At 34.1% G+C, this 71,478-nt stretch overlaps 2 protein-coding genes and 2 long non-coding RNA genes across 4 annotated transcripts; all 4 read right to left on the bottom strand.

Annotated features, from left to right (window-relative positions):
• Window positions 1-18,519: 18,519 nt before the first annotated feature.
• Window positions 18,520-19,648, bottom strand: LOC110935238. Its single transcript, XR_002588977.2, has 3 exons — window positions 19,530-19,648; window positions 18,714-18,832; window positions 18,520-18,629 (listed from the first exon to the last, which is right to left on the bottom strand). It is a non-coding gene; the product is annotated as an uncharacterized LOC110935238 (long non-coding RNA).
• Window positions 19,649-22,164: 2,516 nt separating this feature from the next.
• Window positions 22,165-22,815, bottom strand: LOC110935239. The gene is made up of 3 exons (XR_002588978.2): window positions 22,757-22,815; window positions 22,329-22,396; window positions 22,165-22,247 (listed from the first exon to the last, which is right to left on the bottom strand). It is a non-coding gene; the product is annotated as an uncharacterized LOC110935239 (long non-coding RNA).
• Window positions 22,816-32,460: 9,645 nt separating this feature from the next.
• On the bottom strand, window positions 32,461-33,688 carry LOC110935240 (cyclin-U2-1). Its single transcript, XM_022177723.2, has 2 exons — window positions 33,197-33,688; window positions 32,461-32,806 (listed from the first exon to the last, which is right to left on the bottom strand). Exons 1-2 carry the CDS (start codon window positions 33,577-33,579, stop codon window positions 32,554-32,556), a joined length of 636 nt encoding a protein of 211 aa, XP_022033415.1. The 5' UTR covers window positions 33,580-33,688; the 3' UTR covers window positions 32,461-32,553.
• Window positions 33,689-37,059: 3,371 nt separating this feature from the next.
• On the bottom strand, window positions 37,060-40,232 carry LOC110937798 (transcription factor UNE10). Its single transcript, XM_022180250.2, has 6 exons — window positions 40,035-40,232; window positions 38,714-39,308; window positions 38,403-38,486; window positions 37,960-38,025; window positions 37,510-37,854; window positions 37,060-37,337 (listed from the first exon to the last, which is right to left on the bottom strand). Exons 1-6 carry the CDS (start codon window positions 40,094-40,096, stop codon window positions 37,251-37,253), a joined length of 1,239 nt encoding a protein of 412 aa, XP_022035942.1. The 5' UTR covers window positions 40,097-40,232; the 3' UTR covers window positions 37,060-37,250.
• Between the last annotated feature and the right edge of the window lie 31,246 nt (window positions 40,233-71,478).

The following is a 71,478-nucleotide window of genomic DNA, read 5'->3' on the forward strand; positions in this document are numbered from 1 at the left end:
TGGAGACGACGGTCCATCTCCTCGAAATCTTCTTTCAACCCGAGATCGGAAGACGACTCCACCGTTTTTTTCCCGGTTCGCTTATCCTTTCTTCTACCGGGCGGTCGGGTCAACTCTTCTTCAAGTTCCTCGTCAACGTCCACCACCTCATTTAGATCGACATTGCGTACATCCGATGTCGGTGTTTCAGGGTCAACGGAGGATGATGTTTTTGACCGTTTAGCTCGACGTCTACTACTAGACGTCATGGTACCTACTAGCATCCACTTTGGACTTTTTCGTAGTAGATCCCAACACTTATAGTACGGGAAAGGACATTTCGTTTTCTCGTACTCGTCCAAAGTCTTCGTTAATACCCTGACGTCACCTTCACCGCCCGGGCGATTATCGTAGTTACGTTGGTACACTTCTTGGAAGGCATGACACTTGTTGTTGATGTCGGTCCATTTACTAGAAATGGAATCTTTGTCCCGATGCTCGCCTTGACCCCACGTGCTATAAAAGAGTGCACGAACCCTATCCCAAAAAACGGGGCCCGTTTGAAAGTTTGCTACAAATTGAAAAAATATAAGTAAAAATATAAGTTGTATGTTAAAAATAAAAGTTAAAATATAAGTAAAAAATAAGTAGAAATATAAGAGTTACCAATTTCGTGGTCCTCCGAAACGTCGAGCCACGCCCGAGTCAACGTGAATTCCTCCTCCTTTGTCCATTTAAGGTGAGTATTTTTACGTCGAGGTTCGTCCTTTTTTCTTCTTCTTATGCGACCTTCAGCCGTGTTTCGATTTCTCTGGCACCGGTTCGGGTTGCGTCTCCGGCACGACATCGACATTGACATTGGGTTCGGCTTGTTGTAAAGGTTGCGACCCGCGGGCTTGACCGAAGCCGAAGGTGGGAGGCACGAACGGAGTGGCGCCACTCAAGTAAGCCGCGTACGTTAACATGCTCGGGTCCATGTCTTGAAGGTTATACGCGTGTTGCGGTTGGGTTGTGTTCGGGTTCATGGGTCTTGCGGGGACACCAGAGGGGGGTCGGAATGGATGCATGTTTGTATAAAATATAGAAGAAGTAGGAGAGAAAGTGTGAGTTTTTTTTTATAAAAAATAGGAAAAAGTGGGTAATATATATATAGTGGGTAAATTTTGGAATTAAAAAAAATAAAAATATTAAAAGAATTGACCGTTGGCAACGGTCATATCTCTCGCCCCTATGCACAATTCAGCGTTTTATTTAAAACGCCAAAACAATTTTTTTTTTCAAAAAACACGCCAAACAACGCCCTATTTAAGCGTTTTTTTGGAATTTAAAAAAAAAGGCCCTGGGGGTCTTAGATAGGATAGATTTGTAAGTAATTATTAGATTACCAATAATGATGTGAGATTTCATTAAATTTGTTTAATCGTTAATATGATGTGAAAATTTTAAACAATGACATGGTTGTTTCAATTAAAAATCACATTTTTATTTGAAATTTTATAAAACACAAAATAATTAGTTCTAATTTTAAAATTATTTTTTTATGAGTTTGTATATGTATTTTTAGATCATAAAATTATGTTTTTTTAGTGTGTAAAATTAGGTAAAGCACATTTTCTATTCATTTTATTCATAAAACCATATTTGTATTTTCATCATATTTAACATTAAAAAAACTTGGTAAAACTTGACACATCATTATTGGTGAAAGACAAAAAAAATAATAAGTTTCCATTACATAATTAGGACAGTTAACAAATTTGGTTATATTATTGTGGCATTTTCCTAATTTTTATATTCAAATGTAGAACTTTTTCTAAATTTCTAAAAAAATTTATACGTACAACAAAAAATCTTTATAATAGTTGATGTATTCTAAATTTCTAAAAAATGTTATACGTACAAAAAGAACTTTATAATAGTTGATATATCTTAAAGGTAAACATCGGATAAAATGGTTATCCACCACACACAGGCACGCCTATATATTAACGCTATATATTAGAGGAAATCAAGTCATCAATTATTGTTTTAAACATAAAGTTAAAAAATACATTTATTTTTTATAAATAAAAAAACAACTTTAGAATAAAAAGTTGTTTAACATCTCCCACCTTCTATCCACATTCAATATAAATGGAAGAAAAGGACACTTCCTCACCAAGATAAGCACTACACATAAGCTAATCATTGATTGAATAGTATTTAATTCATCTTCTCTTTCCAAAATTAAGTAATTTGAACAAATGAAAGAAATGATATAACAAAAAAATAACGAGGAAACTTAACTAGAAGCAAGCCTGTATTTAGCTTTTAATAAGGCTCTTAATAATTTAGACATTTTATAAATTCAGTACTTATTGGTTCAGACCATTTGTTTCATAAGCAGATGTTTGAATGGTTCAAACATTTGTCTCTGAATTGTTAAGTATTATACTGAGTCTGAATGGTTAAGACCTCTAATCTGAATTGGTCAAATATTTGTCTCTGAATGGTTAAGCAATTATACTGGTTGTTAATTATTCAGACATCTTACTGTTTCAACACTTAATGATTTAGACCTCTTATTAGTTTAGCACCTAACCATTCAGAATTTTTAAAACAACCCTAAATAGAAGTTTTAAATTCTTCTCTTACAGATTTATTTTTTCCACCACTTTAAGAAGTAAAACGAGTACAGGTATTTTAACATGTTGTCATCAAATACTCGTTAGGTACACAGAAGAACATATTAAAATAAATGAAAGTATGCACGTTGGGTAGATGTGACCCTAATATCAGTACAACACGGAGCAAGTTTACTTAAATGTACCCACCCTTAAGATTATCGACCAAAAAGCGATGTTGTAACGAAAAACTAGCAACACGATAGCAACAAAATATAACCCATCGTGATGAAATACAACAAGGTAACAACAAAATGGTAGTGTATTAGCGATAAAGTATAACCCATTATAAATCCAATGTGAATCGCCATGAAAGACCAACGGCAACAAGCTAGAAATATGATCCTCTAATATTAGCTATAAAAATAGAATTGTGATAGTGATGAAATGGCACTAGAGCGAAATGCCGAAAGCTATTGTTAAAGGGACATGAAACCCAAGTGAACCACGTTAAGGAAGAGACATAGAAGAAACTCACCATTCACAAATAACATAAATGTTTGATGTTTAATGTCTTTAATCTTGTGTCACAGTCTCTTGTTACTAAAATGTTTTATTATAACATTAAAGAACATAACCAGACCATGGGCGTAGCTTAAGAGGGGCCGGGGGACCCCCGAACTTTTCGCTCAGTAGTGTTATATATGTAGTTTTCGTATAGAAATTTTTCGGTATATACGTTTCGACCCCCCGGTTCTATAGAAATTTTTGAATATATACGTTTTTGACCCTTCCGTCATCATTGTTAAGTTTCGCCACTGAACCAGACCCAAGAATAGAAGGAAATAATATATCTTGTAATTTAATTAAAAATTTATTGTTCTAAAGGTACTTTAAATTAGAAGAAAAAGTGTGTAATGTTGGTGGGAGTAAAATAGTGAGAGGGATGTTTGAAAAGAAATATAAAATAGACATTAAAAAGACTTATGAAAAGTGTTTTGGATGTATGAAAACGAAACAACACGAGACTTCAGAAATCTAAATTGTCATTTATTTATTGCGTGTTCCAAACTTTTAGTTAAAAAAAACAATACAGATAACTAATACTATATGATGTGTCTTTTAATTAAAAATAAATAAAAAAGACGCCAAATTAAGACAATGATGGATAAAAGAAATTTCGTTTTGTTTTACGATGTAATTGTCTAAACTTTTATACAGATGACTTGAAAAAACGGTATCTAAAGGTTCACTTGTCAGTCTAAATTATAAACTAAGACGTAACTTTTGGGTAACGCATGCAGTGTTAATCACTTGATTCCATCACATATATATCTTATATTCATTCTAGCTTTCATTAATTTTATGTCTTTATCCTCTTCTCTTATAGGCCGTCTATTCGGTGTATAGTGCGTTTTGCTTAATACCGTTGGTTAGCAGGGTGCTAATGGGAACCGTGAGATGTTCAATAACAACTTTTAGAAAAAGGAAACTAAAAGTTTATGTTGAATCAAATCTTATATATCTAATATAAAAGTTTTTGTTTGTTGTTGAGCTCATGTGAAGTTTATATGATAAAGGAATCAAGTATCAACGCACCCTAACAAAATAACATGTTACACAAGAAGGGGATGGGAAGTACGGAATATGGGAGACGAACATGAATTATAATTGACAATAACATTTAAATATATAGATTAGAATCAAATTAAGATCGTAACTTCATCATTGGTCGGGGTAACACACATATAAATAAGAGGGTTTTAATAAGATGCTTTCACATTTGCATCATTTGCTATTTAACTTGTGTCTATTAAAAAAAACTTTGAAAATTGAAGAGAAAAATAATTTCTAAAAGTTTATTCTCACTATAAAGAAAACATTAAAAAATGAAGAGAAATAATTTTCAAAAAAATTTATTCTCTATGCTTCGAAGGTGAAGTGTCGCTAAGTCTATTAATCGTTGAGTTGATTGAATTGACTTATGAATAAAACTTAACTTGCCCCCTCTTTTTATGTACCCCACCAAACCTTGCTTTCGTTAAACAAAAACACCTTTCATTTCAAAACCGACGTTAATCATGCTTGAAAGGTTTTTTTTAACAAAAAATAATTAAATAAAAATATAAACACTAAAATGATTATAAAAATAAAGGGACTCCTTTTTATAAATTACCATTTTTTTTGTAAACTAAGGCTAACCGTTTTGGGCGTTAACCCATTTACATCCATTGCCAAGTTGGAGACGTGGGGGCGCACAACCCCCCCCCCCCACCCCACCCCCACACCAAGGTGTGGAAGATGAGGCGAGTAGTGGCGTGGCTCCGGTTGAGGGCGTGAAGGGCACAATTCATTTATTTTTTGATATATAATCAATCATATCTAATCACTCCAACCCAAAATCAAATTTAACATAAAACCCTTTAGACGCCTGGGTGTGGGAGCAGGTTGACGGTCAAGGAGCTGAGGTGGTAGTCGACCCCGACGGGGAACACCACGCCCTTCGCCTTTTCTTCGGTGCCGACGGGGAAAATACCCCGATCTCCCCCGAACCATTTTGCTTGTTGATGCTGCGGTTGTTAGTTGATGATTGGAGGAAAATCAAAAGGGGGTGAAGGAGAACCATTTCCCTTGATGTAGATGAGGGGGAGGTGGTGATGTGGATGTTGGGGGAGGGCACTTCCACACCCCACAGCCTTAGAGACGTACAACACCCCTTTAGAGTCTCTTACCAAACTTATGTGACACCACATGACCACAATTTTCCATCTTAAAGCCCCTCGAAAACACATAACCTAATAACCTTTGCCCTATAAAATTATATAGGGGTAAAGTAATTATAATGTTTCGAATGAAGTATCATAATTCTTTGTGAAAAAGTATGATAATCTAGGTGTAACCACTGAAAGTTACATTAGTTAAATCTATGCAAATTTCATCGGAAACTTTCTGGTTGCCATTGTTCTAAATAGCCATTGCTAATTCAATTACCAATGATACAAATTTGCTACTGATGCTCAATTTCATAACTGATCTCAAAAACCATCAATTATCTGGATCAACTAATCATCACGTTCTACTAATAACCATTATTCATGCAACTTTTCATCAGGTCATACAACTCGCTTCCATCAGGGGTGTTGCCTCTTGGATACCACAAGGGGCCGACCCCTTTACCTCCATTAGGGAGGTAGTGCTTGACCCCTTGAAACTTTCCATGGTCTAGGGTTTTCGCTCCTAAGAACCATTGAGGTTTCATGGTATCCGAAATTAAAGTAGTCTTTACCAATAAACATCTGCAAACTTGCATCTATGTTTGCTTTTGTTTTTCATTTGGTTGTTAAATAAAGTTCAATTAGCCAAATTGTTTTGATGACAAAATGTATTATTCTTATGTTTTATTATAAGTTGTTATCAAATATAATTTATCACTTATTGTTTGTAAATTAGGAATGACCATAATGAGAGGTTATCTTTATTTACATTTATATATACTTTATAAGTGATCAGTAGACAATTGTTTAAAAAATAACTAGGCCAAATGACTTGTAATATGTGGAGTTACACAAAGGTGACAATCCTCATTCCACACTATTTCGTTTGTTCCTGACATAATTGTCTATTTTCCCTTCTAAATTTGGCATCCAAATAAAGACCAATGGCAAACTCTGAAAATAGGATGTTGATCCATTTATTGTTAGATCTTGGCTTGGCAGTTGGTTTGGATTGATTCCAGCTTTTAAAGACTTTGAACGGTAAGTTTAACATGTAAGTATTGAAGGGTGAAACACTAAATGATTGTTATTGAATAATTATATAGAGATTACGAGTAATCTTAGAAACCTAACTAAGCCCGTGGACCCATAATAATATAGTTTAATACTCCCCCGCAGTCATAGCGTAAGGAAACTAAAATATCAGTGGTTTGGTTGTGTGCTTGAGTTCTATTTCTAGATGCTACCATAGTTGCCGATGATGATGATAAATGATGTCACAATACAATTAAGCCTTTTGCGGCAAACAAAATATAATGGCATGGGCCACAAATGCACACAAAAGAAACCTTTCCTTTGTCAATATTTCAATTCCAAACATCCAAATTGTTTGTCAAAATCGAAATTTCAAATAGCGGCGACTTTTACAAAATAATTGTAACCAGTCAAGCAAGGGTCGACTAATGCAGAGATCGGGACGACGACTAAAAACGGTTATATATGAAGATTTTAACTCAAACACACATACCAAAGATTGTATGGATGATAGTTATTTAGAAAGGTTTTGGGAATCGTGGCTGGTATAGAATCTAGAACCAAAACCTAGACTTTATTTAGAACATGAAACAAGAAAAAGTGAATGGAAAACTAAGGAACAAAACAAAGGTGGGTGATATGCATGAATTAGTTATATTTTTATAAATGGATTTTTCGTTCACACAATTTAGTTTTAAAATAGTTTTTACCTTATGACTAAGTTTGTAGGTATGAATCGGATATCAATCCGTGGACACAGTGTCTCAATACTAAACTTTTATTACTTTAATGTCTTTTCAATTATCGAGACACTGTGTCCACGGATTGATATCAACATAGTCATTAGTGGATTCTTAGTTTAAGCAACTTTCCTAATTTATAATGCAATAATATAAAAAAAATACTAAAACAACAAGAACTAACGACTTCCAAGAGGAAGTTGCTTAAACTAAGAATCCACTAATGACTATGTGACGACTAATCGAAGCTCTAGTGATGAAACAACCTAAAGAATAACTAAGTTCGGGTCAAGGTTCCTAGTTTTAGAATTCTTTTGGAAAATTAAAATGAATAACACTCTAATCACATACGAAACATTATTTTATGCTCGGTCGTAAAGTGATGTTAATCTATTAATCAAGAGTTACTCGTTTGTTAAAACTCTTAACTCAACAACTTAGGGAAAACTAACATGAACAACATACTAATCACCCTCAATTTCTTTCAAGTAAATAACATTTTAACATTGTTTTTGAGATAAACCACAAGCATGACCATGCTAGAAGACAATCTTGGCCTAAATCATCATACCTACACAAGTAAATACTATAGAATTCACCTAAACACTATCATGATCTTTCCAAATCCAAGTGCAAGAATTCATACACATATTCAAATCATCATCTATTTCATGTTAGCAATCACCATTCCTAGTCTCATGCTACGAATCAAACTAACAAATAACAAGATTCAATAAACATAATCTACACATGGGTTTTCCAACATGTCATGCATAAATTTATGATCAAACATTCATGAACAACAACCTTCAATATGCATATGAACTACAAGAACAAGCTAGAACATTATTATGAAGAATTGAATATTAACAAACACTTATCATCACATCAACTTCCATATTCATCACACATTCAAAAGATTTAACATGTTTTAGACAACTACAAGTGTTTAGCCCATAAGTTTACAAGAACTACAAACATGCAGTACCAAAATTCATGGTTAAAATCAAGAAATATCAAAACATAAACAAGCAAGGAAGTAGGAAGCTTGATAAATGATGATCTTCTTGATGTTGGAAGCCCTCTTGATACTTGAAAATGGATGGAATCACCAAATTTTTGGAGTTTAGAATTGGTGGGTGAAAACTCCAGGGGCCTCTTTTGAAAGAGAAGTTGTTCTCTTTTTATTACAGGGCATGAGAAACAGGGCCTTGCTTGATTGTAGACAAGGCCTTGCTTCTATGTGAAATTGGATGTTGACTCGATCTATCACTCCCATTAGTTCTCCGGTGTTCAAGACAACTATTCCAGAGTAGTTACTGGGACTTGGTAACGTGAGATTATGTTTAAAGCTATTTTTGGTTCTGCTTAAGTTCTGAAGAAGAAAAGGGGGTGCACACCTTTCTTTTGTGGAAGCAAGGATACAACGTCTAGTTTAGGAATTAGGGTTACTAGCATGACCTTGCTTTGTGTGAGGCAGGGTCTTTCTTGTAAAAACATTTTGTTTGGGGCAAGACGTTGTTTATGCAAGGCATGGCCTTGACCTTAACCATCATCACAACAACAAACAGAATGTCCTAAACTTCACTTGTCTTCATAAATCTTTAACGGCTCTCAACAAACATTAACTAAACATGGAATTGTTGGTTCAGTTCTGTTTATAGATGAGGGAAAACATTAAAACATACATGTTACAGCAGACAGTGCAGTGGAGAATCCAGTCAGAGATGATCCCATCGTGTTCGACATATGTGTCAGTGTGATCCGGTTCCTCCTTAGGGTGCTGACTGATGATGGTGACTAAGAAAACCGACAAGGGAATCGGTTATGGGAAAGGGAGGTCGATGATGATGATGTTATGATTAGGTTGTCTGATTGAGTGTGTAACCTTATGACCTCTACATAATTCTCCTTATATAAGCACCCAGGAGGAAACCTAATTAGTTAATAAGGGTAATATGGTCCATCAACAATTACCAACTAATTATTTAATAGGTTATTATATATTTTGATCTATATTATGTAAATGATTATAGTGGCTACTAGATTAAATATTAAACATAATATATTTAATCTTACATTCTCCCACTTAGCCGAGTAATCATTTACTATGTGTATTAGATAAGCCTGATCAGGAGTTAACACTCATTTTAGCCTTAAACAAGTACTATAGCAGAGAAATACAACCGTTGAATCATTATGCGACTCAGGACCCCCATTAATTATACTATAGCCTTAATTTAAAACCTAATCGTCATGATCAAAATACGCATAAGCCCTTTGTTTGATTTGTAACTTTATTTGTCTATATGCCATTATACCGGTTGAACATATTCTAAGAGACATACAAAATCAAACTGAGGAAATTTCATTAACATAAAACATAAGCTAGTACAATATGCTCAAATAAGGTCTTTACTAAATCCCATATTCCGAACATGTTCTTCGTAAACTTTAGGAGGGAGACCTTTAGTCATCGAATCCGCAAGTATATCTTTAGTACTAATATACTTGATACAAAGATTATTTTCCTCAACTCGTTCACGTACGAACAGATATTTTGTATCGAGATATAAACCAGCTCCAGTCGAACTGTTACTGTTCGAGAAACTAACGACAGCTGAATTATCACAATAAAGCTTCAATGGTCTAGAAATGGAATTATCAATTTTGAGTCCAGTGATCAGATTTCTAAGCAACATTCCATGACAGGTTGCGTTATAAACAACAATATACTCTGCCATCATTGTGGAAGTTGTGGTCAACTGTTGTTTATGACTCTTCCAAGAGATAGGGCCGCCTACTAGCATAAAGATATAGCCCGAAGTGGATTTCTTGTCATCTTTGCATTTGGCAAAGTCAGAATCAGAATAGCCCACCACTTCTAAATGATCACTTCTTCTATAAGTTAGTTTATAGTCTTTCGTCCCTTGCAGACATCGAAGTACCTTCTTAGCTGCTTTCCAGTGATCTAGGCCAGGATTAGTCTGATAACGGCTTAGCATTCTAGCAATATAAGCGATATCTGGGCGAGTACAGACTTGAGCATACATCAAGCTCCTGACTACTAATGCGTAAGGTATCTGGCTCATTTGCTCCTTCTCAACCTCTGTTGTCGGACACTGGAATGAACCGAAAACATCTCCTTTAACTACTGGAGCGACGGAGGGTTTGCATTGTTGCATGTTATACCGTGTAAGGACACGATCTATGTAAGCCTTCTGGGACAATCCTAAGATCCCTTTGTGTCTATCTCGGTGGATTTCGATGCCAATGACGTAAGAAGCATCTCCAAGATCCTTCATGTCGAAGTTATGCAAGAGTAACCGCTTCGACTCATGCAACATGTCTAAACTATTACTTGCCAATAGAATATCATCTACGTAAAGGACAAGTATAGTAAAGTTGCTCCCACTCATCTTAAGGTAGGTGCATTGATCCACTTGATTCTTCATAAAACCTTGCTTCTTCATGACTTCATCAAACTTGAGGTACCACTGACGTGATGCTTGTTTTAACCCGTAAATGGATTTCTTTAACTTACAGACTAGATGCTCCTAACCTTCAGGTTTAAAGCCTTCGGGTTGCTTCATGTAAACATCTTCGTCTAAGTCTACGTTAAGGAAAGCGGTCTTAACGTCCATCCGATGCAGCTCTAAATCAAAATGAGCTACTAGGGCCATGACGATCCTTAATGAATCTTTACGAGAGACAGGTGAAAACGTCTCTTGATAATCAATTCCCTCTTTCTGAGTCTAGCCCTTTGCAACCAATCTCGCTTTGTAACGTTCAACGTTCCCGTTCGGATCTAGTTTTGTTTTGAACACCCATTTACAACCTACGGGTTTGACACCGTTGGGTAATTCTACCAAATCCCAAACGTCATTTTTCTTCATAGATTCAAGCTCATCAATCATTGCTTTATTCCATTCAGAAGACTGATCACTGCTAATGGCTTCATTGTAAGAGATAGGATCATTGAGCTTTCCGGGATCCATTTCAGTCAGGTGGGTAACATAATCATCCCAATTAGTAGGCCTTCTTTGCCTAGATGACCTCCTGAGTGGATTATCAGGTTCAGCGTTGTCTTGGTTTTGAGCGTTTGATATGCCTTCGTCATGAGGAATAATGGGTTCTGATTGTAGAGACGAATTTGCAGTTGGTGCAGTAGCTTCAGGTACAGTAGTTGCATTGGGTAAAAGAGGAGTAATCGGAGTAATGGCAAGCGACGAATCCCTCCCCCCGCGTCTTGTACTTCTTGAAATTCTTCGTAAGGGTTAGTACTGCTCCCACTGACCTCGAAATCCTCCAGGAACGCGGCACGCTTGGTTTCAACAATACGGGTGACATGGGAAGGACAATAGAAACGATAACCCTTAGAATTATCAGGATACCCGATAAAGAAACAGGTAACTGTTTTAGGGTCAAGTTTCCTTAGGAAAGGATTGTAAAGTTTTGCTTCAGCAATGCAGCCCCATACTTTCATATATTTAAGACTCGGTTTCCTTCCTGTCCAAAGTTCATAAGGAGTTTTAGGGACAGACTTAGAAGGAACTCTATTGAGTATATGAACAGCTGCTTTTAACGCTTCGGTCCAGAGGAATAATGGTAAATTAGTGTTGGCTAACATACTATGCACCATGTTCATAAGGTACGGTTCCTTCTTTCAGCGACACTGTTCTGCTGAGGTGTACCAGGCATGGTGTATTGGTTCACAATCCCCTGGCCCTTACAAAACTCATAAAATGGACCAGGAGCTTGACCCACATCAGTATGTCTTCCATAATATTCACCGCCATCATCTGATCTCACAACTTTAATCTGACGATCTAATTGCTTTTCAACTTCAGCCTTATAATCTTTAAAAGTTGTTAGAGATTCAGATTTCTCCTTAATAAGATACAAGTACATGTTACGAGAATAATCATCAATGAAAGTAATAAACGAAGTATGTCCTGTTATGCCAGCGATTTGGTAGGGACCACTAATGTCAGTGTGAATGAGTTCTAATAAATTAGAGCTCCTAGTGGCACCTTTCTTATTCGCTAATCTCATTTTACCTTTAAGACATTTGACACATGTTCCAAAATCAGAGAAATCGAGAGGAGGTAAGACTTCATCCTTTACGAGACGATTTAGTCGTTCTCTTGAAATGTGGCCTAAACATTGATGCCACAACATGGATGAAGTTTCTAAGTCTCGTTTCTCTTTCATCTTTGTGAGTGATTCATTAATGTTATATGACAACAAATATTTGGAAAAGCCATCATCTAGTTCTAATCTATAGAGACCACCATCCAGAATACCAGTACCATAAAGAACAGAATCATAGAGGATAGAGAGTTTGCGATGACCATGGGAAACAATAAAACCGTCCATGTCTAACTTTGGTCCTGATACAAGGTTCCGAGTTACCTCAGGAACATATAAGGTATCATAAAGTTTAATACATAAACCAGTTTTCATAACTAATTGTAATGTTCCAATGGCCTTCACTTCTAATTCTCGATCATCCCCAACCTTAAGCGTTCTTTGGTTTCTTTCCAGCTTCCGGATTGAAAGGAATCCCTGAGTTGAATTGGTAACATGAACCATAGAACCAGAATCAAACCACCAAGAATTAGCAGGAACACTTAAATTATAGGACTCAAGTATCATAAAATAATCGTTACCTTTCTTAGCCAGCCACTCCTTAAAGTCAGGGCATTCCTTCTGCATATGTCCTGTCTTTTTACAGAACTTGCAGCGGATTCTGCCTAAGGAGTTCTTAAAGCTGGAAGGTGCACTTGTATTAGGATTGGGCCTTTGGACTTTAGAAGCATCCTTCCTCTGATGATTCTTCTTCCTTTTATTAGTGTTGGAGGTGGTGAAGTTAGCAACATCAGTAGTGCGATCCATCCTCATACGCTCTTCCTCCTGTACGCACATAGCGACCAGCTCACTCATCGTCCATTTGTCCTTCTGAGTGTTGTAATTGATCTTGAATGCTTCAAAGGACGAAGGAAGCGAAGTGATGATAAAATGAACAATGAAACCATCACTGATCTTCATTTCCAGCCCCTTCAGCTTATTGGCCATGTTATTCATCATCATGATGTGCTCGCGAATGCCGCTCCTCCCATCATACTTAGTTGTCACCAGCTTGAGGATAAGGGTACTAGCGTGTGCTTTAGACGTCCCTTTAAACTGCGCCTCCACATGTTCCAAGTAGGTTTTAGCATCTTCAGAATCAGGAATGGCTCCTCTGATTGCATTACTGATGGACTGCTTCATGAACATGAGAGACATGCGGTTACACCTAGTCCATTTTTCATGAACTATCTGCTCAACAGCAGTACTCTGAGTGGTAAGGTCCGCTGGCTTATTCTCTCTTAGAGCATAATCAAAATCTAGCAGCCCAAGCGTAAGCATGAGAGCATCCTTCCATGCAGCAAAGTTATCACCAGTCAAAGGTGGAATCCCCTGATTTGGTGCTGATAGTGGAAATAAGATGAGCAAGTTATGATACTAAGGAAGAACTTCTAATGTGATCTAAGGGCATGTTAAACTAAGGCAGGCATAAATAATGACCATTTTACATTATGAAGCTGTGATATTGTCTATTACTAACATCAAAATAATAGACTTAGTTAAAAAAATTCTACTTAAATGAAGACAAATCAGCTTTGGCCGGAAGTGTAATCATTTAAGCATATGTGCAAAGTGGTTGTAACAAATCAGCTTTGGCCAGAAATTTAGACAATCACCTTAGTTATGCACTTGTTAAGTATGCTATTGATGTGCTAAAAGTGGTCTAAATAAATTAACTAAATTAAACCCTAAACTAGATTCTCTAAGTTTTAAATTTATAACTAAGACTCTCTAAACCTAGACCACACAACCGGCAAGTGTACCGGTCAATGTAGTATAGCCTAAGTAAGTCCGAGTGTCGAACCCACGAGACTCTCTAACTACGTTTACTAGACTCGACTAACTTAACTGACCTAACTGAATTACTTGTTTTTATTGTTTCGGGGGGTTTTCTAACAATCCTAAAATTACGACTAAAATAAACTAATTAACTAGACTAACTAAGACGCGACTTAGACGAAGATTGAGACCAGAGATGACGAATGACTACCTAGGCTAGAATCCTATTTAATTAGGAATGAATTTCTATTCGAAACTAAAGTGGTATGGAACCGGGATCTTCGTATGCTAAACCCTAAGAAATCCCTACTAAGACCTCCCGACCATTCTCAGGAAGAAACCTGTGAGACTCTACAGGGCTGTTATGACTACCGGTTGGTTAGACTTCCTCTCAGTCCTCTAACTTCTTTAAAAGTGCCTTAATCCGACAATCTACCTCTCAACGCGAAAGTCTAAGGCAACTATGGATTTTAATTTAGTTTAATAGACACGAATATGATTAGGGAACTAAGACCGATTTCTCTCAAAACCTAATCCTAGCTATATATCAAACCGAGACCTATTAATAACCTCGAGCCTCTCAGCGACAAGATTAGCAGAATATCAAGTTCTAAATATATTTTATTTACCGTTTCTAAGGTTATTGGCCAATTCACCCAAAGACTACCCGAACCCGCAAAGACTCGAACAATCAACACAAACCTATCCTATGAAAGACATTCACCAAGGTTCATGTGAAACAAATAAACAATCAATAATCAAAACTAGATACGCATACGCACTAAGTTAAAGATTCCAAAGTTCTTTACTTTTTAAGAAAAACCCATACACACGATAATAAACGAATAAAAATCCAAACTTTATTAAATATTCATCATAACCTAGGTAGTTTGAAAAGTCTAGCCAAGAACCATAGCCAAGAACAAGAAACAAGTCTCAAATAAATAACAAATCATAGTATCAAGTTGAAAGAAACACAAAGTCTTTAAAACTGAATACTAATAAATTTCAAACCCGGACGTGAATCTTGATCGCGGCTTTGAAACTTGAACCAATTGGCTTCCTTCTCTTTGATTTCTTTCTCTTGATCGCACCTACTGTCTTCCCGTCCAACCCTGTATCAAATCAGCCGTCCCTCTTCTGTTGTGCGTCCCCCAGAAACCTTCTTTTATTTTTCACCGTAGGGCTGCCACTAATTCCTTATTTCCATTTGCAATTGCTAGCCCAAAAGAAAAATGTCCACCCCTTTTTAATTTTTCGTTGATGATGTATATCCCTTATTTTCTTTTCTTTTAAAAAGTGGCGTCCATCAAGATAAGGATTCCCCTTTTACAATTCGTTCACTTCCAAACAAATATAATATATGCCATATTCTTTTTTCCTTGTAGCAGTTTAAAAATAAAGAGATAAGTAGGCTCGGTTCAATCACAGAAAATGGCTGTAATTTTTATTTCTGTTACTGGTGCTCCACTCTACCCAACTGGCTGGTTATTTCCATATTACTCGTTTTCGCTCCATTTACACCAGAACCTGGACCAACACAAAATAATATAATAACATACTAAAAACTAAATAAAACTTATACAATAATTATACACTTTACACGGGACAAATATGTGTATTTTACCCCACATCAGCTATCTATGAAGGAATTAAATCAGCTTTGGCCAGATATTAAGACATTCATGTTTACGATGCACACTTAACATAGCTTTCGTAATACTTGAACGATAAGTAGATGTATCAAATCAGCTTTGGCCAGAAATGATACATCAGAAGCTCATTCAAGTTAAGCCATTTTTGTTTTGTAAAGCATTATCTGATTCTGATTAATTAACTGAGTAATTACAAAACCAACTATTTAATAGCAAACCACCCGTTAGCGCGGATGGAACTGCCAAATTTTAGTTCACATTAACTGCCAAATTTTATGAACACTCATGATTTCGGATGAATCATGTCTTGGATTCATCCGAATGACTAATTTCGAATCATTTCAGACTATCCGAAATGGATGATTTCGAATGATTTCGGATGTGTCCAAGACGCGTAAGTCAAGTCATTTCGGATAATTTCGGATGATTTCGGATGATGATACTTAGTCCGAGATTCATCCGGAATGGTCAGTTCTTGATGATCCGTGATGCATTTCGGGTGATTTCGGATGGGAATGCTTAGTCCGAGATTCATCCGAAATGGTCAGTTCTTTGATCATCTGTGATGCTTAGTCCGAAATGGTCATTTGCTGATCCGTAATGGGCGAACAATGTTCATCCGGAATGATCAGACAGTTGCCGATCCGTGATGGGCGAACAATATTCATCCGGAATGATCAGACAGTTGTTGATCCGTAATGGGCGAACAATGCTCATCCGGAATGATTAGACAATTGCTGATCCGTAATGGGCGAACAATGCTCATCCGGAATGATCAGACAGTTGTTGATCCGTAATGGGCGAACAATGTTCATCCGGAATGATCATCCGTAATGATCAGATCCGTAATGTGTTCTTCAAGCTGTTACAGCTGTTAATGTGAAAACATAACAGAAATTTCGAAATCTTAGGAATTGTGATAGAGTTTCCTATTTTATCATTAATCTAATTTTATCAGAAAATTTCGAAAATCTGTTTATCCTATTAACAGATTTCGAAAACCTTATTAGATAAAATTTGATCAAAAATAGGAAAACATTCCACAATTCAAATTATATTCCAAAACATAAAGGGAATTTCGAATTTTAACTAAGAACATGATGAACCCTAAAAATTAACCTTAAACCCTATATCCGAAATCTGGAAATTTATTGAACATTTAATCAAATTCTTAAACATTATGATTTCGGAACAGTAATAATTGGATAAAACATATGATCCGAGATGTATTGAACAGATCCGAGATGATATCTCGGATGATGAAACCGAATTTTATTAGGGTTTTTCAAATCCTGTTTTCCAGTTTTATTCCAGATTCATGGATACAAAAACAGAACTGACTAATCAACATATGCTCTGATACCACATGTTGGTTCAGTTCTGTTTATACATGAGGGAAAACATTAAAACATACCTGTTACAGCAGACAGTGCAGTGGAGAATCTAGTCAGAGATGATCCCATCGTGTTCGACATATGTGTGAGTGTGATCTAGTTCCTCCTTAGGGTGCTGACTGATGATGGCGACTAAGAAAACCGACAAGGGAATTTGTTATGGGAGAGGGAGGTCGATGATAATGATGTTATGATTAGGTTGTCTGATTGAGTGTGTAACCTTATGACCTCTACATAATTCTCCTTATATAAGCACTCAGGAGGAAACCTAATTAGTTAATAAGGGTAATATGGTCCATCAACAATTACCAACTAATTATTTAATAGGTTATTATATATTTTGATCTATATTATATAAATGATTATAATGGCTACTAGATTAAATATTAACCATAATATATTTAATCTTACAGGAATTTCACAAATGAGGAAAATAAGTATCAAATCACGTGAACATTCAGATAAACGATTGTAAAACGGGTTTAAAATCATTCTATAAATATGTATAAATTTAAGCACATCCGTGGGATAGGGTGATGGCGGTGGCGGCACACCGCCCAGTCTAGGGTTTGAACACGTTGATGACACCTAGGGTTTGTATTTTCGTGGTGGCGTGACAGAGAAGAAGGTAACCGAAACCTTAAGGCTCTAATACCATGTTGAATGGTGAAATATAAAATGCTTATTATGGAATAATTACATTATAATATGTAGAGATTACGAGTAACCCTAAAAACCTAATTGAGCCTCTGGGCCCATACTAATATGGTATAATAGTAAAGAACTTGTTAGAATTTGAATTAAGGTCAAAGCTCTAAATTACTCACCCAATGAAGCTAGTAGTAACATACAAACGAGAATTTAATTTTATTTATATGTCTAACTAGGTTATCACCCGCGAACTTCGCGGGTAGAAACATTAACTTTATATTAATCGAACTATGTCATTAAATAAAATAAAAATACATGTTTTCGAACATAATTTTTTTATAATTGTTTTGAATTGAAAGTTGTAGTCATTGGGTTGCGAGTAAGGTCAGAAACTTCGGGCAAGAACCAGAGGCAGAAACTTGCCTCATTGAATGACCCAAGAAACAAAAAAAAAACTTTTATTTTTTATAATAAAATATACGCATGGAGTTGTTCGAACCTACAAAACAAACTCATTTAATTAAATTTAGAAATTAATTAAAAGTTTACATAAGAAAATATAAACAACAAAAACTTTATTCATTAAATATACATTATATATTTTTTAACAATCATGACCAATCGAAATATAACAAACTAATAACATGGATATTAATATAATGTTGATTGTTCCCATTTTCAAATAATCACTTGTTTATTAAAAAAAAATCCATTAACTTTGAAGGCATTAAACTGTCTTGCTAATGGTATTCATTCATACCTAATACGATACGCTAATCAATAAATAAAACACACACACACTAAAAAACCATTCAAATAATAATGTTGAGTAAATCATTCAAAACTCTATCCAAATGTATGCCATTTAGTACTCAAAGGTAACAAAACACACAACAAAGTGAAACCATCATGCTGCCTCCTGCAATTGAGGTGCCTACATAAAGATGTACTGCAGAAAACATAGATTAAACTAATCGCTCTTAACACGATACATTTTTTGTATAAAATGAGCGAAACTTAATCTTCCAAGTACCTCGAATGGTTTGCCGGATCGTTCAAAATCCAGTATGTTTAGAGCAACTTCACAGCTCTATGAAACAATCGGCTCTGGATATTTCGAGAATTCCTCAAGTAGAGATATACACTGGTCATCTACAAAAATGGTTTATTAAGGTCAAAAACATAAAGTTTTTCATAAAAGTGTCCTGAGTCAACCCAACAGAGCGGTTTTGACCCTAAAAACCATATTTGACTACCTACCCAACATAGTCCATTTTCCACCAAATGTTATTAAAAAGTATAGTAGATTTTAGAAGCATGGTTACCTTATATTTTTGGTTTTAAAAAATGTGGCAACTCTCTCTCTCTCATTTTCTTTGTGTTAAATTGTTTTTTTTCCCTTTTCCTTTCAGTATATAATTCAGTTTATAACAATCTCTCATTTTTTATACTTAAATGTGAATCTAATAAGCTCTGTTCAAACTTATTTGTCTACAATCAACAAAATCTCATATAACCAGCAATTTCATGCGCAATCAAAGGTGTCACAATCAAACACAGACATCAATAAATCTACACACTTTCTCAAAACATAATCTCTAACATCACTAACCTGTATCAATAATTCAAAACCCTAACTAATGTGTTGTGCACTCACTAATATCTGCTACACACGTCTCACTTATTCATCTTCACAACTTCAAACACATCTTATCTAATACCTTATGCCAATCAAGAAAATCTCATATATCAATCAGCAATACAATGCATAATCAAAGACCTCACAATCAATTTCAAACATCAATCAATATACAAAATTTCTCAAGACACAAAGTCTAATATCACTAACCTGATGCGCTACTGCTCAATAATGTGTCGGTGCCATGAAAAACTTCATAACCCTAACTAATGTGTTAACTTGCCAAGGCTCAAGGCTGTATCTTATTCCAATGTTGTTTGTCTGATGCATCGTCACAAATCTAACAACCGAGTCAATCAAACTACTAGCTAAAAAATTAAAATAATGATTGAGTTCAAAATTTAAAATTTAAAATCTGAAAATCAAATCACTAATATCTAATCTCGTAAATCAAGCAAACTTATTAGGAAAATCTAACCTTGCCAAGCAAAACCAACCGATATGGTACCAATTTCCAGCCATAGCAAGCATATCTCTGTCCAACATAGTTGCAGCCAAAAACTCCGGACCATCCAAAAACTCCGGACCATCCAAAATAAAAACACATAAACCTTGAATATTACTCAATTTATGACTACTATCCCACAAAACAAAACTTTGTCAACAAATTATACTAACTTATGCAATGGTAAACCATAAAAATAACAAATTAATTTAGATGATTAGCCTTGCAGAAAACCCAAATCGGGAAAGTTTACCTGAATTGTTAACGAAAAAAATCAGGCTCAGATTGGGTTACTCAAGCGGATATTAATCACTGGATGAGGAAAAGAATATACATCAGTTAATCGAATAGAGATCAATTTCCCATAAAATCCTATTCAAGATATATAGATATATAAATATATAGATATAGATAAAAAATGTGCAAGATATACCTTTCCTTCAACTTCTCATAGGATCTCATTCAAGAGTTCCTTGTAAGGGAAGGAGTCTGAAAGAAGTTTATCACCAAAAATTACAAAACACAGTTTGAATTAGATATGCAACTCGAGTACAAAAACAATAGTCGAAGACTCGAAGCATTCCTAAAATTACAAATAATATAGTCAAAGCATCTCATAAAAAAACATCAAGATTTCAAAGCATTCAAAATTTAAAATCAAACACAATAATGGTTTACTTCAAAATTTAAATTTAAAATAATGCTTGGCTTCAAAAATTAAAATTTAAAATCTGAAAATCAAATCACTAATATCCAATCCCATAAATCAAGCAAACTTATTTAAAAGTCTAACCTTTCAAATTTAAATTCAATTTACAGATTCGAAATTTAAAATCAAACATATTAATGGCAAACTTTCAAATTTAAATTTAAAATAATAACTGACTTCGAAATTGAAAATTAAAATCAAGCACAAAAATGGTTTCCTTCAAATTTAAATTTAAAATGATGATTGACTTCAAAATTTAAAATTTAAAATCAAGCACAACAATGTTGTTTCCAGCCATAGCAAGCATATCTCTGTCCAACATAGTTGCAGCAAAAAACCCCGAACCATCCAAAATAAACACCTAATGAATCAAAATAAAAACACATAAACCTTGAATATTACTCAATTTATGACTACTATCCCCCAAAACAAAACTTTGTCAACAAATTATACTAACTTATGCAATGGTAAACCATAAAAATAACAAATTAATTTAGATGATTAGGCTTGCAGAAAACCCAAATCGGGAAAGTTTACCTGAATCGTTAACGAAAAAAATCACACTCAGATTGGGTTACCCAAGCGGATATTAATCACTGGATTAAGAACGGGTATCAAACATAAGAGCACACATGAGTTGATTAACGGAACAAAATGGTGAGGAGAAAAATATACATCAGTGAATCGAATAGAGATCAATTTCCCATAGGATCCCATTTAAGATATATATAGATATATAGATACAGATAAAGAACGGTGCAAGATATACCTTTCCTTCAACTTCTCATAGGATCTCATTCAAGAGTTCCTTGTAGGGGAAGGAGTCTGAAAGAAGCTCTTCACCTAAAAATACAAAACACAATTTGAATTAGATATGCAACTCGAGTACAAAAATAATAGTCGAAGACTCGAAGCATCCCTAAAATTACAAATAATATAGTCAAAGCATCTCATAAAAATCATCAAGATTTCAAAGCATTCAAAATTTAAATTCAAACACAATAATGGTTTACTTCAAAATTTAAATTTAAAATAATGATTGACTTGAAAATGTAAAATTTAAAATCTAAAAATCAAATCACTAATATCCAATCCCGTAAATCAAGCAAACTTATTAGGAAAGTCTAACCTTTCAAATTTAAATTCAATTTACAGATTCGAAATTAAAAATGAAACACATTAATAGAAAACTTTCAAATTTAAATTTAAAATAATGATTGACTTCGAAATTAAAAATCTAAAATCAAACACAATAATGGTTTACTTCAAAATTTAAATTTAAAATAATGATTGACTTCAAAATTTAAAATTTAAAAATCAAATCACTAAGGAAACATACGAAAAATATAGGATCATATTCCTCAATCACCTTTAACAACGAATGAGAGATGTTTTTAGGATCCATAACTACAAAGTAAGTAACCACTGTTTTAAAAAATATATAATGGTAATCTATTTATAGAAACAAAGTCTATTTACAGAAACCGAATCATAATTCCGAATACAAAAATCTTCTTTGACAACAATAATCTGTTTATAGAAACAAAAACAACTTTAAAAATGAAATTAAAGGCATCTTTAAAGAATTAACAACTAACTAAATACAAAAATTATAACTAAATGACTCACGTTAAATCATCATCAATAATTTTAAGACATTAACATATGGAAGTTGTTCTCCCCACAATAAGGTTGCAAAATCATACGGTATTTCCTATCAATCGAAACAAAAAAAAAAACATATAAGTTGCAATAACTTATTGTGTGCACAAAACTGAAAACTTAAGAAACATACCAAAAATATAGAATCATAGTCCCCAATCAACATTAATAACGAAGGAGCGTTGTTTTCATGATCCATAACTGCAATGGAAGTAACCACTGTTTTAAAAAAAAATATAACGGTAATCTATTTATAGAAACAAAGTCTATTTACATAAACCGAATCATAATTTCGAATACAAAAATCATCTTTAACAACACTAATCTATTTATAGAAACAAAAACAACTTTAAAAAGAAATTAAAGACATCTTTAAAGAATTAACAATTAACTAAATACAAAAATTATAACTAAATACAAAAAATTATAACTCACAAAACAAACCATAAGAACTTCAAAAGATAATCACATAAAATTTCAAATTAACACCTAAAGAAAAAAATAAAAAAAAAGACTATACATATAAAAAAAAACAAACAACAACAACAAAACTAAACTAACCTGTTTTTGGTCGACGAACAATTCGAAAAATATAGGATCATAGTCCTCAATCAACTTTAACAACGAAGGAGCGTTGTTTTCATGATTCATAACTGCAATGGAAGTAACAATTGTTTAAAAAAATATAACGGTAATCTATTTATAGAAACAAAGTCTATTTACAGAAACCGAATCATAATTTCGAATACAAAAATCATCTTTAACAACACTAATCTATTTATAGAAACAAAAACAGATTTAAAAAGAAATTAAAGACATATTTAAAGAATTAAAAACTAATTAAATTCAAAAATTATAACTAAATACAAAAAATTATAACTCACAAAACAAACCATAAGAATTTCAAAAGATAATCACATAAAATTTCAAATTAACGCCTAAAGACAAAAATAAAAAAGAAAGACTATACATATCAAAAAACAAACAACACCAACAAAACTGAACTAACCTGTTTTGGTCGACGAACAATTCGAGTCCAATTGTCACAAAAGATTGAGGGTTTACCATGAGAAAAACAAACCATAAAACATTCAGAACATATGTTATTAATTTTTGAAAAAAAATACGGAACAGAAAGGATAAAATCAAACCTACACAAACTTAAAAAAAAAAAAGAAAACAACTATAACATTTAACTAACCTCTGTTGTTTCACGAATGATCGGAGTCCGATTTTATCCAAGATTTAGGGTTCCACATGAAAAACAAAATCAACAAAAATCAGCAACTTTGATAAATGTAGATGATGATAATAAAACCTCTGATCTTGATTTTGTTTGCAAATAAACAAAAAGATAAATGTTCAATCGCTTGATTAAAGATACACAATAGATAAACAACAAATTAAAACAACATACTTTCAATTTTTATGATCAGATCTACAAAATTTAGGACAAAGAAGAAGTTAATAGCATTCGACACAATCTTTATAAAATCAAGTTTCTATAGAATTGAATAACATAAATAAAGCAGATTTAGGATCGATTGTGTAGATTACAATCGTAAAACAAAGAAATCAGAAACAATAAAATCAAAAACATAGAAACATACCTTTGATTGGTTAATATGATTGATTTGTGTGAAGAAGATGATGTTGCAGAGGTTTGGCTATGGTTTAGAATTGAGGATCTTGGTGGTGGTGATAGGAGAGAGGATGCAACTTAGTTTTTTAGGGTTTGTAAAGTGTGTGCAAGAAGAATGAGAAAAAAAAGGAAATATATACTATGACCCGAATTCAAAAAACCCGACCCAACTCAATTCGGATCCCGTCTTTTTTCCTTGGAATCGTGATTGTACAAAGCAAATTGGGATTTCCCTCCTAAACCAAATTGCCACATCAGCCTAGATGGCCAAAGACAAAGGACACATAGCCCAAATCCATCTCATTTATATATATATAGATTGTCTATGTAAGTTGTTTTCATTAAGGATGAAAAAAAAATCCAAGTTCGATGAGAATATCGAAATATCTAGGATGTGTATTGGGGTATGGAATTGGAAAACAAAAATATTTCATAGATATGGAACAGTTTTGAGATTAGGTTTTACCCAACCAGATTATCTGAAAATTTTTAATTTCTATTTTCATTTCCCTTGAACTTTCTCTAGTAATTTCATACTAGTTTCATTGTAGGAAAAAGAACTTTTCCTTTATGACATGAATTTTGATGATATTATTTATATTTGTATGCATCAAATTACGAAGTTATCTTTTAAGATTTATATAATTGTGAAGTTTACATATTCTAGAGATTTCTATGTGTGAGATTAAATATATAAATGTAATATTTAATCTTATAGCCTATATAATCATTTATATTATATTAGATCAAAATATATTTATTAACCTATTAATAATTAGTTGGTAATTGTTGATGGACCATATTACCCTTATTAACTAATTGGGTTTCCTCTTGGGTGTATAAATAAGGGGCTTATTAGAGAGTTAAAGGGTTACACAGTTACACACATTACACAATCACAACCCTCATAACATCAAACAAATCGGCTCTCTCCCCATAACCGAAATTACCCTACTTCGGTTTTCATCACCATCATAACTTACACCCTAAGGAGGAACCAGATCATCCTGACAATCATGTCGAACTCAATGGCTGCATCTCTGACTGGATTCTCTGCTGGCCTGTCTGCTGTAACAGGTATTATTCATGTTTTCCATTATGTTTAAACAGAACTGATCCAACATGTGGTATCAGAGCATATGTTGATAAACCAGTTCTGTTTTCGTATCCATTATTCTTGGATCAAAATCTGGAAAACGGAAGTTTTTAAACCTTAAAATCAAAAACTATTTTCGGGTTGTTTGTGACCGAAATCCCTGTTTTCGGAAACTGTTAATTGATAAACCGACTCGAAATTATAAAGATTAAACTTATTATCACGAAATCCCTTACAAAACCATTAAAATCAGGTTTCGGATTTCCAGATTATGTTCTTATTTTGTTAGGGTTCATCATAATGTTCTAAGGAAATTCGAAAAATTCCATAAATTTTGGAATATAATTTAGATTAGTGGGTGTTTTTCCTGTTTTTGATCTTATTTTTATCTAATAAAATTCCGAAAACTGTTAAAGAGATATCAGTTATTATTTTCGAAATATTTTGATAAGATTAGATCAGCATTAAAACAGGAAACATTATCCCACAATCCCTTAAATTTCGAGCTTTCAGTTATTATCACAAAACAGCTGTTAACGAGGTTGCTACTCGCAACCATGAGGTTGCTACTCGCAACCATGAGGTTGCGACTCGCAACCATGAGGTTGCTACTCGCAACCATGAGGTTGCTACTCGCAACCATAAGGTTGCGACTCGCAACCATAACGTGATTTATCGCAACCATGAGGTTGCGACTCGCAACCATAACGTGATTAGTCGAAACTAAGGTTGCGACTCGCAACCATAACGTGATTAGTCGAGACTAAGGTTGCGACTCGAAACCATAACAGCACAACTCGAGACTAAGATTGCGACTCGAGACTAAGGTTGCGACTCGAGACTAAGGTTGCGACTCGAGACCATGACTCGATCCGCGCTAACAGGTGGTTTGCTATTAAATACTTGGTTTTGTCAATACTTAATTCATTAATCAGAATCAGATAATTTTTTACAAAACCAAAATAGCTTAACTTGGATGAGCTTCTGATGTATTACTTCTGGCCAAAGCTGATTTAATACATCTATTTATTGTTCAAGTATTATAAAAGGCTATGTTAAGTATGCATTACAAACCTGAAATGTCTTAATTCTGGCCAAAGCTGATTTAATTCATTTATGTTTAGCATGCTTGACAAGTGCATAACTAAAGTGATTGTCTCATTTCTGGCCAAAGCTGATTTGTCACGATTGCTTTGCACACATACTTAAATGATTACACTTCTGGCCAAAGCTGATTTGTCTTCGTTTAAGTAGAATTTTTACTAAGTCTATTATTTTGATGTTAGTAATAGACATTATCACAGCTTCATAATTATAATGGTCATTATTTATGCCTGCCTTAGTGTAACAAGCCCATTAGATCACATTAGGATTTCTTCTTTTGTATCATAACTTGCTCATCTTATTTCCACTACCAGCACCCAATTGCGGGATTCCACCTTTGACTGGTGATAACTTTGCTGAATGGAAGGATGCCCTCATGCTTACTCTAGGATTGCTAGACTTTGATTATGCTCTAAGAGAGAATAAGCCAGCGGACCTTACCGCCACCAGTACTGCTGCTGAGCAGATAGTCCATGATAAATGGACTAGGTGTAACCGCATGTCTCTCATGTTCATGAAGCAGTCTATTCATAACTCAATCAGAGGGGCCATTCCTGATTCTGAAAATGCTAAAACCTATCTGGCTTCTGTGGAGGATCAATTCAAGGGAACATCAAAAGCACACGCTAGCACTCTTATCCTCAAGCTGGTGACAACTAAATATGATGGGAGGAGCGGCATTCGCGAACACATCATGATGATGCATGATATGGCCAATAAGCTGAAGGGCCTAGAGATGGAAATCAGTGATGGTTTTCTCGTTCACTTCATCATCACTTCGCTTCCTTCGTCCTATGAAGCTTTCAAGATCAATTACAACACTCAGAAGGACAAATGGACGATGAGTGAGCTGATCGCTATGTGCGTGCAGGAGGAAGAGCGTATGAAGATGGATCGCACTACTGATGTTGCTAACTTCACCACTTCCAGCTCAAAGAAGAGGAAGAACTCTTATCATAGAAAGGATGCTTCTAAGGTTCAAAAGCCAAATCCAAATCCTAATACAGGTGCACCTTCCAGCTCTAAGAACTCCTTAGGCAAACCCTATTGCAAGTTCTGTAAGAAAACAGGACATAAGCAAAAGGAATGCCCTGACTTTAAGGAGTGGCTGGCTAAGAAAGGTAACGATTTTTTCATGATACTTGAGTCCTTTAATTTAAATGTTCCTGCTAATTCTTGGTGGTTTGATTCTGGTTCTATGGTTCCTGTAACCAATTCACTTCAGGGATTCCTTACAATCCGGAAGCTGGGAAGAAACCAAAGAACACTTAAAGTTGGGGATGATCGGGAATTAGAAGTGAAGGCCATAGGAACATTACAATTATTTTTGAAAACTGGTTTATGTATTAAACTTTATGATACCTTATATGTTCCTGAGGTAACTCGGAACCTTGTATCAGGACCAAAGTTAGACATGGACGGTTTTGTCGTTTCTCATGGTCATCGCAAACTCTCTATTCTCTATGATTCCGTTGTTTATGGTACTGGCATTCTGGATGGTGGTCTCTATAGATTAGAACTCGATGATAATTTTTCCAAATCTTTGTTGTCATATAATATTAATGAATCACTCACAAAGATGGAAAAGAAACAAATTCGAGACTTAGAGACTTCATCTATGTTGTGGCATCAACGTTTAGGCCACATCTCAAGAGAACGATTAAATCGTCTCGTAAAGGATGAAGTCTTACCTCCTCTCGATTTCACCGATTTTGGAACATGTGTCAAATGTCTTAAAGGCAAAATGACATCAGCGAATAAGAAAGGTGCCACTAGGAGCTCTAATTTATTAGAACTCATTCACACTGACATTAGTGGTCCCTATCAAATCGCTGGCATCACAGGACATACTTCATTTATCACTTTCATTGATGATTATTCTCGTTACATGTACTTGTATCTTATAAAGGAAAAGTCTGAATCTCTTACAACTTTTAAAGATTATAAAGCTGAAGTTGAAAAGCAATTAGATCGTCAGATTAAAGTTGTGAGATCAGACAGAGGCGGTGAATATTATGGAAGACATACTGATGTGGGTCAAGCTCCTGGTCCATTTTATGAGTTTTGTAAGGGACAGGGGATTGTGAACCAATACACCATGCCTGGTACACCTCAGCAGAATGGTGTCGCTGAACGAAGAAATCGTACCCTTATGAACATGGTGCGCAGTATGTTAGCCAACACTAATTTACCATTATTCCTCTGGACTGAAGCGTTAAAAGCAGCTGTTCATATACTCAATAGAGTTCCTTCTAAGTCTGTCCCTAAAACTCCTTATGAACTTTGGACAGGAAGGAAACCGAGTCTTAAATATATGAAAGTATGGGGCTGCATTGCTGAAGCAAAATTATATAATCCTTTCCTAAGGAAACTTGACCCTAAAACAGTTACCTGTTTCTTTATCGGGTATCCCGATCATTCAAAGGGTTATCGTTTCTATTGTCCTTCCCATGTCACCCGTATTGTTGAAACCAAGCGTGCTGCGTTCCTGGAGGATTTCAAGGTCAGTGGGAGCAGTACTAACCCTTATGAAGAATTGCAAGAAGTACAAGACGCGGGGGGGAGAGACTCGTCGCTTACCATTACTCTGTTTACTCCTCTTGTACCCCATGCAACTGCTCCTGAAGCCACTGCACAAACTCCAACTCCACAACCAGAACTCATTATACCTCATAACGAAGGCACATCAAACGCTCAAAACCAAGACAACGCTCAACCCGAAAATCAGCTCAGGAGGTCATCTAGGCAAAAACGGCCTACTAATTGGGATGATTATATTACCTACCTGACTGAAATGGATGCTGGAAAGCTCAATGATCCTATCTCTTATAATGAAGCCATTAGCAGTGATCAGTCTTCTGAATGGAACAAAGCAATGATTGATGAGCTTGAATCCATGAAGAAAAATGACGTTTGGGATTTGGTAGAATTACCCAACGGTGTAAAACCTGTAGGTTGTAAATGGGTGTTCAAAACAAAACTGGATCCGAATGGGAACGTTGAACGCTATAAAGCGAGATTGGTTGCAAAGGGCTACACTCAGAAAGAGGGAATTGATTATCAAGAGACGTTTTCACCTGTCTCTCGTAAAGATTCATTAAGGATCGTCATGGCCCTAGTAGCTCATTTTGATTTAGAGCTGCATCAGATGGACGTCAAAACTGCTTTCCTTAACGGAGACTTAGACGAAGATGTTTACATGAAACAACCTGAAGGCTTTAAACCTGAAGGTCAGGAGCATCTAGTCTGTAAGTTGAAGAAATCCATTTATGGGTTAAAACAAGCATCACGTCAATGGTATCTCAAGTTTGATGAAGTCATGAAGAGGCAAGGTTTTATGAAGAATCAAGTGGATCAATGCACCTACCTCAAGATGAGTGGGAGTAACTTTACTATACTTGTCCTTTACGTAGATGACATTCTATTGGCAAGTAATAGTTTAGACATGTTGCATGAGTCGAAGCGGTTACTCTCGCATAACTTCGACATGAAGGATCTCGGAGATGCTTCTTACGTCATTGGCATCGAAATTCACCGAGATAGACACAAAGGGATCTTAGGATTGTCTCAAAAGACTTACATAGATCGTGTCCTTACACGTTACAACATGCAACAGTGCAAACCCTCCGTCGCTCCAGTAGTTAAGGGAGATGTTTTCGGTTCATTCCAATGTCCGACAACAGAGGTTGAAAAGGAGCAAATGAGCCAGATACCTTACGCGTCAGTAGTCGGGAGCCTGATGTATGCTCAAGTCTGTACTCGCCCAGATATCGCTTATATTGCTGGAATGCTAGGCCGTTATCAGACTAATCCTGGCCTAGATCACTGGAAAGCAGCTAAGAAGGTCCTCAGATATCTGCAAGGGACGAAAGACTATAAACTGACTTATAGAAGAAGTGATCACTTAGAAGTGGTAGGTTATTCTGATTCTGACTTTGCCAAGTGCAAAGATGACAAGAAATCCACTTCGGGCTACATCTTTATGTTAGCAGGCGGACCCATCTCATGGAAGAGTCATAAACAACAGTTAACTACAACTTCCACAATGATGGCAGAATACATTGCTGTTTACAACGCAACCTGTCATGGAATGTTGCTTAGAAATCTGATCACTGGACTCAAAATTGTTAATTCCATTACTAGACCATTGAAGCTTTACTGTGATAACTCAGCTGCCGTTAGTTTCTCGAACAGTAACAGTTCGACTGGAGCTGGTTTATATCTCGATACAAAGTACTTGTTCGTACGTGAACGTGTTGAGGAAAATAATCTTTGTATTGAGTATATTAGTACTAAAGATATGCTAGCGGATCCGATGACTAAAGGTCTCCCACCTAAAGTTTTCGAAGAACATGTATCGAATATGGGACTTACTAAAGACCTTGTTTAATGGCATATTGTACTAGCTTATGTTTTAATTAATAAAATTTCCTCAGTTTGATTTTGTATGTCTCTAACATATGTTCTGCCGGTGTAATGACATATAGACAAATATAAATACAAATCAGACGCTAAAGGGCTTATACATATTTTGATCGTAACTATTAGGTTTTAAATTGAGGCTATAGTATGACTAATGGGGGTCCTGAGTCGAATGATGATTCAACGGCTGTATTTCTCTGCTATAGTTCTTGGTTTAAAGCTAAAATGAGTGTTAACTCCTGGCCAGGCTTACCTAATACTCATGATAAATGATTACTTGGCTAAGTGGGAGAATGTGAGATTAAATATATAAATGTAATATTTAATCTTATAGCCTATATAATCATTTATATTATATTAGATCAAAATATATTTATTAACCTATTAATAATTAGTTGGTAATTGTTGATGGACCATATTACCCTTATTAACTAATTGGGTTTCCTCTTGGGTGTATAAATAAGGGGCTTATTAGAGAGTTAAAGGGTTACACAGTTACACACATTACACAATCACAACCCTCATAACATCAAACAAATCGGCTCTCTCCCCATAACCGAAATTACCCTACTTCGGTTTTCATCACCATCATAACTTACACCCTAAGGAGGAACCAGATCATCCTGACAATCATGTCGAACTCAATGGCTGCATCTCTGACTGGATTCTCTGCTGGCCTGTCTGCTGTAACAGGTATTATTCATGTTTTCCATTATGTTTAAACAGAACTGATCCAACACTATGATGATATTATTTATATTTGTATGCATCAAATTACGAAGTTATCTTTTAAGATTTATATAATTGTGAAGTTTACATATTCTAGAGATTTCTAATATGTTATGGTGATAATTTATCATGTTTAAGCTATTGTAATTGTAACGCATACAGTTGTTATAAATTAAAACGAAAAAAGGAATAACTTGAAAATCCCAATTGATATATTAGGGTGTAAGGGGTGCTCACCTAAGAGGTGAGTCCCCTCTCTTACGCCCAACCAATCCTCGTGTGCCACGTCAACTCCCCTCTTAAACTCCCCTAACATCCTAAATTGATGGCGGCACTCCCCTCTTAGGTGAATTGGTTTTTTTTTTTTTTTTAAAAAAAAGGAAACTTTTGATTGGTCCCCTCTCTCCTCTCTCTCTCCTCCCCCTCTCTTCGGCAGCTCCCCACCGGTTTGTTGCCTCTCTCTACCTCACCGCAGGAGTTGGCGGCACCATCACTAATCGGCAAGAGGGGTACCCGAATGGTTTTCGGTGGGTACCCCGCCCACCCTTATTCTTAAAAAGTCTAATGGATATACCCACTCAATGGATATTGGTTTGATGCACATAATTTTACAATCAGGTATGAGACTAAGGTTATTAATACGTGTTTTCGTGTTTTATTGTCATACCTAGTTGTCATGGTGAGGTGAGGAGATTATGGACGTCGGCGTAGCTTAGAAGGTGGCTGGGGGGCGCCCGACCCCCCGAACTTTTTGTTCAGTGAGTGTTATATATGTAGCTTTCGTATAGAAATTTTTTGGTATATACGTTTTTGACCCCCCCCCCCCTCGGTTCTATAGAAATTTTTGGGTATATATGTTTTCGACCCCTCGTTATTTGGGTTAACCTTCGCCACTGATTGTGAATTGAATTAAACTGGTTTGAGCCAAACTTGCCTAGACATAGATGATAGTCCTGATGTTGAACCTAATACATCCATGTTATCTTAAGTGCAATTATTAAAGTTAAATAGATTGTCAACAAGTTTTTAATAAAATATATCTATTCTCCTCTTACATATATAATCGTTTTCATAATCCACCTGTTAAATAGCCATCAATCATCATGCTAAAGGAACAAATCTCAAGCCAGTTTTCAAACATTCGAAAACATCAATTTCGTAGTAAATCTCAAGTAAACTCAACTTTAAGCAAGATACAAATAAAAAAATAAACACCCATGATTTTCTTGCTAGCTACTTTTATACAAATATATTATATACACTACATAAAAATAAAAAATAAACACCCATGATTTTCTTGCTTGCTACTTTTATACACATATATTATATACACTACATAAAAATAGAAAAAAGAAGCTAATTTGATTACAAAGTAATTCTGGTGACTCTCTCTTCTATTTGCCGAGATTTAATTTCTTCAGCACATCGTAAAGTTTTTTCAATATAGTAACCACCACCTATGCTTACTTCTCTTTCTAAATGACAACAATAGCTCTCAAAAACACTCAAATTTACATGCATTTTAAAATTCATCAAGAACAGAAAATCAAACTCCAAACTATTCATTTCTTTTGTTGTTATTCCACCAACTTTTGCAAAATATGAATTTCTATAGTTCCTGCAATAAGATATACATCACAACAATAATTAGAACAATCATCACTTGTACCCCACGTAAATGCCACTAATTTTCTCTTAAAGCTATAGCTTTTGTAATTCTTTAACTTCAAATATATTAATACAACATTTAAGTAGTTTTTTAAAATTGAATTAAGTAAAATATTGGTTACATCAATTATTTTTCATTTAGAAAATAGAGATTCGATTTTATATCAATTAAGTAAAATATTCGTTAATATATTTAAGAAAGAATATAATCCCAATTAATAAAATTGTTGAAAATAAGTCGAAATGAATTTTAAAAAAGATATTAAAAAGAATAAAATTTTATTTTCTATTAAGTATTTGTTTTATTTATTTGTTGAAAAGAATAAAACCAAAAACTTACATGTCTTCAACATATTTAGAAGCCACCATTATAGTCGTAATAAGAAGCCTATGAACATTCCGGCTGGTAATTCTAAACTCCGGTTGCGATTGACAAAACCTGTCGATATACACATACGCGACAACATACACCGACGGTCCAGCTTTCGTGTACTTAAAAATCCGTTCAAGATACGATTTTATTGTCATGTCCGGTGTTTCATGGCAATCAAATATCCGAGTCTTCGACATGGTGGAACCGCACTTTCTACCAATTCTTTGATTTCTAACCAAAGTTCTTTCCATTAATGAAGCAAGAACTGAGATGACCAAAGGGGTGTTTGAGTCATTTTGGTATGAGTATGAATACACATCGTTTCTTAGCTTTCTTGGAGATATGGCCATATTGGTGATGAGAATATATGAAAAGGGTTTTTAGAGGGTTTGGTTTTTGTTTGAATTAAAAGGAGATTAATGGAGATTTATATGCATATAGAGAGAGTTGGTAGATATGTAGTATTATTATATATGTATGTATTTTATATATATACACACACATAGAGAGACAGAAGGGGGAAGAACTTGACAAATGGAAGGTACAGGGAAGGAGGGAGATTTTAGGTTTATAAAATTTTGTGTCATCTTCATTGTAAAGTACAGACATACCAGCTATTAATCTCATTATTTTAGAACAACCCTAAAATATGAGTTTGTCTTCATATGATATTAAGTTTTATTTATGGATTTAAATTGTTGATTTTAATTGATTGATGATATGTTTCGTTTATCTATAGTTTTTGGGAAACGTAATAAAATAATAATAAGTTATTATATGTTCTTATGAAGACATATGTTGAAATTTTATAACTGGGGAAGTATTTGTTTTTAGTTAGCTTTGATTTGGTTTTCCATATCTGTTTTAGAAGAAAAAAAACAAGAGCTCATGCTAAAAGGATGACAATATGAATAAATATATGCAACCATCACTTGAAGGAAAAAAAATGATGTAAAATGTTGTATAAACACTTCTAAAAGATATTAGAACACATGATAAAAGAAAAGGTAAAGATTAAAAGAGAGAAATATAAATATTAAAGATGTTTTTTGATCTATGTATGCATAAATTAATTAATTGAAAATCCCTTAATTAAAAATATAATATGTGGTATTTCATATTTGGGTATAAGTGACATGTATTGCTCTTAGCCTCTTAACATTCAAAATGTTTTGACAAATATTTGGGCCAAAGATAGGGAACTCAAGCCCATATATAGGCCGGCACAATGAGTTAAATATTAGGTAACTTGGAACGAGTTCATATAGGCCGGCACCTCGCTCACAGATCCAGAACTTTCCATTAGCGGGGAAAAATGGATCAGATCAAATTGGGCCGGGTCAACCAAAACAACTAAATGATGATAGAATGACATGAAATCCAAGTGTCATATGTGCTTTAGACCACACGGTGGGAGGGTATGAAGAATGGGTGTGAAACGCTATGTGGTAACCAAGTCAGCATTGTGACGTGGAGAAAAAAGCACTGGGTGGGACATGGCATGGGAGAGAAAAAACATTTAAAATAGATAATAATAAACATCAACCAATCAAAACAAACCTAAACTACACCCACCAATCAAAAGTCCCCACCTCACCTACACAATTGCCCCCACGCGGCAACAATAGTGGTGATGGCATTTGTGGTAGCGATGCTGACAGTAGAGGTGATTCCAACGGCGACTAGTAGGTGTTGGTAGTGATAGTGATTACTCAACTGCATGTTGAGTGATGACGACAAACATTTATCAAGGGTAGTGCTAAGGGACGAGTACATCAACTTAGAGTATGTGTTGTGGGAGATCAGGGGTAGTGCTAAGGGACAAGTATATCAACTTAGAGTATGTGTTGCGGGAGAAGGTCTGGGTGTATAAGCAGTGCCATGTTGGGGTGCTGAACTCTTTTCATTGGAGCTTTTGGCGGGCGCAAAGCCTAGATGTGGTTTAATCTCTTTTTTAAATTATGAATTTATATTCAAACTAATCATTTTGCTTTACCTTGTTATTTTTTTTAGGGGAAATGGACTGTATCACCCTCAACTATGCAAAATTGGCCAATATCACGCTTAACTTTCACTTTGGCTCCCACCACCCCCAACTGGACACTTGGGTTGCTGTGTCACCCCGTCGTTAACCAGACACTAACTAAGTTAGTTTTTTTTGCTAACATGGTTAATATATGTGATGTGGCAAGGTGACGTTGCTTTTTTTTAATCTACGTGGACTCACCCTTCATAAAATACAATACAGTCACCTTGCACTCCGTCCACCGTACCTCCTCCATCACGACACCATCACCATCTATCCGGAACCTGTAACATCACAGTTAACCACCACTAGTCATCATCATACAACAACTGCTTCTCATATTTGACAACCGACATCAAGCACCGTCTTCCTAGTTCATCAATTTGCACGTCGTTCCATCATCATTCCGTTCGTATCATCATCATCGGCACTCTTAACACAGTTCATCACTCATTATCGTCTCCGGCTGTCTCTTGTTCTCCGGTCACTCCCTGTGCCACCTCCGATAAACCTGCATCATCAGCACCTTCCGTTCACCAATCAACCACCAACATCCGATCATCATCTTCATCAACGAACCATCCTGCACTCCATCTCCGACGATACTTCTTATCCGGTCATCACTCCAATCATCATCACCATTACCGAAGGTTCATCGAAGAAACACTTAAAATAATTTTGTTAGGGCTCAGATTTGAAGGCGTTTAACCCCAGATCTATTGAATTTTAGGGGTTTTTTGTAGTTTGGATATTCATCAAGAATTGCAGCAGTTCATTGGTTAGATCTTCATTCCGTATCAGTGAAGGGAGTAAGAGAGAGAAGAGAGGAAGAGAGAGGGAAAAAGTGATTTTAGAGAGAGAGAGAGGGTGAGCTTTATAATCTGATTATTTTTTTTAAATTAGATTAAAAAAAGCCACGTCACCTTGCCACATCACATATATTAACCATGTCAGCAAAAAAAACTAACTTGGTTAGGGTCTGGTTAATGACGGGGTGACACAGCAACCCAAGTGTCCAGTTGGGGGTGGTGGGAGCCAAAGTGAAAGTTGAGCGTGATATTGGCCAATTTTGCATAGTTGAGCGTGATATTGGCCAATTTTGCATAGTTGAGGGTGATACAGTCCATTTCCTTTTTTTTATTACTCATCGACAACACATGTTGCCCCCACGTCGATGGAATTCCTCCTGTACCTTCCCCCACCTCACCTACATTTCCCTGATACGACTTATCATAGCTCGAGATTGTTTGATTCGTTAGCTGACACAACTCGACTTAACAACTTTGTCAGGCTTAGAGATAAGCATAGGTAACATCGCCCAACCCTTTTTGATGCCACAGTGCGAAATCACACCATATAGTTGTATGGGGCATGATCAAACTTATGAGAAGACAAATTCATGGAATAAGATGTATGTATGTGGAATTGCAACCCGCGGTTAAAAAGTATGTTGCTCTATATGTTTAACTTATGAATTCTTATTGAAAACTTTAAATAAAGTTGAAGTCTAAGCCGCTAGGGCTTGGGGACTTCAACCTGATGCGGCCCCAACCGCCTACTATCTCCTTCCTAAAAAAATGATCATCAAGAGTTATTTTCATTCATCAACATTGGAAGACAAAACTTCCTAAGCATTCGAATAACTTAATTATTTACTTAATTATGATCAACAAGTTACAATTGAACGAGAAATATTGACCCAAAGATGCATCAACGATATATACAAAAAGGTAACTATCGTGTGTTCTTAAGCTATCTCAACACAACCAAAATAACCAACCATAAACCACACTCATGGATGTTATAAAGTTAAAAGGATATTTAGTTACATCACCAAAATCATATCACACCACACATATTATGGAGGTGTATAGATCACCTCCGGATATTTTATACACAAGATATAGTTTTCTAAAAGGAGGAATACATCAACAAAACTGTTTATATATATCTAAACATTATGATGACTAAATCACTTTATTTCTTAGCACCACCTTAGTTCTTTGGAAATGGGCCACAAGGTTGATTTTGCATCTGTTGATACAAAGCAGCCATCCTACTATAAGAATCCATGTTTTGTGGCTGCAAGAAAAGTACAAATTTCGATGCGTCATGTACAAGTTATTAAAGCAACAAATCCCCAATATGGTATAAATAGCTACAATGTGTACCAAGTTTTTTTTAAGTTAAAAAAATTCAAGGTATGATGTTTATGTTACGAAAACAATTAAGTGAAATGAACATATGGTATTACCTGACACCGGGAAGCTAGAAAAGCTGGCATGGGGTTTCCGGTCATGGTATTGGCGTTGACTTGATCGTTGGTGTTGTTGTTCCACGAAGGCATATGCATGAAAGCGGACGGGTGAAAACGAGGTGGGATGTTGGCATTCATGTCCATGCCTCCCATTCCCATTCCCATCCCCATACCCATTCCCATTCCCATCGAGTTCATTATAGACTTCTGTAACTGTAGCTGTTGTTGCATTACCATGGATATCATCATCGGTGACATATTCATCATATTCGCCGCATTAACTTGTACTTGCAATTGTTTTATGTGCTCAATTACTTCATCTAGCATTGACGCTTTATCCGTCTGTAAAAAGTCAAATACACAAGTTAACATCAATATGTTTATACAGTTCTCACAGTTGTGCATATATCAATATATACACGTACAAGTTAACTTATACAGTTATACCTTGCTCGAGTTCGGTACCAACTTCTGTAGCGTCTTCAATTTCTGATTAATCTTGTCCCTTCTTTTCTAATAAATTAATAGTGCAAAATTACATATATAGTTAAGCAACGTGTTGGTATAAATATTTCATATAAATTTTTTTTAACGGCAAATTTGGATCACTGACGGACTACTAGAGTACAATCGTGCTACCAGGGCTTCAACCCGATCATATCCATTACCAATTAAGGAGGAAACCCAACAAATTTGGGAAAACCCCGCTTATGAGAATCGAACTCAGGACCTAATGGTCACTAACCTTTATCCCACCCAAAAATAAAACTAGAGTATAATGTGATAGACAATATTTCATATAAACTGAATTAAGCATTTGATTGAAATAAACGGTAAATAATATAAAATATATTATATTATTACATATACGAGGATGTCGTGTTGCATACCCGTTCGGATTGATTATGAATGGCCGCCGTCCTCCGCCGTTTATTTACCATCGAAGATTTTGTCTTTTCATTTGCTGCTTTTGTCTGAATAATTAAAAAAATCAACCAATTATTTTACTTAACGACACGTGTTAAAAGACAATAAAGAATATTCCACGTCCGCTCAATCGTAGTCATATTTGACTTAATGCTTAAGTTAACTTTTTTTTTTTTTTTTTTATTTCTTCTATTTTTTAATAGCACTTTTTACGTTTTAATATTATCTAACCTTACATTTGTAAGGATTTTAGATACGAATGTTAAGTCATTACCTGAGTTCTATGGTGACAAGCGGTGTGCTCCAGAAATGTTGAGTTCGAGCAGTCTCGACCAGAGCTAGTAATTTCGGGTGACCCTGTTGAGGTAGACGTTAATCGTCGACCACCCACATCACGCTCGTATACATCACGTGTTACAAAATTCCCACCACCATGAGCCATCCGTGGGTCCACAAACGCGGACGGGTTTCCACTACATGAACTAACATGTGTCGAACAACCCGCATCACGAACCCTCTTAACCGACAGTTGGGCTTGAGCCAATCCCTCACCGGTTCGATGGTTGGAGTTGGGTACTAGTGCGTCGGAAGTCACGGTGGTTGGTTCGTTTAAATTCCCGACGTCGATGGTGGGCTTGTGGTGGTGCCTCCACGGGACTAGCTCGTCAACGTCTTTAACCGCTACGTCGGTTTTGTAGCACGGTTGTTGGAGTGTTGCTTGGTTGACTATAGCCTCCAGTGTCTCGGCGGCGCGTGGTTGGTCCCATGAGGTTGTGGTTTGGGATTTGGAAGGCACGCGCCGGGAACCTAGTTCGTGCAATGCAAGCTGACCGTTTTCCCATGTTAATTCTGCCACTTCATAATCTAACCTACAAATTAAATTTAAAAAAAAGTTATATAAAAACGCAATGATTGCATGAAACCTTTTATGTCTACTTTAATGTTTTATCTCATAACATACGAATACAAAAAAGAGTCACTGTTTAAAAAAAAAAGTCAAATCAATAATAAAAATGCATAAACACGATCCCTAAACATGCATCTATATGACTTATATACTTGTATCTCAATTCGAATATGATGTTAGGAGTCGAATCATTAACTACAATTTTTAGTAAACGACTAACTAAACTGATCAGGTTTGTTGGGTTGACCATCCCGTCAAACCGTCCAAAACAGTCATTTTGGATGGTTTAAACCGATTTTTTTATTCATTTATTTTTTAAATCATTAGTTTGTATTAATTTTTTAAAACCGATTCACATAGCTTATAAACAAGTATAAATGCATCTTCTTCTAAAGAAAGTGAAAAAAAAAAATAATAATAATAATAATAATAATAATAGAGTACTCCGCCGGTTTCTTGGTTTCAAGTTTAGAACCGTGAACTAAACTATTAAACCTTGTTTCAAACATAGAAGTGAACGTAATAAATCACAAATCGGCTAAACCAGCTGACTTGCTTTGATTTAACGTTTTTAGTTGGAAAAAAAAAACATAAGTTCCATAAAAGGGTAAGTTAAAACATACGAATACACATATGTAAACATGCATAAAGATAAATGTGATGAGAGAAAGAAAGGAAGATTAATTACTTGAAAATGTGGTGATTTGGATTGACTTCTTCCAAATCCCAGCTTGGTACACGCTGGGTCATGATATGTATATTCTTCAAACTTAACAAAGTCTTCTTGAGATATGAGTTTAGATATATATTGTATATATGTAGAAAGGATGCTATATAGTTTGGTAGGTAAAGATCAATTGAGTATATTCGTTTGTAGGGGATGTGTCGGGTCGGGTCCTACACGATATATATGTATGGTGGATATGTTGGAAGTTGCATTTTGTGGTTGTAGTTTGCATGTGTATATATATGGACTAGAGTAGAGATGACCAAATTTGGGCCACTTATAGAGATATTGGCATATTGCTCATGGGAACATTTATTATACCTTATCCTAATCCAATGTTGTTTTGTTTCTCGTTTCACCGTTACATTTTACTTTTTCTTTTATTATAGAACAAAACAGTTTTCAATTTTCATGCTTAAAAACTTGAAAGTGATGACGACTGCATGTTTACTCTTTTAGGGACAATATTAAACATTCTATATTTTTTACACCTTTTTATGATATCGTTGATATAATTCAAAATTATAATAATAACTGTGTGATTATATAGAAGATTAATAAGTGATTAGTGAAATCTATAATGGTGTGTAATTTATGTGTTTTATTTTCAATTTGTTGGGTCAAGTTATTCTACAAATGCTCCTAATTGTAAAAAGTGTAAGAAAGATTTATAGAGTGACAAGTGTCCAATAACATAAAATTAAACCCACTACATCACCACCCAAAACCTAAACACTCACCCCCACCCCACCACCACCTAAAAACCTAAACCCCCCTCCCCCACCCCAACCCCCCCCCCCCCCCGGGCAAAAAAAAAAAAAAAAAAAAACTATACCTCACAAAAAAAACCCAAAAAAACCTAACCCCCACCCCCTCCCCCCCCCCAAAAACCTAAAAAAACCTAACCCCGCACCCCCAAAAACAGGGGCGGACCCACATTGGTGCCACCGGGGTCCCCGGACCCCAATCTTTTTAAAAAAAATAGTATATTCGGTATATTAAATTGTATATGGACCCCATAAATACAATCAGGTGAACACCATAGAAATAAAAAGAAAGCTGGTGTAGTGGTAAATCTTCCTCTTTTCCACCAAGAGGTCATGGGTTCGATTCTTGATAAGCATTTTTTTCTTATTTTTTTTTAAAATCTAGTTCAAACCTCACTTTAACTCGACCCGAACAAGGACCGACCCGAAAATGGACCCCATTGAAATAAAATCCTGAGTCCGCCCTGGGTTGGGGGGTGGGAGTTTAGGTTTTTGGGTGGTGGTGGATGTTTAATTTTTTTTTTTTTTTTTGTAATGGGTTTTTTTTTAGAAGTCTTTGTACCCTACTTACAATTAGTATCCTTTGTATTTTATTTGATCCTAATCCTCAACTTGCTCACATGTATTCATTTTATGATCAATGCCATTGCCAACAATTGAATGATATATTTGATAGTAATGATGACCGGAGATTGATGAATATTCTAGTGAGTAAAATTTGAAGATATGTCTATATGTATTCGTTGTGTTATTTTCTTTCTATGAATTATACTTTTAACATTATGATGGTGTGAGATGAAGAATGGAAAGAAAAAACCTTCAATGTTTGGCTGTCTATTTGGTAAGTGGTAACAGTGCAAACAAGTCGAGCAGACTTTAGATCGGCTCGAGAAAAAACTCGAAACAAGCCGAGTCTTATTGAGCTCGAGCCAAACTTAAGCCTAAAATTATGCTCGTTTAATTATAAAGCCCGAGCTCGATTCTAGCATGTGAAGCTCGTCAGGCTCGTCGATCATTAGTATATTAATAGTTTTTATTAATATTTAATAACATTTACAGCTTATTTAAAATTGTTTAGTAAACGCGCTCTAGCTTTACTTATCAAGCTCACGATACTAAACGAGTCTATTATTTTTATTTGATATATTAATTATATATGATTAACGAGCCGAGCTCAAGCTCGAGCTTGAGAAATTACGAACGAGCCAAGCTCGAGCTTCCGTAAGTTAATCGAGCTCGGGCTCGGCTTGTTTGCACCCTTACTATTTGGCAATAAGAATATAATATCAATATAATTGAAATCAAAGTAAAATTATATAATGTTATTTCCATTCATGGTTGTAAAAGTCGCTAGATGCTCTCTAGTCGATCGACCGGGGAGTTGAGAGTATTCGGCTTAGGAGAATACTCAGAGAGTACACGAACATGTTAAATTATAAATAAATTAGTTTTCAGAAATTAAATATATGTCAAATAATATAAATTTACAAATATTTGTAATAAAATAAATGAAAATAATATTCATTATTTAATATAATTGGTATAGAAATTATGTTTTATTTTTTTAAAGTCAAACTCGCCCCGAGTTGTCCTATCAAATCTGATTTTGACAGAGGTTGACCACATTTGATCGATTACGAGTAATTAAGCGAAGTTGAAGAAAGTCGTCTGATAACCTACCTTAGAGCGATTACTTGGAAAGTATTCGGTCTTGGAGACCTTGTTTTACAACCATGTTTACATTTAATAGTCTTATAATATAATAAACAAAGTGAATATTTTGACAACATATATGTATTTCAATATTCAAATACCAATTATGCCTAAGAAAATCTAATCGTTATAATGGGAGCATAATTCATCGACCAAAAGACAACCAATATATCACGGCATCACGCGTCCTGTCATTTCATTAACTATAATTGTTAAATAACATGTACTAACAATAGTATTTGAAATTATTTATCAAAGTACACTACTCATTATTTAAAATTGTGTAACATCTCTTTTTTATGTATTATAATAGAAATATTATGTTTTAATAATGAATAGAATATTTTTCAATAACTTATGTTGATGTATAAAACAATGTCAAAAGGCATAAATATATAATTTGTGTGTACAAAGTCTAAAGGAGTGGCACTCTTTGGACAAATTATGCCAATATCTCTTGGATCAAAATCATTGAAGGTGTAAGGTCTCGAAAACCTCATAAAAAGGATTTGAGACCATACCACAAACTGGCCTTTCAACCTTTTAACCTTGCGCAGCCGCGCATTGGTCTTACAAAAGGGAGAAAGTAATCAACAATTTATAATCGCGCGCCCAAAGGAAAGCATAAAATCCTTGCGCCTTCTTGCATTAGCAAAGGATTAAAATCCTGAAGATCAATACTTCCGCCCGAATATCCAAACTTTGATATTATTTTGCCCAGACTTGAGATTTATACATCTGCGTCCACACAGTAAGGTGTCACACTAGATTACAGCAGTAATCTTCTAGAAAGAATATGGTCGTGCACCACCCAGACGGTTATAACCGTCTGGACACGTATCATTACCACAGGCATCCCTGAAACCACAACGAAAGCATGCAATTGGAGAATGATCTCCAATTAATCACTTTCCACGTGGCAATTCCCCAGCCATAGATCAAACCACGATCCGTGTGCATTCACATCGGATCGAGACAACTTAACAGAGGATCAAAGAACTTAACAGAAAAAAATATAACCGCTACGGCGTTAGCATCTTCCGTCATCTTTTCAATAACAGGTTTTCCCTCCCAAACTCCCGGTTATAAATACGAGAACTGTTCAGGTATAAACTCAGATCACACTCACTTCTCAAATACTTTCTCTTCTCCATTACCAATACTTATTCTCACACCGGAGTCGGGTCAAGGAGAGAACCCTCTTCTCCCCTTGGCGAGGCTAACGGTGCTCTTTTTTGCAGAATCACCGGAGAAGAAGTTCGGCAGCAACTGAATCAACCGAGAGAGAGCTAACCCTTTTATGCGGATTCAAACCCCGTAGATATTTCGGTTCCGACCATATATCTAGTGTTTCTTCAATCATTGAATAAACTCAATTTACTCCTTGTAAAGGATTCAAATTTAGAGAATTATTTGTCAATGGTTCTTGCATTTATTTCCAATCCTATGTGCAAATATCAACGAAATCATCATTGTTACATCTGCATGAAGATTTATACAAAAATATGTATGGTCCTTATATCCCTTTTAAAATACAATAAGTATAAGAAGTATTGAAATATTATCTATTACTATGAATGTTCTTGCAAGCAAATCGTCCGTTAGCAAGAGATACACTTGGTATGGGATGTGGGTGTTAGAAATATTACGCATCTATCTATACTATATAATAAAAGAAACCTGTTTTCAGACACTTGTTATTCTCTCATTTATTTGATTAAAATTATTAATAATACTAAAAATAATAATATTTAATCTAAATTAATACAAATTCTTATTATTAATAATATTTAATCAAATCTAAAATCTAATCTAATACAAATTTTTATTATCAATAATATTTAATCAAATCTAATAGGAATTCATACGAATTACAAACGTGAAAATTATTATGATTTTTCTATTATGATATCTTCGTATTTATAAATATAATCTTTTACATGTTAATAACTGCATATAACTTTAAAGATCCAATGGAACAATGCACCAAAGTCTTTGGAGGGGGAAAAGACGCAAAACGTTCTGTCAAAATCATACTTTGGTACATGGGTTTCATAAAGGATATATATATTTTTTATTTTTTAATTTTTTGAATGGCTAAACTTGCATGTCATAGGATTGAACCCATGACCTCCACGTATTTTACATCTTATCTAACTCACCAACACCATTGGGTTATTCCCAATGGATATAAAGGATATATATATACATTTTAAAATTATCAGATGAGAAAGTAATATTTTATATACTGGTAACTTTAATCTACAAATCAAATTTTATTTTCATTGATCTAAATCTATACTATATAATAAAAGAAACCTGTTTTGTGACACTTGTCATTCTCTCATTTAATTGATTAAAATTATTAATAATACTAAAAATAATAATATTTAATGTAAATTAATGCAAATTCTTATTATTAATAATATTTAATCAAATCTAATACAAATTTTTATTATCAATAATAGTTAATCAAATCTAATAAGAATTCATACGAATTCCAAAGTTAATATTAACTTTCAAATAATTAAAAAAAAATCTGTCTAACATCACAATGTTATGTTAAATTCGATTAATTAATTTGTTCAACAATCACTATTATCTTTATCATTCAGTACGGTTAACCGATTTATCATAATACAACCTCCCACCTATTCAGTCATATGATTTTTCAATTTTATATTAACTAAATAATAAAAATTAATATCCAGTCTTATCCTACTTTAAATATAAAAAAAATCCATAAGTTCAGATTAATTTTGAAATCTGATAAATATTTTAATATATTAGATTATCTTCTATACCAATTGTTTAAATTTATATTAAATTTAATTTTATAATTATCTTTTAATTGATATTAATTATCTATAAAAAATAGATAGCTTCAATGAATAAAATGTATTCTCCCATTGGTTTCTTTTAGAGTAAATTACGTTTTTGGCCCCTGTGGTTATATTACTTTTACTATATTAGCCAAAAATAAGAATTTTTAACATATCTGCCCTTTAATCTCCTTCTCATTTATAATAATATTTATTTGAATTAATTATATTTGAACGTTTTATCTAGTTCGGTATCAAATAGATTTTACGAAACTTAAAATAAAAATAACTAATATTATTTATCATTTATACATTTACGGAGTTTTAAATAAAGGGTTAAATTTATTGAAATTTCGTTAATAAATTTTGCAACAACAAAATAATCTATTTTTATCACGAAAACCAAACTTTGTATTAATATATTAAATGTTTTTATTTTCACTATACAAAATTACATTTACTCGACCCATGTAACACATGAGGTTTTTTAAGATATAACTTTTTATTATTTGATATATAAAATTAGATTTATTGAATTCGTACAATACACAAGGTTTTTTAAGGATATATATTTTTTTTATTGTTTAGTACAGAAAATTACACTTATTCAAACCGTGTAATGCGCATATTTATAAAGATGTAAATTTTGTTATTATTTGGAAAACAATATTACATTTATTCAACCCGTGTAATACACATGGTTTTAAAGATATAACTTTTTTATTTGGTATATAAAATTACATTTATTCAACCCGTACAATATGGTTCTTATAGATACAACTTTATTATTTAATATATAAAAATATATTTATTCAACCCGTGCAATAAATGAGGTTTTTAAATATATATTATTTTATTATTTAGTATATAAAATTTATTTATTTAACCCGTGTAATACACGGGGTTATAACCTAGTTACATATATATTCTTGAAAGAATAATAATGATATGTATGTCTAAACTCTAAATTTATATTTGATTTATTGCTTAAATTATAACTTTATTACCTCCTCTTTTTATCATCAGTATTTTAAATTATTAAAGTATATGAAGTATGGAATTATGAATACTATAATCTTTAATATTGTGGTATCCAGATGAAAGACAAATGAAACGTACACATCATTGTAAATGGAAGATATTTGTGTATAATGGAAGATATTTTGTGTATAATGGAAGATATTTTGTGTAAATGAAACCAATTAATGATTCATATGCCACGTTAGCTATCGTGTGAGGTAGAGATGGTAATGGGTCAAGTTTGTGATCGGTTCTAATGGACTCAATACCCGACATATATCAAGATAATTATTCGTCGGATGTCGAGCATACCGAGGGTATCAGGTATACCCATTGAGATTTTCAAATACATTTTTTCTTATCAATCTAATTTATTTACTACATCTACATTCTCAAAAAGGGGTAATAGTGGTTTTCAATGATTGGGTGTAATGGGCGGCAAAGAGAATAGTGACAGGCTCTGTCACTCTCCTATTAGTCTAACAAATTTATGATTTTATCCTACTTTAAAATTACGATTTTGCCATTACTTTAAAATTCTGTTTTTACATTACACCAACTTAAAAATAAATTCACGCTTTTGCTCCTAGCTAAAAATTTCAATTTTGCCCTCGGTTAAAAATTACGATTTTGCTACATCTACATTCTCAAAATGGGGTAATAGTGCTTTTCAATGATTGGGTGTAATGGGCGGCAAAGAGAATAGTGATAGACTCTGTCACTCTCCTATTGGTCCAACAAATTTATGATTTTATCCTACTTTAAAATTACGATTTTGCCATTACTTCAAAATTCTGTTTTTACATTACACCAACTTAAAAATAAATTCACGCTTTTGCTCCTAGCTAAAAATTTCAATTTTGCCCTCGGTTAAAAATTACGATTTTGCCCCGTTTAAATTTACACTTTTGTCATTAGTTTTTTCCTTAAATTACGTTTTTGTCATCAGTTTAAAATTATGTTTTTACCCCCACTTAAAAATAAATTTACGCTTTTGCTCCGAGCTAAAAATTTCAATTTTCCCCTCAGTTCAAAATTATAATTTTGTCCCGTTTAAATTTACAGTTTTGCCATTAGTTTTTTTTTCTTATAGTCAAGTTACAATTTTGCCCTCAACTTAAATTTACATTTTCTCCATCGTTTTTGTTGTTTTCCTGGTTAAAGTACAATTTTTCCCCCAGTGTAAAATTACACTCATGCCGGCAGGCGGCAACTGCCTGACACTCCCCGATTGGTCCATTTAATTTACGATTTTATCTCTGAATTAAAATTATGATTTAGCCCTCAGTTCAAAATTACGTTTTTCCCATCGTTCTAGTTTTTTAGCAAAACTATAAAGTTTTTTTTGTTTTTATTGGTTGACTCCATTTAATTTTTTTTTTCGTGTCAAAGAGCTGCCTAACACTCGCTCATTAGTCCTGAAAAATTACAGTTTTGCCCTGGTCCGAAAGTTACGGTCTTATCATCGATTTAGTTTTTTTCCTAGCAAAATAATAGTAGTGTTTTTTAATTGAATGAGAATTATTCGGTCATCGCCCCGCAACGCGGATGAGGCATCAACTAGTTTTTATACAAAGCTATATACCTAATAACTAAATTCAGCTATAAATAAAAGTTTAAAATATTTATACTAGATAAATGTCAAGTCATAAATAAAAGTTTAAAATATTTATAATAGATAAATATCAATCAGAATGATACAAATTTCAAAGATAATTTAATTTTTTAAAACCAAATACAAATAATATCATCAAGATGTATATTTCAAAAGAAAAGACTTATCTTTTAAGTTATATAAGGCTATTTGAATAAAGTCTTACTAATAATTTCAAGTGGTGGATACAAATAATAGAAATAATTTGAAGTAATAAGGTTATCGCAAGGCATCAACTAGTTTTTATACAAAGCTATATACCTAATAACTAAATTCAGCTATAAATGAAAGTTTAAAATATTTATACTAGATAAATGTCAAGTCATAAATAAAAGTTTAAAATATTTATAATAGATAAATATCAATCAGAATGATACAAATTTCAAAGATAATTTAATTTTTTAAAACCAAATACAAATAATATCATCAAGATGTATATTTCAAAAGAAAAGACTTATCTTTTAAGTAATATAAGGCTATTTGAATAAAGTCTTACTAATAATTTCAACTGGTGGATACAAATAATAGAAACTAGAATTACGACCCGTCGCAATGCGGCGGGGATTCTTTAGTTATAACTAAATTGATTTAGGACCCGCACGTTATGTTGAACCTGTCAAACGGGAAAAAATAGACGATGTAAAAATGTTCACCCAAACACGCATGTTGCGTCGTGTTAACTCGCAAAATTTATAACGAAAAGTAAAAACGTTAAACCAAAGACGCACGTTGCGATGTGTTAAGTCACAAAATTTAGAACGAAGCATAAAGCGGAAAATTTGCGGAAAATGAAACTAGAAAGGACTAAAGTTGTAAGTAAAAAAAGTTGTGAGGATAAATTGCAAAAGAGATAAAAAGTTTTGGAAAAGTAAAAAAACAAATAGTTTTGGGTTAAAAGTAATTTATGAAATACTTTTGAGTGAAAAGTAAAAAAATCATTTTTTTTAAAAACCCTCAAAGATAAGGTTACAACAACCATATGCATAACCATTTTTTCTTTGAAAAAACACCCCCGCGTTGCGACAGGGGGCATAAAACCATGTCAAATAGCATCAATGCCATACCATCGCAAGCGACCACCAACACTTAATTTGCGGCGAAAAATGAGACTGAAACGTAAAACATAGAAAATAATAACTAAGTCGATTTAGGACCCGCACGTTATGACGAACTTGTCAAACAGGAAAAAAATAGACGACGTAAAAACGTTGAACTACAAACGTACATTGCATCTTATTAACTCGCAAAACTTATGACGAAACGTAAAACGAAAGGTAAAAATGTTGAACCACACACGCACGATGCGTCGTGTTAACTTGCAAAATTTAGAACGAAGCGTAAAACGAAAAATTTGCGGAATATGAAAAGTATACACGTACATTGCATCTTATTAACTCGCAAAACTTATGACGAAGCGTAAAACGGAACGTAAAAATGTTGAACCACACACGCACGTTGCGTCGTGTTAACTTGCAAAATTTAGAACGAAGTGTAAAACGAAAAATTTGCGGAATATGAAAAGTACAGGAGACCAAAGTTGAAAGTAAAAAAGTTATAAGTTTAAACTAAAAAGATAAAAAGTTTAGAGCTAAAAGTTGTAACCCAAATAGTTTTGGATTAACAATAACACATCAAATGTTTTTGGACTAAAAGTATAAAATCAACTTTTTTTTTTAGAAAACTCCCCAAACATAATTTACAACTCTTAATGCACACAAAAGTTGATAATTTATATAGTGTATAATGTATAATAATTTGAAGTAATAAGGCTATTTGATAGGTTTACTTCTTTCATCTTTTTCCTAGCTTTATAATAGGAAAAGCTAATTTGCACTAGGGAAGATGTGGAAGTACTCTTCAAAAAACTCACGGTTCGCAATTCATTTGAAAGCTCGACTCGAAAGGGGCTTGGTTATAAACGAGTCAGTTCAGCTCGGCTCAATTCGAAAATGAGTCGAGCCCGAGCTTGGTCTGGTTAGGCTCGTGAGCTAGCTCGATATGGTTTACATCCTTCACTTTTTTGTCCCACATCGCTTAGAAGACAAAAACTAAGAGAGTATCTCCTCTATAAAAAAGGCAAAGACAATGTACAAAGTAAAGTAACTATTTATACTTGCATATTTAGCCATTTGGTAAAATTAAATTGCAATTATAGCCCTTAGTCTATGAAAAGTTTCATTTTTGAGGGCTTTCTAATTAGTAAATTTTGCGTTTCTATGTTAGTTCAAGCTAGATCGAGTCGAGCCGTGCTAGCTCGAATTTTAATCCAGTCGAGCTTGAGCCTCAAATCTTAGCTCAATTTAAAATTCAAACTCAAGCCGAGCCAACTTGAATTGAGTTCGAGCCGATCTCGAGCTGACTCTAGCTCGGCTTGACTAAGTTCGTTTACAACCCTATTTTACACCTAAACATCACAAACTTTGTATTTGCAAGATATTTGAATTAATACTATTTTTATTAGGACAAAAACCATAACACTAGACAATAAGATTATGATTGGATAACTGTTAATTAATAAATCTTTTATTTGAGATTAGATGTCTCTTATCTATCAGGTTTCGGGTATAGTCGTCTCAGGTGTTTCAGGTATCAAGTATACCCGCTGAACTCGGGTTTTTTTTGTCATCCCTTGAGTGAGGGGATCTTCAATGGAAACGTTAAAAGATGTTTTCGAGGCTAATGTGGCATTTGAGATTGCTTTTGGCTATGGTGACGCTTGAGCCTATTTCCGAGAGGATGGGTCGGACGACTTTTATGGATGATGGTTGCGTGTAATACTTTTTTTAAAATTTGTTTCTATAGGGGGTTGTTTTGAGAACGCTAAATATTGCTAGAACCATGAGAACGAATAAAAAAGCTACGATAACTTGGTTAAAAACAATTCAATTTTTTTTTAAACTTATCATTATTATTCAAATACAATATTAGAAATAAAATTTACTCGTTTAATTTACATGTATTCGTAAATAAAGAAAATGTACAAATATGTAAATTTCTCATTTACACATGTGTAAATTTGTTGTACTTACATGTGTAAAAAAGTTCTTAAAAATGAAATTTAGAGGAGAGATAAATTATTTTAAGGGTAAATTCTTTTTTTTTTGATGTTTTATTTTAAATATAAAGAGGTTTGTATTAAAAAAAGATGTGGATTTGTTTTTTTATTTGTTCTCGCAGTTATCGCAATATTTAGCGTTTTCAAGATAACCCTATATATGTGGGAGGGTTATCTTGAGAAAATTAAATATTGCGAAAACGGTGAAAACAAATAAAAAACTGTGAAAACTTGGTAAAAAAAACAATTCAAAATTATTTTTTACACTTATCATTATTATTTGAATAAAATATTAGAAATTAAATTTACATGTACTCGTAAACAAAGATAATCCTGTATATGTGGGAGGTTTCTTGAGAAAACTAAATACTACGAGAATCGTGAGAACAAGTTAGAAAACTGCAAGAACTTGGTAAAAACAATTCACATTAAAAAATATACTTATCATTATTATTTGAATACAATATAAGAAATTAAATTTACATGTTTGCATGTATTCGTAAATAAAGAAAATTTTATTAGGAGTGATTTTAAGAGAAGAGATAAATTATTTAAATACTAAATTCTTTTTAATGTAGTATTATAATTATAATGAGGCTTGTATTAAAAAAATAAGAAAAAATTTACACCATTGGTCCTTGAAGTTTATGCCAAATTTCAATGTAGGGTACTAATAGTTTTTTGTTACAAAATCATGTATTAACTTTTTAATTTGGCACACAATGTTGAGTACTAAGGCCAAACTTTGTTAACTTTTTTTAAGTTTTAATAAAATGACTAAAATGCCCTTTAATAAATAGAGAGTCTATTTTAATTAATTATATTTGACTAAGATAATTTAAAGTTTTATTTATATTTATATTTTTTGTTTTATTTATATTTTTTATAAAATTATATGGATTTGAATTTTTTTATATATAAACTTTGAGTTTATATATAATATTATTTAGATTAAGTTAAAAAGTTTAGAGTTAATTGTCAAAATCATCCCTGAGTTTTGGGCACGTTTGCCATTTTTATATATATTAACTCAAAGTTTATAAATAATAAACTTCAAATCCATTTAATTTTATAAAATATAAATAAAACAGAAAAATATAAAAATATAAATAAAACTTTACATTATTTTAGTCAAATATTATTAATTAAAAAATAGACTCTCTAGATATTAAAGGGCATTTTAGTCATTTTATTAAAACTTAACAAAAAAAGTTATCAAGGTTTGGCCTTAGTACTCTACATTGCGACAAGATTTGGCCTTAGTACTCAACATTGTAATATGATTAGAACATTAATACCTGATTTTGCAGCAAAAAATATTAGTACCCGAACTCTTCTTTGTATATATAAAAAGAAAGGAACGTGAGAAAACTCATTGTTAATGATAAAACTAAGAAACTCCATTTGACGTATTACATGTGTAATACATTGAAAAAACACACTCCGCCCTAGGGTAGGTTGTGCGGGTTGGTTTCACGGGTACATCAAGTTGCACAGGTTTGGAGAGAAGGCGTTTGAGGATGGGGTTCATCTTTGAATGGTGTGTGTGATTAATGAGTGGGGTAAAACAATGAGGTCCATGGTTAAATGGTACTTTATAGTGCAAGAGTAAGACGTCGTTAGTGTTTTGTAGTGCAATGATACTTTGTAAAGAATTGATATGATGTCGGTTGATTAGTTTTTTTTTTTTGAACGGCAAGGAACGACGTGCCAACCACCGTGACACCGGGCGCTGTGGCCAAGGTCGACTACTCGACCGCCGCCAGCCCCTTGGCTCTTCCAAATGTGTAGAAACTCGACCTCCACCCGCCCGAAGACATGACAGTGTAATAATCGGTAAAACCTCGCCTCCCATCCAAGTCGAACCGGTGCCGCCCGTATTCGCTCTTCACTTGGATGCCGCATAAAATAGTGAGGAGAGTGAGAATTGAACCTGGTCACAAGCAACACCAATTCTTTCCACAATCACTCTATTACTACCTTATTGGCACCGATTGATTAGTTGGAGCAGTAGGAGGGCAGTTCATGTGCTGAGCCGATTGATTATTCGCACCGATTGATTAATAGCAAAAGTTAATTTGCACTAGGGAAGATGTTTAAGTGTTAATTTTCTTAACATTAGCGTTTTACACCTAAACATCACAAACTATGCATTTGCAAGAAATTTGAATTTATACCACTTTTGTTAGGACAAAAATCATAACACTAGACAACAAGATTATTGATATGATTACTGTTAATCAATAATTCTTTTATCAGAGATCAGATTTATCATGAAACGTCAACTTACATTTTACTAGTGCTATAAATAGACATGATCTACCAGTCGTATCAGAAACCGTTGGTGTCGTTGCCTTTATGTATCATGAGTTAATAGATTGGCTACAATGAATTAGACTATCTAAAACTAATCAGAAAAACCTTATTAAAATGCTTGCATTCTTCATTGTCCCGATTAGAGGTGTTCAGAATTCGTTTTGAATTCGAAAAATTCGAAATTCGTTTAAATTCGATTCGAGTATCAAGAATTCGTTTCGATTATAAGAATTCGAATTCGAGTCAAGTAAATCGAATACGAATTTACAATTTCAAATTCGATTCGATTCGAAAATTGAATAAAAATTATACATTTTTATTTATTATTTTTATATTAATACATATATAACTTTTATCAGGCTATACTACAAATTATTTTCAAAATTTAATCCAAGTATTAAAATTACCCATTACCAAACCAAATACATGACGCATAACTAAAACCTAAGTAACACATCTATCAATAGATTTCTAACCCAAAAAATATTAACTTGTAATGTTGAGTGGTTATCCCCGGCTTCTCGTTTTGAATTTTAGATTTATGATACTTTATTTTGAACTGTTTTAATATAATATCGTGCTTTATGGTTGCTTTAAAATTTATGTTTCATTTTGATAGTTTTTACATGTTTTTAAAGAATTTAAATCAAATCGAATTTATTCGAATTCGAATTTTAAATCGAATACGAATCGAATATGAATTGGGTTTTTTATTCGAATACGAATTCGAATCGAATTTGGTAGACTTTAATCGAATACGAATTTGGTAGACTTTAATCGAATACGAATTCAAGGGAAAATAAAAATTAATCGAATAATTCGAAAATTCGATATTCGGTTCGATGAACACCCCTCTCCCGGTCTATTAGGACCAAACCGAACTAACCGGTTGAATCCACAAACTACTAGAGCTAACGGTTTAGCTATCAATTTCACATAGGGTTGTTCAAATCGCTCGTCGTTCATCGTTCGCTCGAAAAATGCTCGGAATATGCTCGTCTGGTTTGGTTCGGTTTGCAAACGAGCCAAGCATAAGCAAAGGTCCACTCAGCTCGAATTAATTTTTATTTGCCTATTACATATATAATTATATGCACACACAAATTACATGTATATTCATATTTTAACACATACTGATCTATTAGATTTGGACCACTATACTCAAATGTACAATTTTATTTATCTAAACTAAGCAACCCACTAAAAAATCTAACACTAAATTTAAAGCTAAAACTCTAAGTCGTGAAGCGACAGTATTTGACATTTTTCTCTCATCAATCGTCCTTCGCTCTCACCATACGCCTCACCTACCTTAACCAGAGCCTCATCCTCGGACGATCCGACCCCAATCTTAATGTCATCCTCGGACAGTTGAACCTTAGTCGTGACCCGATAACGGAGACATCGAAGGAAACATGCTAAATCTATAGTTGTCCAAATTACTCATCGCTCGCCGCTCGCTCAGAAATTTACACACTCAAATATGCTCGTTCGGATTTCGCTCAATTGTAAACGAGCTAAGCACGAGCAAAAATCCGCTCGATTTGAATCAGCACGTAAACAGCACACACGTAGTATCTGACTCCTAAATAATGATAACAAACGACAAAACAGTTAACATTGACATCATTGCTGATTGTTGCGACATTATTTCACCTTTGAGGTTCGGTGTCAGACACTATCTATGTGCTTGCCAAACCTTTTCCCCACACATAGGGCTGTAAACGAACCGAACGAACACGAACAAGGCCATGTTCGTGTTTGTTCGTTAAGGAAATTAACATGTTCGCGAACTGTTCATGAACGCATACCGAACATAAGTTTATGTTCGTGTTCGTTCGTTAAAGAAATTCAGTTGTTCACGAACAGTTCGTGAACACTGGTCTCAAACACAAACGAACGCAAGCAAACACAAAAGAACGCAAACGAATATTTAACTTAAAAATAAAAAAATAAAAATATTGTTATCTTTAAACATTGGATATAAGTAGTTAAATACAACCATCAAATGATAAATCAAAACACAAGAAGTCTAATACACCACCAAACAATGAATCAACATTAACTAACTTAGACATAATTATCCCAAAAAATGTCTTAGCATGTCCAAATTTTAGCTAACTTAGAACAAAATAGGGTTTTTAGTTTTCAGTATGTCTAGATAAAAGGTTTATTATATATTATCTTTTAATATAATCAAACGAACATGGACGAATGTAACCGAACATATTACCGAACGTTCACGAACGCAGTCGAACGAACGAGACCTATGTCCGTGTTCGTTCGCTAAGCTAACCGAACATAATTTTTTGTTCGTGTTCGTTCGTTAAGCTAATCGAACGAACATAAACGAACATCCCGCCGAACGGTTCACGAACTGTTCACTGAACGTTCGGTTCGTTTACAGCCCTACCCACACAAGATACATTTTCTATTTTTTTAATATAGTATTTTGACAACAAGTACGTGTTTATCTCAGTTGCTTTTGATACTTTTGGTTTTCTTGCGTCAGAGTCTGTGAAGCTAATTATTCGAGTTTAAAGGGTCATGTATAGTAATCTTATAACCCCGAGATCCATAAATGTAGTTTTTAAAAAAACTTAGTTTTGCTCTTAGAAAAAAGTTGCGACGTAACTTGTTGCACGTTGTTTATCTTTTATTTCAATGTAATTAAACAGAATCATTATTAGCCGTTGTGATATAGTGTTTGTTTTCAAACACTTAATTATTATTATTTGATTACCATAACTTAAAAGGAAGTATATTTAAACAGCATTTCTGATAGAACATATATACAAAAGTTGTATCGTCACTTTTATTCGGGAACATAAACATGAAGGCTTCAAAGAAAGATGATTTTGGAATGTTGCAAAGGTTGAATGTTTGGTGTCGAACATTGAACGGGTACACGTGGAGGAACACATATGAGCCATGTTTTGCCACGTCGGTAGAAACCTCAACCACATACTACTTTACGCATCGTGTTAAAGTTTTCGTGTGCACTAAGCCACACTTGCTTTGGATCCCAATGCATCACGTACATGGACCCTTTCGAGTAGAAAAACCGAATTGCTTTCCCCGTTTACCTTCTATTTCGATGTAATTTCCATTATTGAAATACTCGTGAAAACCAAACCGAATAGTTAAAGTAGATCAATAGGTTCTTTGTCCTTAGCAATGATATCAAGGTGTTGTATAAGGTTTTATATTTTTAAGGGGTAAGGGTTTAATGCCCATAGTAGACTAAAAGAATGTGTAGTTTAGTTAGTAGAATTAGAGAGTGTGAGTTGTCGTTCTAAATAAATCAACGGTTAGATTATGTATTTTTTTTTAAATAATCCATTTTAATGATTCGTCCAGGGTTAATATAAAATATAAAGCCTATTAAAAATAGAAAGTCGTAAGAAGGGTATCAAATGGATTTCAATTGAACTCATTCAAGTGGCATTAAAATGTCTCAACAAATCCTACAATATGAGATTTTAGGTTTTCGCTTTTGGATTTTTAGCTTGTGTATTTTAGAAATTTTTGTTTAGATCATTGTGTTTTTTTTATCAAACATTGTATTTTTTTTTCTATATTTGCGTCATTATGTTTTTTTTTGCGGCTCATTGTGTCTTTTTTCCTCGTCATTGTGTTATATTTCTCAGCATTGTTTTATATTTTATTCGACATTGTGTTATATTTTGCGATATATGATATATTTCTACCCTTAGCATTTTAAGAAAACTAGTTATTTTCCGCACGCGCGTTGCGACGGGACCCAATGACTACAAAAGGCGTGTCAGCAACGGCAAACAGATATCGAATATCAAAACATAAATAAAATGACATGGTAAGGATAGTCACTCCGTCATAAAAAAACGATTTTAAATAACCTAATATATAATAATAGGACTCACATGCCCTACACGTTGGAAATTCGGTTGTTTTCAGTTCAATTATTACGGTGCTAACACGTTAAAATATGGATGAGCTCGGTACCGGTAACGGCAGTGAAAGTATCAATCCAGAAAATCATCGAAATTAGGTACCGGCATCGAAAATGCTCGGTACAATACGGTATAGTATTTGAAGGTAAAAATCAATAAATACAAGTATGGTGCTAAACCGGTGTCGAACCGAAAGTAACGATTCTGAAAACGCCAAAAGGTGGGTACCAAATTGGTACCGAAAATGATTTGGTATAGTAAATTTAGTACCGATACGATACCGGTTCGTTAACAGGATTTGATACGATTTGCTCATCAATATTCTAAATATCTAAGTTAATTTTACATGGTACAATTCATTCATTACAGAAAAAGACAAAAAAGAAAACAAAATAAGTTGTTGTGTATATAAAACCTCATTCAAACGAAATACAATTTACTTACTGTGTATATGAAAAGTAATCTAAACGGTGCAATTACTTGCATTGCTGCGTTGCTACAGGATTTGATGAGCTCGTTACCAACCGGTACCGAAAATACTGGTACCGAAATCCCCAAAAGTGGGTACCGGTACCGAATATACCTAGTATGGCACGATTCGGTACAGGTCGGTATTGGTACGACACCGGTATTTGAGGGTAAAAACCGGTGAATACCTGTGCGGAACCGGTACCAAAAATACACAGATTTGGTAAATTTGAGACCGGTACCTATACCCAATGCCATTTGCTACTTGCATTGCTGCGTTGCTACAGGATTTGATGAGCTCGTTACCAACCGGTACTGAAAATACTGGTACCGAAATCCCCAAAAATGGGTACCGGTACTGAATATACCTAGTATGGTACGGTTCGGTACAAGTCGGTATTGGTACGGCACCGGTATTTGAGGGTAAAAACCGGTGAATACCTGTGTGGAGCCGGTACCAAAAATACACCGGTTTGGTAAATTTAAGACCGATACCTATACCCAATACCATTTACTCATCTGTTAATAATTTAATAATCTAATTGTAATATTAATTTAATAATAAATCCATTATAATATTAATTGAATAATAAATTCACTGTTCATTATGTTTCTTTTTTATCATATATGAATATGAATATGAATTTTAGGATAAAATAAAAAATAAAACAATTGCTATTTTTTTGTTGGGGAATTGACCTGTAATAATCTCATCTAGATCTTATTGGCCATTAATAATCCCACCTCAGAATATTCCCTCAACCAGTCTCACCTTTCACCTATTTTTCCTACAATGGTCCCTCGTTAAAAAAAACTTAACGGAATTAAGTTTTTTTTCCAAATTACAAACAAATTTTTTAGTGCTTTTGATCAGAACGATGATACGAGTTCATTGATGTAAAACTTACTTCGAAATGGTGCTCAAAGTGACTTGATTTTGGTTAATTGGAAATTTAAACACCCGAATTGAAGCGCTGTTTTCATCGTTTGGAGCACCGTTTCAAGGTAAGTTTTACATCAATGGACTCGTATCGTCGTTCTAATCAAAAGCCCTAAAAAATCTGTTTGTATTTTGAAAAAAAGCTTAACTCCGTTAAGTTTTTTTTAACGGGAGACCATTGTAGGAAAATTACGTGAAAGGTGGGACTGGTGGGGGAATATTCTGAGGTGAGATTATTAATGGCCAATAAGATCTAGGTGAGATTATTACAGACCAATTTTTTTTTTATTAATTCAAGTTCTAACTAGATTTATTAATTAAAATTTTATTTAATTCTCCCACATTCATAGTTAACCGTTAATGTAATAACCAAATTGTTTTTTTCAATAACCAAATTAATTGAATCTAATTGGTTATGAAAGAAAAAAACATTGGTTATAGGTTGGTCTATAATTGAATCAAAACCATGGTCATCTCTAGCACTAAGTCGACTAGGGAGATCGGATACTTAGGGAGTTCCCATATATGTTAAATTATAAAGAAATTAGTTTTTAAAAAATTACATATATGTCAAATATCATAAGTTTATTAATATTTATAACAAAATACTTGAATATAAATTAAAAAAACATTTTGAAATAGTAAAGTATTTCAATAATTGATATTCATTCCTTTAAAAATGATATTCATTTTTCAAATTGATAGACATAAATTTTGCTTTCTTGTTTTTAAAGTCAAACTCGGCCGAGGTTAACCGACTAGTAGAGCTGGCAATTCTGACACGAACACGATAACACGACACGAACCTACACGAAGTTATCAGGTTTCGTGTTTGACCTTCACAAGTTTCGTGTCTAAAACAGGTCGACACGATAAGACCTTAACAGGTTTCGTGTCAAAACAGGTTAAAACCCGTTAACCTGTTAAGACCCGTTAAGTACATGTTAATAATTAAAAATTAAAAAAATATTATATGTTGGTGTAGACATATGGTCATTAGTCGTGGGACCTTGGATGAATTATACACAAACACACGCGGTTTTTTTTCCACAATCTAAACCCTAATTTTCAAATCTCTCTCACAAACACCACCATTCACAATTCGGTTCACAGCTTCCCCAATTCGGTCATGTTCGTGTCTTAAACAGGTCGTGTTCGTGTCTTAACAGGTCGTGTTCGTGTCTTAAACCGTGCCGTAACAGGCCGTGTTCGTGTCTTAAACAGGTCGTATGATACGTTGGTAACTTTTTCGTGTCGTAACAGGTTACTTCGTGTAATTTGTTTATTAACAGGTTCGTGTTCGTGTTTCGAAAATCTGACATGATAAGATTTCGTGTCGTGTTCACGTGTTTGGGGTCCGTGTCTTATCGTGTACGTGTCTTAACAGATCGGGTTGACCCGTTATGCCAGCCCTAAATTCTGGTAGAGGTTGACTGCATTTGATCGATTTTGAATAATTAGGCGGATTTAAAGAAAAGCGTCTCGGCAACCTACCTTCTAGCAATTACTCAGCTTTTAGACCTTGTTTTACAATATTGCTGAAAACTAATAGAATTTAACATTATTTATATGACGTTTGATTGTTCGAAATTAGTATTTGTTGCATATTTACATCTCTAATTGTGTTCATATATTCACTATCAATACGCTGAATGAATAAGATACTTTATACCTTGAAGGATGTAAAGCGTAATAACAATGATGCGTTGTTATTTTGGTTGATTGTTATATATGTTAGAAAATATAGAATTGAACACTATACAAGAAACAAACAATCTCTTTTCGATGGATTTTGTTTGCTAATAAAACAATTTATATTAGAGAATATTTAGATAACGACGGGGACATCTTGAGTTTTCCACTGTTAGAAGTTAGAACCCCCTACTCGGTTACGGCAAGGGCGTAAAATCCTGTCAAGTAACACTAACGTCATATCACTGTCAGTGACCACCATCACCGGAAACTCAAGTAAAAGATAAAAACGGTTGTTTCAGGTTTAACTTGGAGCGTAACACGTATAAATATAAAAATAAAAATAATATTTAACCACATATCAAGTTCGTCCAATACTTGCAAATTTAAAGGGAAAAAAGTAAAAGTCAAGGGTCTAAATAGCAATTAAAATAAAGTGTAAGGGTAAATAATGAAATTAAAAAAGAAAAGCTTATGAAAGTTGAGGGGTTAAACATGTCATTATCAAAGTTGAGGCACCGAAGGAGAAACTAAAAGAATTAGATAAATAATGAAAATGAGAAAAAAAAAACATTATTAAAGTTGAGAGGTTAAACATGTTATTACCAAAGTTGAGGGGTCAAAGGAGAAAAATGAATAAAAAATATTAATAAAGCGTAAAGTACAACTATTAAAGTATAAGTAACTTGATAATTAATATATAAAGTAAAATGTCAAAATCGTATATACGTGATTATGTACGTGATGCGCACAGCCGTACGATCTTCAATCGATCAAACGCGGGCATAAATCATTTTAAATGATTAAATAATCATTTTAATATATTTAATTAAATACCAAGAAGGTTAAAAATGTCATTGCGAGGTCATAAATCTCTGTAATTGATCGATAATAAGTTCAAAATCAAATCCTAAATCAAATTCAGAAACCTGAAATTCTTCTTCCCCAACCTCCCTTCATTCCTTTTGGTGCGATATCATCATACGATAATAAGAACTACTGATTTGGTAGTTGTAAGGGACAAACGGAGATCGACCATCAATTGAAGAAGATGAATCCAGGTTATTGATTATGCGATGGTATTTTCAACGTGCGATTTAATTCTTCAACATGCGATATGTAAAAAATAAATACAACATGCGAAAAAATACACATGCGATTTCAATAAACATACACACACATGCAATGTGTTTCCTTGAAAAAATAACATGCGATTTATCTAGATTATAGACATGCGATTGTTTCCTTGAAAAAAATAACATGCGATTTAACTAGGAAGATTCACATGCGAATTAAAAAAAATTAGTATTATGCGGATTCCTTGGAAAAATAAGAACTGAGCAACATACACATGCGAATTCCTTGAAAAAGACAAAAAACATTAAGAACTGAATGTAACATGCGAATTTAAAAGGAAACATTTGTAACATGCGTATAACATTTGTACCATCTAACATGCGAATTTATAATTATCATGTAACATGCACATGCGAAATTCTTCTTCTTCTTATATATATATATATATATATATATATATATATAAGCAAAGATTGAAAATAGTTTGTTAAAACAAAAAGTTAGTATTATGGAAACAAAATATAAACAGGTGTTACAAAAACTTCAAGAGAAAGAAACAAACACAGTCTTAAACAGAAGCTATGATTCATTCAAAGCAAGAATGATTGATACACCATGGTGGGCATGCATTCAACAAGTTACAGATAAGTTGCCAGAATTCAAAGCGATGGTTTCACAAAAAGTTTGCACAGAAGTTTTTTGTAATTCTGTACGAATTACAAAAACAACTAGTAGATTTGGCATTTACAAAGGATGATGAAAAACAAGGTTTTAAAATTGTTGAAAGAACAGATCAAGAAGGCAGAGGGACTGGATTGCTATTAATCCAAATCCACTCACCTACAAAATTAACAGATGATCAAATCCTTCAATTTTACCATAATGGTATGATTGATTACATAGAGATAAAGACAGATGTTAGAACAACAAATCTTTTAAACAAAATGGGTGAAAAGATGGTAATCAAAGCAGGCAATATTGCTATCAGAGCATTATGTCCTACAATTTCCTGCAAGATATTCTCTTCTCTCCCATATACAGATGCTTATACATACAGGCCAGCCAGGAAAAGGATCTTTATAAGAGATACTGAGGATTATAAATACTCCTTAAGAGACAAATTTGTAAATTACAATATAGACTTTGGTAAGTTACCATGGTTAAAGGATGGGAGTAAAGAAAATACAGAAGCCTTAAACAATTTTATCAAAACACAAGGTTCATTTGAGAAGAAATTTAATGTGAGAATAAAAAGAAGAAAGGACATATTAGTAAAATACTATTTCATTTATAACTCATATCATTAATTTTTCCCTCTTTAATTAATTAGTCAACTAATCATTAATTATCCTCCATATAAACTACAAAACCTACACATATCAAAATTTTCCTACATATACCCTACACATTATAGAATTTTATCGTACACAGTCGAAATTTATCCTACACACCTCGAAATATATCTTACACAACTCGTAATTTATCCTACACAACTAGTAAGTTACTCTACACTTTAAATTAAGTTGTTTTTTTAATTTGGAAAAAATATATATTTTGAAAAGGAGTTACAAATTTAATTTAGTTACTTATTAAATGGGAAGAATACAAATTAATGATTTATGTAAGTTTACCAATATACCCTTATATTAAAATTAAATGCAAATATTAAATAAAGTAAAATGGAGCATTCTTATTGGTTGAAACTTCTTCTTTTTTCTTCTTACAAAAAAATCTTCTCATTTGAACCCTCCACTATATATATATAGAGAGGAAGGTTAACGTACGTTACGGCTTAAGGTACATCACGTACGACATGTAATTACGCACGTTCATTTTAAAATCACGCACGTTATAACTCAAAAATCCAAAATCACGCATGTTGAAACACAATAATCACGCATATTGAAACCATTAATCACGCATGTTATATAACAAATCACGCACGTTGTTGTACGTGAAGTACGTTAAGCCGTAATGTACGATATACTTTTTCTATATATATATATATATATATATATATATATATATATATATATTCAATTCTAGATCATAAGGGAATTAAAGAACTGAGTAACATCGCTCTGATACGAATCCTAGTTTTTCAATTCCAGATCATAAGGGAATTAAAGAACTGAGTAACGTCGCTCTGATACGAATTATAATTACCGGGAGGGTGGTGTAACGAACTAATCGGGATATGGAATTGTCTAATTTGCCCTATGCTGATTGAATGGAAAGTCTGATATACCCTTATGTAAGAAAAATGAATCAGGGACACGTGTACGGCTGTTGGCATCGCGTACGTAACGTAGGATTAGGACTTTTGTATTCTACACTTCCTCTATATATTTTTTACCATTAAATAAAAAATAATAATAAATTAACGATATTTGGTATGACGGGAGGGATGATTGGTAGTGATGTTTCGTACGAGGGGTCAACGAGGGGTGATGAGGTACGAATGTCGAGATAGACGGAGTGATTGTGGCGGCGACGATGGTGGTGATGGATGTGGTGGAGGTGCATGTGGAGGTGAGAGAAAGATAGAAGAGAGAGTGTGTATGGTGAATGTGTGTGTGCATATATAATTATCTTTGTGTGTATATGTATATAGTGGAGAGCTCAAATGAGAAGAATTTTTTTGTAAGAAGAAAAAAGAACAAATTTCAACCAATAAGAATGTTTTATTTTACTTCATTTAATATAAGTATTTAATGTTACTATAAGGGTACATTGGTAAATTTACATAGTTCATTAATTTGTAGTCTTCCTCTTTAATAGCTAATACATTAAATTTTTTGTAACTAATTTTCAAAATATATATATTTTTTCAGAAAATAAAATAAAATAATTTAAAGTGTAGGATAAATTACAAGTTGTGTAGGATTAATTTCAACGTGTAGGATGAATTTCGAAATATGTAGGATAACTTTTGATGTGTGTAAGCAAAAAAAAGTTAGTGTGGAGGATAATAGTCTTTATGACTAATTAATTAGTCAAAAATGAAAATAAATGAGATAAGTCAAAAAACTATTTAATGTTTTATAAAATTACCCTTTGTTCTTTTTCTTCTTAATTAAATTTTCTTCTCAAATGAACCTTCCCCTATGTATATATGGTATAATTAATTTATTATCTTTTTCTTTATAAAAGAAAAACATAAGTGTGTGTATACATATATATATATATATATATATATAAATGTGTGTATATGTATATATATTATATTTATAATTATTTTTATTGTTTTTTATTTAAAAATGAAAAAGGAAAATAAAAAAACAATAGAATAAATGGGTAAATTGTCTAATTCGTTCATAAGGTTTGGGAATTGCCAAAATCAACCTTGAGTTAACAATACATTTTAACTGGGTTAGTCATTTGGATGAAAATGACAATAAAGTTCTGATGAACAAGTAATCGAAACCCTCAAAATTTTCCGATCAACAAGAAATGGAACCCCCCGAACACACGCGACAAGAAACGACATGAAAAACGAGGGAACAAAATTCAGCATGTCCCTACGTGTCGTGAGGACATATGTTAACCCTGCCACGACGCACAACAGGGTAAGATTCCGGCAAAGACACATATCGCCCCCGGATGCCACGTGGCAGAGCTAGGCTAGTGACAGGGCTGGCCTAATCCCTAGCACACACACTCGCGTGTCGTGTGAAGGTAATGCTCAGCTGTCGCGACGCACGAGAGAATGCAAAAGTGGCTATATAAAGGATAGGCCTGGGACAATCTCAGTTGCTCATTCCCACTTCTAAATCTCGATCTCTAAACTGTCTACTCCGTATTCATATAACAAACCCGTAAATCACCGATACGATACCCTGTCCAATCGATCAGAAAACCAACAAACAAACGCTAAAGCTATGCCAGAATAAGGTGAGACTTTGTGATCCTACTTTAGGTTTTGATCTCATGATTATAGTTAGGTTTGATTTGGCTTTACGCTAATACGTCTCACATTCGGTGTATTTAAGACCTAGGACCAGGAGGCTTCAAGAATCAAAACCATATTATAGGGTGAGACATTCTAAATGTTTTATGTTTTCCTCACAACATTGTGAAACTCAACAATTTCTAAAACCCTAAATGTTTTTCCAGTTTTCACTTACTTTTACAATGATTAAGTTTTTGTAGTCTAACGGAAAAACTATCGCCAGTATGTGGGGTTTTGTATACATTACTTGATAATCTTTTCTTTGGACATAAGGGCCAATATTGATATGACCACAGTCACAGATCCGGTTGAGCGACAAATACCCGTGGATAGTTGTAAGATATAAACAAATTTAAAAACTCTTAATGCTGTATTTGTAAGAATGTATCATTTTATCCAAATGAATGTACTCACCAGTATATCCTGTTGACCAAATGTTTTTAAACGCGTTTCAGGTGATTTATTGTGAAAGGAATGGAAAGTGCTACGAGGCACAAAAGCTTAAATTAAGTGGCTATGTCACCTGAATAAATCAACATATTTTGTAATTAAGGGTTTATCTCTACAAAAACCTTTTATGTAAATATGAGTTTCATCCCACAAATTATGAAATAAAAATCACGGTGTTTTATAACTCTGATATTTTCCTGACTCACGATCCCGATGAAATTTCCGCTGCCAAAGTTTTTAATAAATATCAGTACCGCTTGAACCGTCACGGCTCCCGTCCAGGGTAGGGGTAGGGGTTGTAATAGAACAACATGTAAAAGACTAAGGACAGAAGCGGAGACTAGATGGGTTACGACCCATGATCGACTTGGTGGACACGAACTTTAACCGCCGCTATCTAAACAGAATACTGAATCTACATTAGGAATTAGGCCAGAGTGGGACCCAATCCAGGTTACGAGTCGTGGGCTAGCCATGTGTATGACCCGTAAGTCAAGTAAAGATAGGGTTCGGTTCATTGATATATAAAGAATCCGATGGAAACCTTAAAACAAGATTAGAGTTCGAGAACTAGCGAAAAAGGGTTATAGAAAGAAGGAGAAAACGAATCAAAAGAGAAAATAGGATGGTATCTGTAGATTGAAGACACAGGAAATTATCTATTGATTCCACGGGTTATTCTTTATAGGTTTCTAGTCTTTGAAACTTCTATCATGATGATAAATTTGATTTATGTTTTGAATTTGTTTGTCATGTTAGGCTAAACTTTTGTACAACTGTTCGGGTAAGATGATACATTGATTTGTTTATGATTGATGATGGATTTCTTGTTTGTGTGATTTTAGTATTGTAGTATAATCAGTTCTTATGATGCATATGAATATATGTTGAAATTGGTTATGATGTTAGTTGTGTGGTGATATTGATCTTTCTATGAGGTTATGCATGTTAGATTCGGTATTTGCTATCTCTAGGGTATATTGATGTCCATTAGCCTAGGGTTGGATACTTTAATCAGTAATAGATAGCTAATTATCATAACTGGTTAAACATATGTTTTGCATACGGGAAAGATCTGCTTATAAGGGTATAGAAACTAATTAAGGTTTTCTAAACATCTTACCTTGGTAGTCGTAATCCGCTCGGTTTGTTGACCGCCTTGAGCACTAGGCTAGAAACCTTAAGTCATAAGAATCCGCACGATCACTAGATTTATTAAAATATGTCTAAAGGTGTGTCCATAGCCTTAACCCTAGTTTGATAAGATTAACCTTACACGGTATAAGTCTATTTTAGCACTTCGTAAGCCATGGACAAGTTAAGTCTTTGAGTGGTTTAACAAGTCAATCTATTATTAATCTAAACAGTCTTCGTTGATTTGAGTCTAAGATGGTTATATTTTCTTAACTCTTGGTAGTAATTCTCAATCATTAAGTTATTAGATTTTAAGTGTTGATTTCCATAGTTCATTAGATTGCATATAAAGTAATAGGTTTTGTACTAGTAGATTTTGTGTCCATAAATTGATACTTGGGTACTTACTCTAGCTATAATATATATTGATATGTACGCTTGCTTAGGACGTGTATAGATAGTATTAGTGTTTTTACCTTAAAACTCAGTTGTGTTTATCTCAATTTCTTGTTACTTTCTAAGCACGTCAGTGGTATATAAATAGAGTTTTAATTTTGAAAAAATGATAAATTTTTAAAACTCCTCAATGGCTCCAAAGTAGGGGTGCAAATGAGCCGAGCTGTTCACGAGCTGTTCGAGATTGGTTAGAGAGAAAGCTTGAAATGAGTCGAACCTTATCGAGCCTGATCCGAGCTTGAGCCTAAAATAAAGCTCGTTTGCTTATCGAGCCCGATCGCCAGGCTCCCAAGCTTTATCGAGCCTAAGTTTTTATTAATATTTAATAACATTTATCCCTTATTTAAAGTTATATAGTAAACGATGCGAGCTGAGCTTATTTAATCTTGTTTACGAGCAGCTCATTTAATCTTGTTTACGAGCCCTTGATTAACCAAATGGATGGTCAAGATCACTTCCTAGCCTTCTTAGCCAAATAAACTTCCTATTGTATCTCCACCCAATATTACAATGTCAAATTTATATGTTTTGTTGGCCGAAGAAACCTAAACCATGTCTTTTAAAAAGGGTCATTTACATATATCCCCTTGCTAAGATCATTTATTCCATATTTACCCAACCCTTAAAATCAATTACATATTTCCCCTTCCTAAACCATATATATTACATATTTACCCATTTCATCAAAATTACTCTTATTAAATTACTATTTTACCCTAATGAACTTATTACATATTTACCCAACCCTTAACAAATTCAACCAACAACAAAATCATATTGGCTAGTAGTGTGAGGTTCATTGGGGAACACTAAAAAAGTGGGGAACAGTGGGGAACCGACTCAAACGAACTTCGATTGGACTCATTCCAGCGGCGTTTGAGCCGTCTCGTCGAACCCTAACTAGGATCTCTTAACCCTAAATCATAACCCCTAAATCCTAAATATATTAGGGTTTGGCTTTTAGGGTTTAGCCTTAGGGTTTAGCTTTAGGGTTTAGCTTTAGGGTTTAGAGTTTAGCTTTAGGGTTTAGAGTTTAGCTATAGGGTTTAGCTTTAGGTTTAGCCTTTAGGGTTTAGCTTTTAGGGTTTATAGTTTAGATTTTACGGTTTAGCTTAGGTTTTAGCCTTATTTTTTAGCTTTAGGGTTTAGGGTTTAGGAGTTAGGATTTAGGGTTTAGGGTTAAGAGATCTTAGTTAGGGTTTGACGAGCCTGTTCCAACGCCGCTGGAATGAGTCAAATCGGAGTTCGTTTGAGCCGGTTCCCCGCTGTTCCCCACTTTTTTAGTGTTCCCCAGTGAACCTTCCCCTTGGCTAGTAAACAGCCCGATTTCAAAAACCACATTTGACAACTTAAACAATTTTTCTCTTAAACCAACTTTTAAAACATTCTTGTTAAGTACAAGCTCCTTTTTTCTTGCAGCTTCTAACAGGGCAAATTGGGATCTCGTTGACAATCTTGATTTGGTCAACCTCAGCATAGAATTCAAGATTTGTGTTGGTTGGCGTCTTAAGTCATTTTTAACCTACATCTCCATATCTGCTTTCTTTATGTGATGAGTCAACTATTAGTTCAACATCAAACCTACAATTATTAGGGTACAGGGTATAAGGAGCGGTGACTTAGGCGGGGAGTGGGGGTCACCGATCGGTGACCACCCCCACTTGATTAAGTTGGGTGTTTGAGTTGGAGAGAGGGTGTGGAATTCGGTGTGTAGTCACCGATTTGTTTGAGAGAAGAGGAGAGAGAGAGGAGGGACCAATCATGTTTTTTTTTTTAATTGAGGGGTGTTTGAATATACCTAGTGATTGAGTGTAATGGGGAGTTCACATGGCATAATACTATTGGGTAGGATTTCACTCAAACACCCTAAGTTGTTTGACTATACCCTCCACCCTTATTCCTAAAGATCAAATGTATTGGGTAGGATTTCACTCAAACACCCTAAGTTGTTTGAGTATACCCTCCACCCTTATTCCTAAAGATCAAATGACGTATCGTACAACTACAACAATTAATTTCATGTGGAAATTATATGGGATTTTAAGCTCTACCCTAAATTCAAATGAAGAAAATCATAAATTATTCAACGAAAATAATAATGGTGGTTCATTATTATGTGACAATTTTAAAACCCCTCTTCTTGCTCATATAAAACTGAAAACTTACTGAAATCAACATTCTAATTCGAAGTTTTATGAACGAAACCCAGTTATAGATCAAAGTAAAAAAACCAAGAATCATTAAATACTTGAAAGGGAACCATAATTTGTAAATTTTCACTGACCATTAGTTTGTTTGTACGAAACCCACTTCAGAGAACAACTGGTGAAATTATTGACTTAAGAGATTGTTTGAAAAGGAAGATTTGAACCTGTTGAGACAACAAATAATAGACCAAACGTAGTAGCGAGGGTCGTTAGGCAGAAGGGTTAAAGGGTTTAACCTTGCCTAACGCAGGTCGTGGGGTCCCCCCACGTTTGCAAGACGTGGAAGGAGGTTCACTAGTTTGTTTTTCTTGTTTGAAGATCCAATTCTGAAGCGTTGTCCAGAAAAGGATGGAGGAACAAAAGGAATAAGTGTGAATTGAATGTGAGTGAGGGACACTTGCGTGAAGCAAGTGTACGATGTGAAGGACCAGAGTTTAAGGAAGCAAATCTGATCGGAATGTCCCCACTCAGTAAATGAAGTGTCACTTATATAGGAGAAGACATCTCCCAAAGAGGCATTCATTTGACTAGTGAACTAGCTTGCAGCGAGGGGCTTACCCTTTCGGGGGTTGAAGCCTTTTGACCCCTGGATAATAGCATGTGCTCTGTGGACCTACGTTGCTTTTACGGCTGTGGTTGGTGAGACTGTTTTGGGGATGTGACTTGTTTACTGTTCCTGTATTACTTTACTCTATCTTCTCAGCTTTTTCAACCATTGAACCTTTTAACCTTTTGGGTGTTTACATATTTGGTCATTTTATTTAGTCTCGGGCTACCCCCGTCATCAGCCCCCCAAGTCAGAGGTTTTTGGGAGTAGCTCAAAGACTTCTAACTTTTATGCATTTATCTTATTGCCTGAAGGTTTTAAGGGTTCAGCGCTTGAAGGCTTGGAAGGTTGTCAACAGTTAATGTTTGAATTTTGAATATCTGACAACTGATTTGATGTATGGCAGTTCGTAGGGTGGCGGTTTTGCAGGGTTTATTGTTTTACATTATTACCCCTATATTAGATTATTACATTTACATTTTCTCATTTGCTTTCCTCATAATTCCATCAAGTTTCTCGCTGCAACTCCTTTCCTTTTTCTCAAGGTTAGTCCCGGTTCCCTTTATTTCGTTACATTCTTCATATTTTCTTTGCAAAAAATGGGTGCTCTTAAGGATTTAGCAAAATCCTTTTCCCGATTAACCCAGGAAGAAGTAGAGTTGTTTTGTATGGAATATGGTATTGGGACTAAATTTAAACCTACTGCCCCTGCGTGTGATGCTTCGATTGACAAATGTCCGGTTGGTTTTATCGCTCTTTATTGTCGTCATTTCGAGTTTTCAAACCTTCGTTATCCGTTTTCCTTGTTTGTGTTGAACTTACTGGAGTATTATTGAGTCTCCTTCGGTCAGATTCATCCGAAGGGCATGGCTAGGGTTTTACATTTTGAGGTTTTGTGTCGTGCCCTCGGATATGATCCTTCGTTATTGCTTTTTCGCCGTTTTTTCCGTTTGGCCAAAAATGGTGATTGGTTTACCTTTGAAACATCCAAGGTTGATTCCTGCCTTATTTCATCTATGGTTACAACACTTGGGACTTGGAAGAATCGTTTTTTCTGGGTTTCTGATACTATTGTTCCATTTAAAATGGTGTGGAGGCACCCGGATGCTGTTCTCAATGAACCGGAACCCCTTGAATCTGACTTGAATGATGCTTTTCTGAAAGCCATCCGGGAATGCCCTTCAAGGGTTCGTCCCTTTCCTG

This window comes from Helianthus annuus, chromosome 4 (assembly GCF_002127325.2).
Source record: "Helianthus annuus cultivar XRQ/B chromosome 4, HanXRQr2.0-SUNRISE, whole genome shotgun sequence".
Taxonomy (NCBI): Eukaryota; Viridiplantae; Streptophyta; class Magnoliopsida; order Asterales; family Asteraceae; genus Helianthus; species Helianthus annuus.

Excerpts from the sequence above, each read along its gene's own strand:
- LOC110937798 (XM_022180250.2), bottom strand. The coding sequence starts at position 40,096 with ATGACCCAGCGTGTACCAAGCTGGGATTTGGAAGAAGTCAATCCAAAT. Across the intron at positions 39,309-40,034 it reads CCAAATCACCACATTTTCAA|GTTAGATTATGAAGTGGCAG; the intron begins GTAATTAATCTT and ends TTTAATTTGTAG. Across the intron at positions 38,026-38,402 it reads TTCATAATCAATCCGAACGG|AAAAGAAGGGACAAGATTAA; the intron begins GTATGCAACACG and ends TTAATTTATTAG.
- LOC110935240 (XM_022177723.2), bottom strand. The coding sequence starts at position 33,579 with ATGGCCATATCTCCAAGAAAGCTAAGAAACGATGTGTATTCATACTCA. Across the intron at positions 32,807-33,196 it reads TCTAAATATGTTGAAGACAT|GAACTATAGAAATTCATATT; the intron begins GTAAGTTTTTGG and ends ATCTTATTGCAG.